This window comes from Gastrolobium bilobum, unplaced genomic scaffold (genome assembly GCF_033153095.1).
Source record: "Gastrolobium bilobum isolate Gb01-03AN ecotype WA unplaced genomic scaffold, APGP_CSIRO_Gbil_v1 utg33308, whole genome shotgun sequence".
In the NCBI taxonomy this organism is placed as follows: domain Eukaryota; kingdom Viridiplantae; phylum Streptophyta; class Magnoliopsida; order Fabales; family Fabaceae; genus Gastrolobium; species Gastrolobium bilobum.
The window spans coordinates 1-51,317 of record NW_026896102.1 but is presented as its reverse complement, the minus strand read 5'-3'; the positions used below and the strand labels follow the sequence as shown (position 1 = coordinate 51,317).

General features: G+C 32.6%; 3 protein-coding genes and 1 long non-coding RNA gene across 4 annotated transcripts; all 4 read left to right on the top strand.

The window, feature by feature from the left end:
* Nucleotides 1-3,343: 3,343 nt before the first annotated feature.
* On the top strand, nucleotides 3,344-4,245 carry LOC133297800 (uncharacterized). Its single transcript, XM_061497005.1, has 2 exons — nucleotides 3,344-3,426; nucleotides 3,619-4,245. Exon 2 carries the CDS (start codon nucleotides 3,682-3,684, stop codon nucleotides 4,168-4,170), a length of 489 nt encoding a protein of 162 aa, XP_061352989.1. The 5' UTR covers nucleotides 3,344-3,426; nucleotides 3,619-3,681; the 3' UTR covers nucleotides 4,171-4,245.
* A 10,325-nt stretch (nucleotides 4,246-14,570) lies between these two features.
* LOC133297789 (uncharacterized) lies at nucleotides 14,571-15,005 on the top strand. The gene has a single exon (XM_061496989.1). The coding sequence runs from the start codon at nucleotides 14,571-14,573 to the stop codon at nucleotides 15,003-15,005; it is 435 nt and encodes a 144-aa protein (XP_061352973.1).
* Nucleotides 15,006-32,305: 17,300 nt separating this feature from the next.
* On the top strand, nucleotides 32,306-33,992 carry LOC133297801 (probable inactive poly [ADP-ribose] polymerase SRO3). Its single transcript, XM_061497006.1, has 4 exons — nucleotides 32,306-33,219; nucleotides 33,326-33,567; nucleotides 33,650-33,771; nucleotides 33,891-33,992. Exons 1-4 carry the CDS (start codon nucleotides 32,333-32,335, stop codon nucleotides 33,990-33,992), a joined length of 1,353 nt encoding a protein of 450 aa, XP_061352990.1. The 5' UTR covers nucleotides 32,306-32,332.
* A 4,453-nt stretch (nucleotides 33,993-38,445) lies between these two features.
* LOC133297802 (uncharacterized) lies at nucleotides 38,446-41,703 on the top strand. The gene is made up of 3 exons (XR_009749681.1): nucleotides 38,446-38,588; nucleotides 39,864-40,640; nucleotides 41,480-41,703. It is a non-coding gene; the product is annotated as an uncharacterized LOC133297802 (long non-coding RNA).
* Nucleotides 41,704-51,317: the final 9,614 nt, after the last annotated feature.

Below are 51,317 nucleotides of genomic sequence, written 5' to 3'. Positions count from 1 at the left end.
TGAGATTCAAAAAATAAATTAGTTTTCAATGATAGCAAATATTATATACTTCTAAGCTTAGCTCTAGACCGTTGAGATGAGATCATGAGACCATCAATGTTTATCACCACTTAACTTCATGAGATCATTATAAGATGCAACTAAATTACATAAACGAACTACACTAATCTAAAATACCTTATTATTTTCACCTTACTTTTAATCATATTCATCATAAAATATAAATATGATTTAATTCAAGAGTTTTTATTAACAACAAAAAAATTTTACCAAAAAAAAAGAAAAGGAAAAACCGATTTAACCCGAGTCAACTGAGTCGCCGGGTTTCGGCCGGGTCAACCGGTCCAATCCGAGCTAACTGCATAACCGGTCTAACTACCAGCTCGGACCGGGAAACCCACCGGGTCACCGAGTCCCGGGTCGACCCGACCGGTCCGAGTCGGGTTTTAAAACACTGCTCAAAACAACAAGGATAAAATTATAACTAATGTATTTAACATGTTAAAATTTAAGAAATATAAAATGCTCTGCTGCTTAAATGTAGTGAGACTGGGAACTTTATGAGTGAAGTAAGAATGGTCAGAGTCCTCTATTCAAGTTGAAACTGCTCTATTTTGCAAAAGAACTTTGAGAATGAAGCAGAGCATCTTGTTTTGTGAGTGAACAAATAAATTGAGGGGTAGGGAGATGACCTAATATATTTTTTTTTTGGAGGTGTATGTGAGAATGTGACATCTTCATTTTTTTCTTTTTTCTTTTTAATAGATCAAAATAAAAACAAACATGGTAATAGAGTGTTTACAAATCTCATCCTAAAAAAGGGGCATCTAATATTATTCAAGCCTCAAAACAACAAGGATAAAATTAAAATTAATGTATTTAACATGTTAAAATTTAAGAAATATAAAATGCTCTGCTGCTTAAATGTTTAGGAATATTATAAAATTTATTTGACAGATATAGAACTATTGAAGAAATAAATGAAATTGAATCTATCAAAAGTAAGGAAAATTTGATATTAATTAATGAGAAAGATAATAGCAAAAATATAACGTTAATTAAATGGATCCAAATGATAGTGAAAAGAATAATGATATTTATTAAACAAAACGGAATTCAAAATTCATATGTCATGACAAATAGCTGAGAAATTTCGGTGTTGGTGTTTTTTAGATTTTATTATGTGATATTTTTTTTTTGGTATAACCTGGAGGGTATCCTCATTCAACCTCTTCTGGTCACTTTATCTTCGGAGTACGGCCCGAAGGCTAGTTCCTCATTGGAACAGCGGGTGTATTGAGCTTCATTACCGGAGGAAGGATGAGACTAATCCCCCTTCGAGGACAGAGACATGTCCTCTGTCCCCCAAAGATTTTTCAAGAATTTACTTGAGACAGAGTTTGAACCCCTGACCCAAGCAAATCCTTGGAAGCTCAGTTGCCAACTGAGCTTCCCTAAGGGTTTATTATGTGATATTTAGTATCATATCATTGTGACTAACATTTTAATTAATGTAATATAATCCACTTCAAAATGTTTGACATTTTTTAAAAGATAAAATTTGAGTGTATTTTAAAATTTATTAATTATCACGTTTTTTATCGTAATCTTTCCTTTATTTATTATATTGTTTTAGTTATAATTATTAATTCGTCATTAAGATTTTACGTGATCAGTTAATCTTTTTTTTTTTTTTATCTTTTGACACTCTCCTTTTTTTTTTGGGTAGGAATTTGACATTCTCCGTAACTTTAGCTTTATCTTAATTTTAAGGTATTTTTTATCATTAACTTTATCTTTAGTCTTATTATTATTGTTTTTTAGAAATGGTTAAACAATGTAGAGTCTGCCACCAAGAGTTGATAAAGAATGTTTTATCATCGTTGTCCTTGGATTTGAATATGTTTTCAATTAAATTAATTGACGAGTTTCTTAACAATAATATTTCCTTTATTTATTATATTGATTTTACTGCAATGGTTTATTCATCTTTAGATGTTTATACTAATTGATTGTATTTAATCTTTTTTCTTTCCTTTAGTCAGTTTATCTTATCTTTTCTTAACTGTAAGTGTTTTATCTTTTGAAATTTTCCTTAATTTTTTTTTCTTTTGGGGGGAACTATCATCATTTATTTATATCTTTAGTTTTAACTAAATTATTGTGTATTTGTATCATTAACTTTATCTTTAATCTTATTAATTTAAATAGAAAACGCCAAACGATGTCTTCATTATATCAAAATAATGTAATGATATTGTAATTGTATATTTAAATAATTTAGAATATCGTAAAAGATCTCCTGAGATTGGTTTATATATTTTCGTATTCTGTTATTTAGCATAAACCACTTCAAAATATTTCACATTTTTTTAAAGATAAGATTTGAATGTGTTTTGAATTTTATTAATTGTTGATAAAGAATGTTTTATCATTGTTGCCCTGGATTTGAATATGTTTTGAATTTAATTAATAGATAAAGCATATCTCCAGTCTGGAGATAAATTATCTCCAGTAAATACAAAACGACGTCATATTGTGACGGAAATCAATGTATTTTGGTAATTCTAATTTATTGCAGAATTATATTAGTCTTTATCATTATAATTTTTTAATCTTACAATCTTAAAATGACGTCATTTTAGGCTGATTGGATATAACTTTATTTCTTAGAGAAATACTTTTCCCTTAATTAATTGAAGAGTTTCTTATAATAATATTTCCTTTATTTATTATATTGATTTTACTGCAACTATTTATTCATCTTAAGAAATGTATACTAATAATTGATTGTAATTATTTTTTTTCTTTCCTTTAATCAGTTAATCTTATCTTTTCTTCACTTTAAGTGTTTTATCTTTTAAATTTTCCTTAATTTTAGGGAAGGAAATATTATCATCATTTATTTATTATATCTTAGTTTTAACTAAATTATTGCATATTTTTATCATTAAGTTTATCTTTAACGTCATTAATTTAAATAGAAAATGTCAAATGATATCTTCGTTATATCAAAATAATGTAACAATGTTTTAATTGTATATCTAAATAATTTAGAATATCTTAATAGATCTTTTGAGATTGGTTTATATATTTTCGTATTCTGTTATTTATTTCCTTTTTTAAAAGATTCCATTATCGACACAAATCTTTTACATTGATTATTATTATATGTTTCATTATAAATAGGATTGGGTTTGTCCATCATATACATAAACCACTCCTCTTATTTCATCTTTTTCCTCCTACTAAAAATATAGAGCACCTAAAAGTTCTAGAGAGCAAAAAGCTATTTAGAAACCAGAGGTCTACTAAAGTGTTTAGATAGGTTAGACGTGGGCCTCGTTTTTTACTTGAGTCTTCCAATGATCCGAGGACCAGGACTCTTAAGTCTCCCAAGGTACCAGGACTCTTAAGTCTCCCAAGGTACGCCATGTATTTGATTATTTTGTGGTCATAGACTTTGAGGCTACTTGAGACAAGGGCAAAAATTCTCACCCTCAAGAGATAATTGAGTTTCCATCAGTCATAGTGAGTGGTGTCACTAACGAAATAGAATCATGTTTTCAGACATATGTGAAGCCTACTTATAATCAAATTTTGACTGATTTCTGCAAGGAGCTGACTGGTATACAACAAGATCAGGTGGACAATGGAGTTACATTGGAAGAGGCTCTACTCATGCATGATGAATGGCTTGAAATCAATGGGATAAAGAACTCCAACTTTGTTGTTGTCACGCGGTCTAACTGCGATTGTGAGGTAATGCTTGAATCTGAGTGCAAATTCAAGAAGATACCAAAGCCTGCTTATTTCAACAGGTGGATCGACTTAAGGGTTCCTTTCAATGAGGTGTTTGGTGATATGAGGCGCAAATTAAAGAAAGCTCTTGAGATAGCTAGATTGAAATGGGAGGGGCGTGCTCATTCTCGACTTGATGATGCCAAAAATACTGCTCGATTGTTGGCATTGATCATGCACAAGGGTTATAAGTTTTCCATTACTAATTCCTTGCCTTGGAAGCAGTCTGAAGAACGAGCAACAGTTTTTCATGATCGCAACTACAATATGATGATTTTTCCCATTGTTCAATATCCTCCCCCTCCCCCTTACTTTCACCTTGGTGTTATGCCACATACCCCTGTAGTTCTGTTGAATAAGATATTTTGAAATATATTGTAAAGACTATCTTGTCTAATATGATTTTCCCTCTGGTCTATTCACCGTGGGGTTTCGCATGAATTTTTCTGGAAAAAAAAAAACTTATTGTTTATCCTATATTCGTTTATCGCTGTTGTAATTATATCGTATCAATCAAATAATGAAGTAATTCGTAATTAACGGAAAGTCTTCTCTAATTACCATTAACATTAAGTGACCTTCAGTTACTCTTTTTTTGTATACATCTCCATCGGTTACTTTAATTACTTCATCAATAACTTTATTTTAAAATCTTGATCATTCATAAATAACCACCCAAACAATAAAGGTGGGTGGGATCTGCCGATCTGGGATGGTTAGAATTTAGAAAAGCATATGAAAGAGGTGATTTTTTTTTATTGGGATGGATAGGGTTGCAACTTGCTATTCATTCACCAAACCGGTCAATTTGAATTGTGAGGAATTAGATTTTCCAATTTTGTCTCAGTGCACAAAAAGGGTTTTCATCATGTCCTTCAATTTCAATGTCGATCAATTCAAACATGGGAGACTAGCTCCTTCTACGGTTATGCATTGATTTTTTAATTTGATCTGTTTCGCTCTTCAAACCATGGGAGACTCCTCACTCGAATCCCACCCCATCAATCAAATCAATAACGGGGATTTCAGAAAACCTAAGGTATGTGATTTCTGTTATGATTGTTGAGAACTTGTGTGCTTTTGATGCTGTTTACATGGAATATCATGGTCATTTTGAAATCGACGGTGTTCTATTTAATAAACAGTATCTTCCGGAATATTCTTGTTGTGATTTGAATTAAAACCATCCCCCATTTGTCACTGGTCTATAGGGAATCCTTATAATTAATAATTATTAGGATTATGCTGATTAAGAAATTTTATGAACATGGTTTATCCCTGTTACCTTTTTTAGCAAAATATGATTTTGAAGGGATAAACTACTCTTAGATATTTAGAATGCCTTGGAGGTTGGGACCTTACCAAAGAATGAGGATTTGTTCTGTATGCACAAGCCTATTATAATATAATCTGAACGGAGCCTTTCAATTATTTGTACTGAAGGCTGGATAATCTTCTGTTGCAAGTTAATATGTCAAGTTTCTTTTGTAATATATATATATATATATATATATATATATATACATATATATATATATATATAGCCGTTCTGTTACTGTTTTGGTCTATAGCTCTGATTTAGAAATGTGGTTTGTTGTTGGCTTGTTGCTGGTCTTCTTGTCATCAAGAAACTAGTTGTAACTGAGTGCATATTTTCTTATTTTTGTCATTTTGATGGAAGTGTAACTTTTGTCATGCTATGTCTTGTGGCCGTATCTCATGCTTATTTTGCTTTTGAGAATGACAACATTGATGTTGTGTTAACTGATATCAAGAAGAATGATGCCATTGGTCAGCCTGCTACTGCAACTACCGGTGGGTGAGTTCAATTTAGTAAATAAACCCTTCATTGCTTTAATTAAATTTTGCAAAATTCTCTACTTGGTCAAGACGAGAGATGTAAAATTTTATGAATTGATTTACTGGACATAATTACCTTATATATCACCAACTTCTGGGGTATTAGATCTTGCGCAATTGAATACCTTCTGTTCTATGGATTTGCCATGCCAAGATTTGAGAAAAGGTTTTCTTAGGAACTACTTATTGCATATTATACCTTGAAATTGTATATGTTAATTGGTTGAGCGTTTAGTTAATTTGATGTATCTCTGATTTAATAGGAGGACCTACGCTTGTGCAAGTGTGTGCAGTGCAGACACAAACTTTTGGTGTGGGGTTCACAGGTTGCTCCATAGTCTGAAAGTGTAAGCAAGTTGCTCCCATATAAGCTGGAACCCTTTGTAATATACTGGGCTTGAAAACTTCATCAACTTCTCTAAAAGGTTCCGGATCATTTCCTAGACTATCAGCCAACCCAACCCAACCCGTCTATCTCCCTTATCCAGTTCTTACCGTTGAATAATTAATTTGTTCCTCCATTCTTTTGATGCGCGAGCAAGTTAGAGGTAGTTACTTCATCTTTCTAGCCAAGACTTCCTCTGCTTTTCATAATTAGAAATAACAAATTGTGATTAGAAGAAAATATATTCGGACTCATGTTAAGTCGTGTAGTTTGTGATGGCATCAAACACAACATACCCAGAGTTATTATTTCACTTCACTTTTGGGACAATATTTATTTCATTTATTCAATTAAACTTCCGTATTATCAGAAGAACGCTCAAAAGAAGGCTTTATCATTCAAAATTTGTTGTCATTTAGTTTGTATTCTTTTCAAAAGATCTTATTCGTTTTTAAAATTATGTGAATATGTATTTAATCTGTTTGCAAGTATTTCTTTGGTGGAAAGCTTAATCCTTTGGTGAGGATTTATGTGATTAAGAAAGCAGTGACTTCTGATATTAAAATTCCTGCAGAACCAAAACAAAAGAAAATTTAGGAAGATACTAAAACAAATACTAGTAATAGACTACAATATTTGTGTCAAAACTATGGAAGTGATGATGATTAGTAGTCATAACTATCTGTTTCCATTGGATTGTAAATTGTATTTGTGTGTAATGTATATTTCCATTGTGACATAGAATAGAAATATTCGGTTTACACGCTCCGGCATAAATGCCTCTTATTATCTTGTTTAAGTAAGAAAAGGATTTTAATTTAAAAATACTAAAAAATAATATAAATCATTAAAAAAATCTCACCTAACACTTAGACATTTGGATTGGGTGTCAGTGACCTTGTAGAGGCCCTTGCCTTTGAAAGCGAGTGACTCGTAGATCAATTCCAAAGTCTAGCCACGCTTTGGAAAACAGGAATTGGGTTTGGAGCTTCTGTTAGGCTCCAAGTTTTACATCAAATAATCTGTTAGACGAAAATAATTCAATCATGTTAAAATTATGTATTTGAGTTTTGTATTTATTATTATTAAATTTTTCTGTATAGTTCAATAACTCATTAATTTATTACTAAAGAGTTTAATGACAAATAAAAAAAAAATATGACAGGGTCATATAAGAAGATCACAATAACACAAAGGTAAATTAATGATTATGATTTTTTAACTACTTATTTCAATATTTTTTTTTCTCTTTTTATTTATTATCATTGATTCACCTTTGTATGGTTACGATTCTCTATATAACCATGTCATATTTTTTTTAACACGAGAGAATTCAAATCTCAAATGCACTTAATAAGGACAAATGGTGGCGCATCCATGCATGATGACTGTTGTGGAGGTGGCCGGAACTAACGAAGCACGAACATGCAATTTTTTGTGAAAAATATGTGTCGGACACTGACACGCTCCGATATGTTCCGACATGCTGTTAATATTTTGGGACATGCGGTCAACTTTTCGACACGCATCCGACACATTTTTCCAACACACAGTCAACTTTTTTCCACATGCGGTCAATGCTCCGACACTTTTTTTTAGGTCTTAATTTTATTTTATTAACTAAACATAAAACAAATATAAATCAATTTTTTTCTGTTATGAAATTTGACATGAAAATTTAACAAGGTACGAAAAATTATTTTTGTTTATATTTACGGTATGAAATTTGAATATTTGATTGGTTATATGACTTATTATGGGCTGTTATATGTATTAAATATAAATTATATTATATATATTAAAAATACTATTTAATATCAAAACGTGTCTCAATGTGTCGAAATGTGATATTTTTTAGAATTAACATGTCGGCATGACGTGTCGTGTCTCGTGTCAATGTCAATGCAAGATAGGGGGAACAACTAAGTCAATGCAGTCACCCATTTGATTGTTAATGAATGGTTAAGAAAATGAGAAGCCAAAGATGTGAATGAGAAAATCATGAATGAAGTGAAACTGAGAACTTTATGAGTGAGGTAAGAATGGTCAGAGTCCTCTATTCAAGTTGAAACTGCTCTATTTTGCAAAAGAACCTTTGAGAATGAAGCAGAGCATTTTGTTTTGTGAGTGAGGGCCTATTTGGTGTGATGTATAATGCCTGATAATATAAGTTTATACTATACATTATGACATTTTTAGTTGTTTGGTGTGACCATCGTATAGTATAAGATTATACAGCAAAATCCTTTTATATATCAAAATGATGTATAACTTTTTTTTTTGTGAGGAAATGATGTATAACTTAATCAAGTAGAGGAAGGTAGGATTAGGCCTGATAAGGGATTGATTTATTAACCAATGCAATTTTCAAGGATTAATATATTAAATAAAAAATATTTTTTCAATATATAATTTTTAAAATATTAGAAAATTTTATTTTTATATAAATTAATATATTTTTTGGACACACTGATCAGCAGATTTCTATAAAAATATATTTTTATAAAAATTAATATCATATGATATATTTGGAAGAATTATATAAATTCATTATTAAAAGGTATTTTTTTTTAAAAAAAATTATCCTATCTAGTATTAAAGAGTACATTACCAAATGCTGGATAATATTAAAATTTAATCAGGTCTTATACAATCAGTCTCGTACTATCAAGCCTTATCTTATACTGTATACCAAACATGACCTGAATAAATAAATTGAGGGGTAGGGAGATGACCTAATCTTTTTTTGAAGGTGTATGTGAGAATGTGACATCTTTCTTTTCTTTTTTCTTTTTTCTTTTTTCTTTTTAATAGATTAAATAAAATCAAACACGGTAATAGAGTGTTTACAAATCTCATCCTAAAAAAGGGCATCCAATATTATTCAAGCCTCAAAACAACAAGGATAAAATTAAAATTAATGTATTTAACATGTTAAAATTCAAGAAATATAAAATGCTCTGCTGGTTAAATGTTTAGGAATATTATAAAACTTACTTGACAGATATAGAACTATTGAAGAAATAATTGAAATTGAATCTATCAAAAGTAAATAAAATTTGATAAAATTAATGAGAAAGATAATAGCAAAAATGTAACGTTAATTAAATGAAACCAAATTATAGTGAAAAGAATAATGATATTTATTAAACAAAACGGAATTCAAAATTCATATGTCATGACAAATAGCTGAGAAATTTCGGTGTTGGTGTATTTTAGAGACTCTTTGACCACTTTAGTACTGTTTCGGATTAAATATACGAAATTGGTATCTCAACAGGAGAAATTACGGTATGGGGTCATTAAGTGCCGCGGGGAGATCCCAGCGTGTCCAAAAGACGCCACCCCCTCCCCACGGAACTCTTGTCAAATTTTTTTTGTTTTTTATTCGGATAGAGTGCCGCTCACTGCCCCTCACGACACTCAATAAAAAAATTTTATTTAAATAAGTACCGCATGGACCCCCCTACGGCATTAATTAAAATAATTTTTTTGAGTGCCGCAGAACGGTACTAATAAGTCCGTACGTTTTTAATTAAGTGTGTAATAACTTTTTTTTTTTTAAACCCCCAATTTCAATTACTTCACCTTTTTTATATATTTTCATGCTTTTTTTCCCTATTCATGATTTCTGGGTGCGTCGTGTGTGGCATTTATATTTACCCAATTTGCAAATAGGGTTTGGTTTTTGCTTAGAGGCTTCACCTTCCCCCTCCTTCGAATGGAAAAAATTAATAGATGAAGCTGCTGAGTTTTTAAAATCGATAAAAATTTCACCTTTTCCTCTCAACTTCTGCTAATGTGATCTACTCGTCGAAGTGAAAGCGAAGCTGAGTTTGAAAGGAAAAGGAGCACAGAGGAGCAGGAGCCAGAATCGAGTGGGTCTCCGATCGGAGGACAAAGGGAGCACTCATTCCTTCGTCCACCTTCACCGTGAACCACCAACAGACCGTCAACCACCTTCGCCGTTCATCGGAGCCACCTGTAGAGCAGTGAGTTTCTTTCGCAGAAGAATCACAGGTACTGCTCACTTTGAGATGTTACTCTTCTTGAGTTTGAAGTTGAAAAGTAATTTGCTTTATATATTTTTCTTCCTAGATCTACAAGTATATGTAACAATCATTTTTGTGTATTTTCAAAATATTTTTTGTGTGTGGACTGGATCTTGTTTGATTTTGAATTAGTAAACATAATTATTTTTCCTTAGGTGCTATATTTGTTTTCCGATTTCGTTTAAAATTTATGTGTATCACATAAAGTACATTCTTGATTAAAATACTTTATTTATGGTTATGGTATCAATTTCATGAATCAAATTTTTGGGCTGTAGCTTTAATGGGAACTGTAAGAATCAAAATAAGGATCAAATTTTTGGGCTAGAGCTTTAATGGGAACTGTAGCTTTAATCTAAACTCAAAATTGGAATATTCAATCTCCATGCGTATACAATTCCATAATGATTTAGGAGATTTTTGTGTATACTGGAATGGCCTAAGAGGAATATGACTTAGTTAGATGCAGCGTTTATCTATTTAAGTTCTGGTGGTGTAGTGAATGGCTTAGTACTGTTCCAAATTGAAGCATAAGGATTATTTTTGTTGCCCTTTATTTTATTGTGGTTTTTGGTGCTGATAGATAATATTCTAGTGTGGTGCCATTTTAAGTTTGAGACTCCTGAACTAGATGGAATTATATAGTTGGGAGTGCGTTTCTGTTTTATTTCTGTATGTGACTTTTATTTAGACAACTTCATATTTCCTTGCATTTCGTTTATGTTATGTGCCCTTTGGTAATCAACCATGTATCTTCCCCCAACATATATGATTATATAAATTAAATTATTTTAGTTTTGGTAATCATTCTTTTAATATAGGATGACAAATTATGAAGCCCATCACTTCATTTTAAGCTATCTTTTATGAAATGTAGTATGTAAGAGCCTTTCTTTATGTATTGTAGATAAATCAAAACATCCTCCAGAAGTAGCAATATACCTTTATTCCTCAAAAGAAAGTATCAACTAGCATTCTGAGTTCTCAACCGTTATTTATGTATTGCATTATTTATATGCATATTAATCAATTTCTCGAGACAAAGAAGTTTTATACTAAAATTTTGCAGACCCTTTCTCATTATGATTTCATGATGGAAAAAAACGAAAACAAAAATCAACATCGTGTGCCATATAGTTTTAGATGTGCAGCGGTCAAAGCCATATTCTCTTCTTCATAAGCTTTAGGGATAAAAGGTATAGACCCAATCTTAAAAGAATCACGGGACTGATCTTAAATCAAACGTAGTTAACTGAGGCTATCTTTTGTGACTTTGTCTGAATCATTACCTTGTTGCCCATGTGACTACCGTCTTTCCCATTAAACTTTAATAATGTCATCTGTTTACTGTGATTGCAGGATTATACCTCTACACAGTTACAGAGCGTAAGCTTTTGGTGGACACTTCAAGAGGAGAAACATTACACATCAATGTAAATTTTTATTGTTCAAAATGCATGTAATGTGGAATTGTAATCTGCATAGGAATTTTGTATTGATAACAAATTAAGTTTGTTATAAGTTAGAACCAATTATCTCATCCTGGTGGTGACATTTTGTACCAAACAGTCCTATGTGTATCTCAAACAGAATATTACTTATACTATCCATGAATTAAATAGGTATATACTCTTTCTATAGGTGGTGACATTTTATAGGTGTATTCTATTTTATTTTATCTTTTCATCTTTCTCACTCTATAATTAAAACTCTATAATTAAAATAAAATTTTATACTCTTTCTTGAATTTGAAATTAATTCACAGTTTTGTCTCTCTCTATGTTTCTTTGATTTTTAGTTTATTTATTTATTTATTTTTGCGAATTGTTGGTTTTGTTTTTGAAAATATTTTTGTTGGTTAGAGAATATAATCTCCTTTTGGTTTGTGAACTTGTACAGATGATGGTTCTCACCGTGTCCCCGACATTGTTCTCCAAGGATGGCCCCTGGGTAGGCTATTTTTTTTTTAATTTTCTTTTATGAATGTTTATTATGATATGCATGAATGTTTATTTTCCCAGTAAGTGCCTACTAAAATTCTGCAGTTTTTCTTCACTTTAGAGTTTTGATAAGGTACAAATTATTCATTTATTTAGCTATTTATTTATTTGCTGGTTTCCAGATTAGCATCTATGTCTCTTGTTAGGAAACCATATGATCTATGTTAGCTGGTTTGTATTCATTGCCATAGGTTTGTGCTCTCTAATATTACTAGTTTTTGTTATTGTCTTTATTCTTAACCTTATAGCCATATCATTTATTTGTTCTTTTTATATCTTTTGGAGGAAGGTGAGGAAAGAAAGAATCATGGTACCTTGAGATCAAACCTTGAACTTCCCGTACAGGTTGTTAGACAATTCTGGTTAAGATAATTTTTAGTGAGGTAAATTTAATATCATTATTTTCTTACACTGATTTTTGTTTGTTTTTATACATGTGAATAATTATGGAGTCTGCAAATAAGACTGTCAATGTGGATGATGATGTTGTTTTTGAAACTCTTCCTTTTAGTGTCTGGGTTTCGGTGTTGTGACTATAGTTGTTATTTTAAATTAGTGAATAGTAATATTTTTTTAAATTATTCTATTTGTCTTATCCTAACATTGACATGTGTTGCGTGATTAATTATCTGTACTTTAATCAGTATTTTATAATAATTAGTGATGGAAGCTGACGATTCATCTGCGAGACGTCTTCACCCTGGTCCTCGCATCAATACGGTATTGCACATGCAATCTACACACCGATCAGAGGTTGTCTGGATGGACGAACAGGATTATAAATCTCTGAATGTCAGAAGTGGACGACTGGCGGGGTTGGATGTTATTCCAGAGCCCATTGTACCTTATTTACGTCATGCCGGTTTTCTTGGCGCTGCTCGGATGGGCCGTATGGAGGTATTTGTGTGCTAAATATATTAAATTATACATAAGTCTTGAAACATACATAATTTTGTACATTTTGTTTATTACTATAAATAAGCGATCACAGAGATGAAAAAAGTAAGATAAGGTTGGGGGATCAACGGTAGGGGATATGCCACTTGGGGCCTGCTGTCAGAGTTCCAAGGGGGGGCCGCGCGGCACTCTAAAATGGATATAAAAAAATACAATATTAGTTTAAGCGGGGATGGCCGGCACTTTATAAAAAATAACAATAACAAAATAGTATCAATTCCGTTGGGGGGTGTGGGCGGCACTCATAAAATATTATTATTGAGTGCCGATGGGGGCTGCGGGCGGCACTATGTCCGAAAAAAAATAAAAAAATTCACACAAAAGTGCCGCTGGGAGGGGGGGCGTCATTTAGAGTCTCTGGGTACCCCCCACGGCACTCAAAGACCCCAAACCGTAATTTATCTCTACCGAATACCAATGTCGTAATTTTAAATAATAAAAACACCGTACCCGTCAAACACCCGTATTTTAGATTTTATTTTGTGATATTTAGTATCATATCATTGTGACTAACATTTTACTTAATGTAATATAATCCACTTCAAAATATTTGACATTTTGTAGAGGGGAAGGATCCGTTTACAAATTTTTTTTATAAATTTTTGCAAATTACATCATGTACTTCCGGGAGACCATAATGTAACCTAGTGTTCTCCTCGGAGAACATAGTGTAGTTTGTAAACAAAAAATTTGTAAATATAACCCTCTCATTTTTTAAAAGATAAAATTTGAGTGTATTTTAAATTTTATTAATTATCACATTTTTATCATAAACTTTCCTTTATTTCTTATATTGTTTTAGTTATAATAATTTATTCATCATTAAGATATTACGTAATCAGTTAATGTTATTATTATTTTTTATCTTTTTACACTCTCCTTTTTTTTATTATAGAAATTTGACACTCTCCGTGACTTTAGCTTTAACTTAATTTTAAGGTACTTTTATCGCTAACTTTATCTTTAGACTTATTATTATTTAATTAATTGATGAGTTTCCTAATAATATTATTTCTTTTATTTATTATATTGATTTTACTGCAATCATTTATTCATCTTTAGAATTGTATACTTATAATTGATTGTAATTATTATTATTTTCTTTCCCTTAATGAGTTAAGCTTATCTTTTCTTAACCGTAAATGTTTTATCTTTTGAAATTTTCCGTAATTTTAGGGGGAAAGCTATCATCATATATTTATATCTTTAGTTTTAACTAAATTATTGCATATTTTTATCATTAACTTTATCTTTAACCTTGTTAATTTAAATAGAAAATGTCAAACGATGTCTTCATTATATCAAAATAATGTAACGATGTTTTAATTGTATATTTAAATAATTTAGAATATCGTAAAAGATCTTTTGAGATTGGTTTATATATTTTCGTATTCTGTTATTTATTTTCTTTTTTAAAAGATTCTATTATCTACAAAAATCTTCTTTTGAGATTGGGTTTGTCCATCATATGCATAAACAACCCCTGTTATTCATCTTTTTTCTTCTACTAAAAATATGGAGCACCGAAAATGTCTAGAGAGCAAAAAGCAATTTAGAAACCAGAGTTCTACGGAAGTGTTTAGAGAGATTACACGTGGGCCTCGTTTTTTTCTTGAGTCTTCCAATGATCGCAACACCGGGACTATTGAATCTCCCAAGGTACGTCATGTATTTGATTATTTTGTGGTCATAGACTTTGAGGTTACCTGCGACAAGGGCAAAATTCCTCACCCTCAAGAGATAATTGAGTTTCCATCAGTCATAATGAGTGGTGTCACTGGTGAAATAGAATCATGTTTTCGGACATATGTGAGGCCTACCCACAATCAAATTCTGACTGATTTCTGCAAGGATCTGGCTGGTATACAACAAGATCAGGTGGACAATGGAGTTACATTGGAAGAGGCTCTACTCATGCATGATGAATGGCTTGAAATCAATGGGATATAAAGAACTCCAACTTTGCTGTTGTCACGTGGTCTAACTACGATTGTGAGGTAATGCTTGAATCTGAGTGCAAATTCAAGAAGATACCAAAGCCTGCTTATTTCAATAGGTGGATTGACTTAAGGGTTCCTTTCCATGAGGTGTTTGGTGATATGAGGTGCAAATTAAAGAAAGCTGTTGAGATAGCTGGATTGGAATGGGAGGGTCGTGCTCATTCTGGACTTGATGATGCCAAAAACACTGCTCGATTGTTGGCATTGGTTATGCACAAGGGTTATAAGTTTTCTATTGCCAATTCTTTGCCGTGGAAGCAGTCTAAAGAACAAATAAGAGTTTTTCCTTAAAGCAAGTACAATGTGATGATTATTTCCATTATTCAATATCCTCCCCCTCCCTCTTACTTTCACCGTGGGGTTATGACACATACCCTTGTAGTTCTGTTTAATAGAATATTTTGAAATATATTGTAAAGACTATGTTGTCTACTACGATTTTCCCTCTAGTGTATTCTGACATTGAAATTGCAGTTGACTCTCAGGTTTTAAGAACTTAGATATATGTTTCGCATGAATTTTGACACATTTTTACCCATTCTTCGTGAAAAAAAAAACTTATTGTTTATCTTATATTCGTTTATCACCGTTGTAATTATATCATATCGATCAAATAATGAAAGCAATTCGTAATTAACGAAAAGTCTTCTCTAATTACCTTTAACATTAAATGATCTTTCAGTTACTTTATATATATATATATATAGATATATTTCCATCGGTTACTTTAATTACTTCATCAATAACTTTATTTTAAAATCTTGATCATTCATAAATAACCACCCAAACAATAAAGGTGAGTGGGATCTGCGGATCTGGGATGGTTAGAATTTACAAAAGCATATGGAAGAGGTAATTTTTTTTATTGGGATGGATAGGGTTTCAACTTGCTATTCATTCACCAAACCGGTCAATTTGAATTTTGAGGAATTAGATTTCCCAATTTTGTCTCAGCGCACAAAAAGGGTTTCCATCATCTCCTTCAAGTTAAATGTCGACCAATTCGAACATGGGAGACTCCTTCTATGGTTATGCGTTAATTTGATTAATTTTTTAAATGATTAATACAATAAAGAATGAATAATCTTATGTCAAGACATGATCTTGTCACGCGAAAAATCTCAAGTATTTATTCATAATTCAATCATCACAAATTTAACTATAGAGTCATCGTTCAATGAATAAAAGTTACTCTCAGTTGCAATAATTATGAGAGTTTGGGTATAAGAATTTAATGAAACATTTAATAAATGATTTGAAAATTTTGATCTAAACCAATGAATTAATTCTGAATTTATGATCCGTTTAGGATAATCTATTTTAAAATATATTTGACTTTTTTTAAAAGATAAAATTTGAATGTTATTTGAATTTTATTAATTATCAAATTTCCTGTATTGAATTTTCCTTTATTTATTATATTAATTTACTTATAATCATTTATTCATCTTTAGGATTTTACATTAATTTATTGAAAGCAGTCAATCTAATATTTCTTTAATTTTAATTTATTCATCTTCTGAAACACTTCTTAATTTTTGGGGATAACTTTTATTTCTTTCTATATCTTTAGCTTTATCTTACTCTTAGGATATGTTTATCTTTAGCCTTATAATTTTATTTTATTTTTTTGAAAAAAATTCTATCAATGTGGAGTCTATCACCAATAATTGATAAAGACATTGTTGCTCCTCGGTTTTGTGGTGATAATTTATGTATCGGTAATACTTTTCTTTTCTTATGTTACATAAGAAAAGTATTATCTCCTATTCTCACATTTTTCAAATGGGTCTGTTTGGTCCTGGATAGACCGTATTACTATACCGAAAGGTATGCGCTCAGAGATACTGTATATTCAGATATATACTAGGCTTATAGCTGATGTCCCAATCACTGTGCACAAGCAATAGACTTAGAGCCAAGGGGTGGGTGTGTGCACAATGTGGGCAATATTCGTAAATAGGTTCAAAGTGTGTACCTGAGGTCCTTAGACTCTTATTTATAAGGATTACCTTTCTAAGCTTGGGCCTTTTGAGCTTCCCAAATTGCATTAGGGTTCAGCCCCCTTTCTGTTGGGGTGTGACCCTTATCTTGTGTATTTTGACTGTTTAATGTTGTTGAGATACTTATGAATCTATCTCTTAATAGATTCTTAGGTGAGTGGTTGGGATATGATATTCATATCCATAACAGGGTCCTACAAGAATTTTTTTCTCTCACCTCCAATTTCTTTCTCTCTCCTATTTATTGTTTGAGTAGGAGATAATATTTCTCTTATGCAACATAAGAAAAGTATTACCCTTTATGTATATCCCTTTTCTTTTTTTACTCGGAAAATATACTTCATCAATTTTCCTTTTCCAATAAACACTCAATTTTCTTTTTAAATTTTTGATAACGTTGTATTAATTTTGTAAAAGGTTTTATTTGATCTTTTTTAAAGATTTTTTTTTTTGTAAACTTAAAGAAAAATAAAAAGTGTCACCGTTTTAAAAAAAATTCACCAAATTCTTTCATATTTATAAATTTGGTAATAGCTTTATATTTTAATGGATTGATTTAGTTAAATTTTTTGAAGTGACTAGAATAATGGGAAATGGATAATCTCATGTATTTTTTAATATAATTGTGTAATGTGAAAATTTCAATCATTCATTAATTATTCAATAATCACAATTTTAATGATGGGTTCATAAGAGAAAATAAAAGAATTGGGATGAAAATTACTCTAAGATAACAAGTTGAGACTTCAATTATTCTTTTTTGTTTGACTTCAATCGCTTTGTTTTATTTATAAGAGAATGTAGAGATATTCTTTGAATAATTCACCGTATAGCATTTAATTGATGATTCCAAAATTTTGATCTAAATCAAATTGATGACGCATTTAGCATAAACCACTTCAATATATTTGACATTTTTCAAAAGATAAGATTTGAATGTGTTTTGAATTTAATTAATTGTTGAGTTGCCTATGATAATCTTTACTTTATTTATTATATTAATTTAATTATAATTATTTATTCACGTTTAATATTTTATGCTAATTGATTATAATTAATCTTGTCTTTCTTTCCTTTAATCAGTACATATTAAAATTCAAGAAATATAAAATGCTCTGTTGCTTAAATGTTTAGGAATAGTATAAAACTTATTTGACAGATATAGAACTATTGAAGAAATAATTGAAATTGAATCTATCTATAAAATTTGACATTAACGAGAAAGATAATAGAAAAAATATAACGTTAATTAAATAGATCCAAATAATAGTGAAAAGAATAATTGTATTTATCAAATGAAACGGAATTCAAAATTCATATGTCACGACAAATAGTCAAATAGCTGATAAATTTCTGTGTTGGTGTTTTTTAGATTTTATTTTGTGATATTTAGTATCATATCATTTTGACTAATTTTTTACTTATTTTTAAAAGAGAGAGTTTTCTTTAAAAAATAAAAAATATATGAAAAATTATAAAAATATTATATCCTTTTAAAATATTAATATATTAGTTTTCTTAATTACTTAATGAATAAAAATTTTTAAAAGGCATATGCATTTAATATCTTTCAGATTTTGAAAGTTACCTTTTAATATTTTATTTAAATTTATAATATTATTTTATATTTTAATAATTCAGTATATTTAAAAATTTAACTAAATATATTAAATTTATAATTAATTTTTTTTCTTGTTAAAATTGAAAATGATATATTCATAAATAATTCTCACTGTTATATTTTTTTATTTAATTCATGGATTCCATTTATCTCTTTACTACAATTTAATTTAGATACACCTTGTTGTATAGGAGGGCTTTTTGACCATGGTAGCTTTTAACTAATAAAAAATTACCATCTTACCCTCGTTTATAAACTATTTTAAAAATTTAACTTTCTCAACAAAACATAACACTAATTTGATCATTGACCACCCAGTTACCCGAGTAGAAAATTATTTATCCGGATACAGACCCGATTACCCTGGTACATGTCCTTATTTACCCTGGTACATATATGAATGTACAATCCAATGGCTATTTCACATAACCAAATTACAGAAAAATCCGTGTTAACCCCATCATTTTGAAAATTTTAAAAATTATATTTTATATCTTAACCGGTTAATATTAAAGCTTTTAATTTTTATAAAAATTTCGTCTTACTTCACATTAATTTTAAAATATATATATAATTTCACTCTTATTCACAAAAAATTATGGATATGCAATGATATCTTTATGCCTTATAGACGAGGGACTTAATGTGCATACCTCACTAACACTCGCTCTAGGTAAAGGGGATGTTTTCTTGACAAATTTTCCATACAAATTACAAACACGTTTAACCACGTTTTCTTCGTTAATGGATTTGAGTTGGATTCATGGTTGTGCTTTGAAAATAAGGATATGTATGATATGAGAGTAACTGGGTGTGTACCAGGGTAAATAAAGACATGTACCGGGGTAACCAGGTGTGTACCAGGGTAAATAAGGACATGTACCTGGGTAACTGGGTGTGTACCGGGATAAATAAAGATATGTACCAGGGTAACCGGGTCTGTACCCGAGTAAATAAAGATATGTACCAGGGTAACCGAGTCTGTACCCGAGTAAATAATTTTCTACCTGGGGAACCAGGCAGTCTACCCAGGTAACTGGATGGTCAACGGTCAAACATGGATAGATTGATGTTATGTTTGTTGAGAATGTTAAATTTTTGAAATAGTTTATAAACAAGGGCAAAATGATAATTTTTTAGTTAAAGACTACAATGGTCAAAAAGTCATGGAACAAGTCTCACATAACAAACGTCGGAAACACTTCTAGTGCCCGTTTGGACGAGCTTTTATCCCTATAAAGATTGCTTTTTTTAAAAAAAATTGAATTTTCAAATGTTCGGATAATAACTTTTAAAAATGTAAAATTTAAAATAAAATTTAAAATGTTGTAGTTGGTTCCTTTTAAAAAAAAGTAAAAACTAAAAGATAATATTAATTTTTAAAATACAATTTTAACTTCATCCTATCATACCTATTTTATCTTTTCTTATCTCACTATCATGTTCTTTTTTAATTAGTTCTTTCAACAACCTATCATTTTACAATCAAACATCTCCTTATAATATTGGAGCAGTTTGTGAAACGTCTTTTATGATATTGCAATCACATTCTCCAAATTTCATTTGCGTAATTTCCAAAATTTGTTAATTTTTTTTTATAGATCCTTTTTGTAATTTTATACGTAAAAAGTGTTTTTATTTTATTTTAACATCCAAATAATTTTTTTTAAATAAAAATTATTTTTAGATCATACATCCAAACTTAAAATAACTTTACCTTTTTACAAAAATATTTTTAAAAAAAGATAATACATAAAAAATACTTTTTTCAAAAGCTCATTTAAATATACCTTAGTCCCTCATTAATCATGTACTACTCTCGTTGCATTTATGTGATTGCTCTTAATCCTGAGTTTATTATAAATAGGTAATCAACTAGTTTTCATTCTTTGATTTACTAACGGATGAGGTTCGATCTATTGACGACCAATAACTCGGTATTTTGGGAATGAGATTATTTGATTATCGGTATTTATGAGATAAACAACATGGAATTTGTAGGATATGTCCCCTTGATATATTTTGGTATTTGGATATTAAAGACACTGGCCAGTGCATGTAATCCATTAGAGAAACTATCATAGTCAAGGGAATAAATAATTGATTGAGTTACATAAAACTTGTCATCAATTATAGACATTCTACAAAGGGGCGATGCATATTCATGTTATAAGTGTTGTTAATCTTGGAGTTCAAGTTCGGGCTTTTAGTGGAGTAGCACCGAATTAGATAATCATTCGTTGATTATCAGGAGCCTTGATTAATAGCAGATGGTAGATCCCCAGGCTAGCTTGAGACAAGGGACAGATTGTATAATCAGATGATGATGGCTTATGGGCTACATAGTCTTGAGTTTATGAACTCAAGTTTGTGTCCAAAATAGCAAGTGGGAGATTGTTGGGTTTAATATGCTCTTTTCACTTAAGCTCAATAGCTTTAGTGAGAGTGAGCCCAAAAGACTAATTTCAACCCATGAAGCTTTGGGTTAGTCTGAGATTGGGCAGAGTATATAAACTCTCTTTTCTCTCTATTGCCTCCCAGGGTTACAGACATCAGAAATAGACCAAAGAGGCTTTCTCTTCCATATTCATCCATACCTTTACCTCAGCCCCATTACAACCCTACATAAAGCCCTCTTGATTTGTGCATGCATGTGTTATTAGCAATGGAGAAGTAGAACTTGAGCAAGCCTATGGTAGGATGATTATCTTGAGTTGATTTGAGTGATATATTGAATTAACTGATACACTTGAGAGAAAATTGAGAGCATCCTGTGAGGAACCGTTTTTGTGTAGTTAGCAGTTGCAGTTGAAATTGACAGGTCTTGTAATTTGAGTTTAGAGAATTTTTGTCCTGGTTGGTTTATCTGTTCAAGACCTGTGATTTTTGTTATCTTTTGTATACTTGCTAATTATTAGGAAGGATAGGTTGATCTTCACTCTTCTCTTATTTCTTTGTTTTCTTTTGCTATTCTAGTTTTTGCCCAGGAGTACAAAAAGATAAGTGTGGGGGAATTTGATAACTCATATTTTATTACACTTATTTGTTACTCTTGATTAGTATTTTTAGGATTTATTTGAATAAAATAATGATGTTTTGAGTTAATTTACATTTTTAGTGTTTGATTGGGTTTAATTTATTTTCGTCAGAAATTTTCAGCTTTACGTTACTTCTGTATTTTGGCCATATCTCGGTCCACAGTTGTCGGATTGACTCCGTTCTTGTTGGGTTTTTCAGATAACACAGAGAGCTACAATTCTTATGAAGAGCTCGAAGCCCAACTCGGACTGGAAGCTGGTCGATTTCTGATGTCAAGAAGAACGTGTTTTGCTGAAGTTTTAGACTTGTAATTTAAAACTCAATTATATAAGTGGCCCAAAAACAAGTTTTATTTTATTTTATTTTATTTTATTTCGCATTTTAGATAGATGGGCCGATCAGAACTGAACCCTAACCCGCTTTGGGTAGGGGTATATGACGGCAGAGTAGGAAACATTTGATTCATTCTATAATTTTCAAAATTGAGGATCAAAGTATTTTCTCTGAAGCGTTCTTCGCGTTCTTTATATTTTTCTTCTTCTTCTTTTTATTTTAATCATGTTTACCTTAGCCATGCGAGGCTAAGAACCTTTTAATCAACCTAAGGGTAACGGATTCCATGGATTGGTCTTGAGGGTCTGCGCTTTATTTTAAATCAGTCTCGTTTCCCTTCCCAACTCAGATTGATATCGTGCAATCGTGGATATTCAATCTGAGGTTCGCGATTGCGATTATGGAAAGGGATTAATCATCAGATTTGATGATTAAGTTGATTGTGTTGGGTTTGCTCTTTTACTAAAACCCAATTGGGTTATTAGTATGAGAAGAGCCCAAGGAACCTAGAGCCCAATGAGCTAGAGTTTCTTGGAACCCATATAAATAGTACCTCTTAAGTCATCAGCCTCCTAGGTCTTTTTTGTGAGAAAGAGGCAAGCTCAGAATCTAATCAGTGCCCACACACTTCCCCTTCCTCCTCGAGAGATAGTTTGGAAGATCTGCCACAGTCCAGCTTCAAGGAGGTTGTTCGTGCTGCGGTGCTGAGGTGAGCTGTTCGTGAAGAGGAATCCTACAAGGGAAGATTCTATACGAGACCTGCGCACCGAGAGGTAATTGTGAAACAAGGATGATTCAGTAAGCATACAAATGTACTAGGTCCTAAATCGCTTCCGCATAAATCTAAGATTTCCTACAATTGGTATCAGAGCCTTGGGTGTACATTGGTATGTGAATCTAGTTTCACTATTCATGTAATTAGTTTTGCTTCTTGAAATGTGGCACCTAGGGTTCTAGGAGTATGGTATGAATCTAGCATGTGTATTTTATAATTCATTTTCATAAAAGTTTAAATTTTAATCGGTAAAAATGTTTTAATCCATGGTTAGGGTCTCTCTTGTATTTCTCGATTTGTAACAAGGAGGCTAATCCCGTATGATTAAGTTTCCTCCTTGCTGTTTTTGTTTATTTTTGGAATTTCTGTGTATTTTTTCAATATTTTGTAAAAGTTCAAGATCGAGAAACCGCGAGTAAGATGCATAGTCAGTACTGTCGAAGACTTTTCGAGGACTTACCGATCTCGGAATGGGGCGATCTATATATGGTTGGAAAGAGGACGGAAAGACGAACGCAACGGTGGGTGGATCACCGCCATCGGAGACTACACGCTCCACAACGCGCCTCCACAAGAGTCTGAGAGTGGCCGCCACTCTCCGGCAAAGAATGGGAGAGTGAGGGAGCGTCCTACCACCTTTTTGGGTGGTTCCGGCGGCGGTGCACTCGTATCTACATGGTGGTCCTTCCCCTGGAGTTTCAGTCTGATTTGACTTCGGGTGACGGCGCGGCAGACCTGACGGCTAGGGTTCCTCTTTCGCGTCCTAGGGTTTCTCGCCAAAGGATTGGGTCTTTGGGCTTTTGGGCCTATGAAACCCTAAAGGGGCTTGAGACAGATACTATGTGCTAGGCTAAAGTCGAATTCCAAAGTTGTATTATTTTATTTTATTTTATTTTATTTTCTTTAAAATAGGAAGGTCATGGATTAAAGTAATTATGATTTATTATTTAATGCTTTTATTGATTGGTATAAATTATATGATTGATAACATGCTTTATTGCGATAACATGCCATATAGAATATGTGGTGCCATATTGTTGCATAACTTGTATGATTGCATGAGCATAATAGCTATTATGTCTTCAGCGACTAGTATGATAGTTATTATGGGATTATTTTGATTTTAAATCATCCTAAGAAATTAATTAATAATTATTATAATTTTTATTAAAAATCTAGATTAATAATTGAATTAATTAATTTTGGATAATTAACATCAAGACAAATAATCGTTATGGAAATTATTTTGATTTCAAATTATCCTCATAAATGATAATTATTATGATTGTTGCAATCTAGATTAATAATTAAGTCAGCTATTTGGATGATTTAAATCTAGAAAAATAATTAGAGAAAATTTCTTAAGAGAATTCTTTTATTTTGCGAGTAATTTGTGGGTTTTCTGAAATGGTCATGGAATAACACACGCTGCATACAACATTCATGTATCATGATTGTTTGGAGCACACGCTGACGTAAAGTGACCGGATTTCAGGACCTTAATGCTTTCAAAATTATATTAAGCTTAGTGCACGTTTATCGGCGCTCTTACTTATATAGTTTTTGAAATTAAACAAAGGATACTCTCAATTAAATAATTCTTGGAAATTAGAAAATGTTGCTTATGTTGAATGGAAGGAGATTTAAATTAAGAGATTAATTTAACCTTCAAGTGCATTATAGGACCATTAATAAAATAATCATGTGAAGTCCCATCGAATAAGCATGATTGGATTTTATTAGATTGGACTTAAATATCTATGGGAGGAGATTTAAATTAAGAAATTAATTTAACCTCCAGGCGCATTGTGGGCCTATCAATAAAATAATCATGTGAGGCCCCAACGGATAAGCATGATTGGATTTTATTGGGCTTTAATAATTTCAAAATCTTAATAAAGTATTGTACGACCCATCGTCGATAATACTAAGTTATTAAAGATAATTTTGAAATTAAACAATGAATTCGACTGGGCTTATGAAAATTCTCAAACAAAAATGTTGAATGAGTGAAGGTTTTAAAAATTAATTAATTTTAAAACCTGCGGGCTCCATTTGTGGGTTTATTAGTGAAATGGTTATCGCTGAAGCCCCATCGGATAAGGATAATCAGATTTCACTAGATTAAATCTTAATAATTTCAAAATTTTAGTAAAGTATTGTACGACCCATCGTCGGCAATGCTTAGACACTAAGGATAATTTTGAAATTAAACAATGGTTAATTACATTCAACTTTGGTAAAATTGTTAACCCTCTCATCGAGGCTCTGGCAATGGCATTGAAGGTCCAAATAACAATTTTGGTTTTTACAAGTGACTTGCCAATCGTAAGCCTTGTAAAGATAAACTGAAGGATTGTTAACAATAAACAAGAGTAGTTATGAGAATCTACTGGCACTTCGTTTGTTTATTGCATTATTTGTTTGTAATTGTGTGCTTTATATGTTTTTCAGAAAATATCTTAGAAATGATTTTGAGTCGAAAACCTCTAGATGGTACCAACTATGAATAAGTGAAAAGCAAATCTTTGATATTGTTATAAAACATGGAAGCTAAAATTTGTCCTGATAATGCGAGGGCCATAGCAACCTGCAGAGAATGCGTCTAAGGAAACTAAGATGCATTTCTCAGATTGGGAAAGGGCAGATATAATAGTTCGCTGCTATATTATTGTCAGTCTTTCCAAATACTTGCAGAAGCAAGTGTACATGATTAAGAGTGGAGTAGAAATGCTTCAGACTCTTAAAGACATGTTTGCTGCGTCTAGCAGCTCTGCTAGACAGAATGCAGTCGGTGCAGGTTTTACTAAGAGTCTTGTTAAATCCAAAGGGAAATCCAAGGGTGGTAACAAGAACAAAATGACTTGGTTATCAGTTGTCAAACCAGTTGCTATGAAGAAGCCGCAAGGCAAGTTCTTCAAGTGCAGACTGAAGGGATACTGAAAGAAAAATTGTCCAGAGGTGATGAAAAGAACCTGACATTGGCATATCAAGGCCTGATCAGTGAATGAATTATTGATTCAGGAATCACTGATTATGTTTGTTACTCTTTGTAGTAGTTCAAACATGGCATACCTGTCAGCAATGGACATAGATATTTTAAGCTTGAAAATGGAAACTTGTGTCTGCATTTGCAGTAGGACAAGTTATTTATACGACTATGGTTTTGAGTGACTGTTTATTTGTTCCGGATTTCAAGAGGAATTCAATTTTTGTTAGTTGTTTTGGTTAAAACATGGTTTGACAATGCAATTGATTCCTCAGTTACATTTCGAAGTTCATCTTCGTCTTGTTTTGTTCTGGTACATTGTTTAAATAGTCTTTATTACCTATGTCCTATACCCTTTTTAAATTTGTTATGTTGAATGGAAAGGATGATGAACAAGAACTTTCACAAAAAAAAAAAGATTTGTGCAACTATTCAAATGGAACTGGTACATACTAAAGTATGTGGACCACTTAGCGTTCAGACCAGAAGAGGTGATGAGTACTTCATTATATGAATGTTTACTCTGGATTTGGACAGATGAACCAAGTGCGCTATAAGTCTAAAGCTTTTGGAAATTTCCAAGAGGTTCAAGTCTGAGGCAGAAAAGCATGTAGGTGTTCAAATCAAAACACTTTGGTCTAATAAAGTGTTTGGCTACCTGTCTGGTAATTTCAGGTCTTACCTGATTTAAGAGGGGATAGTTTTTGTAACTGTCAACTCTAAGAAAGCGTTAGTTGAATGAAGTTGCAGTATGCGAAAATCAAATATTTCTAGACTTGGTGAAGATCATGTTCAGTTATTCATCTTTGTCAATGTTGTTCAAGGGAGATGCCTAAGAGAAGGAAATGCACCTTCTTAACTTGATTCCGTAAAAATTTGTTGTAAAGACACCTAAAGAATTATGGAAAGGGTGCCAGCCCAGATCAAACCATATTCAGATTTAGGGTGCTACGGCACACGTCCTACAACAGCAGTCAAATGAGATGGAATCTTGTATGGAAGAGTGCATATCTTTTGGCTACCCTAAGAGAACTAGGGATGATTTCTTATTTAGTCTTAAGGACAAGATAATCTAAGTGAGCACTCACATGATTTTCTTAAAGGAGGACTAGATAAGAAATTATAAGCTCTTAAGTTAGGTTATTCTTGATGAGATTTATCTCAGATCAAGAATTTTCAGAATCTGTAGAAGCTTCATCCACTGTTTCCTTGATTGTTCAAGAGGGGATAGATATATCTCTAAGTGAACAAACAAGAGAACCATGATTGGAAATTCAACATGATAATATATAAGTGAAACTAGTAGAAATATTAGTATCACATGTAAAGGAACAATATCAAGGATAAGCGGATCCTCAAAAATTGAAGATCCATCATTTGACCCACTCTTTGTTTTACCTATAAATACACAAGGTCTAGTGCAGTACATTCGTAGTGGGAGAGAACCTTGTTAACTCTCAAGTTGTCTCTTGTTGAGTGATATTGATCCTACTAGTTACGTTAATGCACTAGAAGATGTTGATCAAGAGTTGCTCAGGCTATGAACAATGAGATGAAATACTTGTATTTCAACTCCGTTCGGTCCTAGTAAAGACGCCAAGAGGGGTAAAACCCACAAGGTGCATGTGGACATAAAAGACAAAGAGAGGATGGACAGAAAGGTGAAAACCTTCAAAGCTAGCTTGGAGGCAATTTTTGCCAGACGCCATGCTTGAGTCTATCCAGATTCTCTTAGTTGCTATAAGTCTCAATTATGAGATTTCATTTTGGGAGCTGGATGTCAGGATATCTACATACAACAACCAAAAGGGTTTATAGCAAATGAGTAGGAACACACGGTATGCAAGTTGTGAAAGTCTATTTCATAGACTTAAGCAAGCACCCAGGTCTTGAAACATCAGTTTTGATCAGGTTATCAAAATTTTGATTTTGAGAGAACCTTGATCAATGATGTGTATTTGTATGTAAAGGATACAACGGAAGACAATAGCTTTTCTGGTACTTTATGTAGATGATATGCTCCTTATTAGAAACAATGTGGAGGTAATATCAAGCATAAAGAGTTGGCTAAGTTAGTGTTTTGGTATGGAAGTACTGGGGAAGCCAATTATATTCTTGGTATAAAACTCTTATGAGGCCGGAAGAATAAGTTGTTGGCATTACCTCAGCCTACTTACATTGACAAAACCCAAAATTCAACATGAGAATTCTAAGAGAAGAATTATAATTCTCAGATGTGGAATTCATCTTCCTAAGGAGTGACCAAAGACTTCTAAGAAGGAAGAATGCATGAGCAAGATATCTCATGCTTTGGCAAAGGTAGACTCACGCATATCATGTTGGGTGTTAAACCAGACATCTGTCAAGTAGTGGGAGTAGTGAGATAGTAACATTTTGAACCTAGAGGAATACTAGATTATTGTTAAGCATGTACTCAAGTATCTTTGGAGAACGAGAGATTATATGCTGGTATATTCTAGTGGGAGTCTTGAAAAGTTGAGTTTTCAAAAATTCAGTTATTTCAAGTGGATATTGACTCAAGAAAATCAACCTCGAGCTTTGAATTTTTCACTAAACTCAGATAGCATTAGAGGTGGATCTTGCAGACCCAGTTACTAAGAGTTTGCCTGAATTTGTGTTCGAGAGACATGTTACTTCTTTGGGTCTTAGGAGGATCCCAAACTTGCATTAAGCAAGTGAGAGTTATTGGTTTTATTGTGCTCTTGGAATAAGACGATGAAACAATCGAATCATTTTCTGAATTTCATAAATAAGGTTTTATTTATTTATTTTGCGCACTATTTACAAACATAAAGGTCCGGATCAAATTGTGGAGTATATGATCATATGGATACGTTCATGGAGGACATGATCATAGGATCTCACAATTGATGAATGGAGTCACAGCTGTTAAATAAAGTTGGGCACTTTATTCAGGCTGCAATATTTTATGAAATGATTTTGTCCGAATCATTGTAAAATATTGGCGTGAATTAACATTCACATTGAAAGGATCAAGGAGAGATTTGATTAAGGTTGTTTTTCTGTCATAAGGTATCAAATCTCCAGTTAACTATAGTTATGTGATTGCTCTTAATCCTGAGTTTATTATAAATAGGTAATCAAATAGTTTTCATTCTTTGATTTACCAACGGGTGAGGTTCGATCTATTGACGACCAATAACTCGGTATTTTGGGAGTGGATTATTTGATTATCGATATTTATGAGATAAACAACATGGAATTTGTAGGATATGTCCCCTTGATATGTTTCGGTACTTGGATATTAAAGACACTGGCCAGTGCATGTAATCCATTAGAGAAACTATCATAGTCAAGGGAATAAATAATTGATTGAGTTACAGAAAACTTGTCAATCAATTATAGACATTCTACAAAGGGGCGATGCATATTCATGTTATAAGTGTTGTTAATCTTGGAGTTCAAGTTCGGGCTTTTAGTGGAGTAGCACCGAATTAGATAATCATTCGTTGATTATCAGGAGCCTTGATTAATAACAGATGGTAGATCCCCAAGCTAGCTTGAGACAAGGGATGGGGTATTTTTCGGATAGATGATGACTTATGGGTTACATGATCTTGGGTTTTACGACTCAAGTTTGTATCCAAAAGAGCAAGTGGGAGATTGTTGGGTTTTCTCTTTTACTAAAACCCAATTGGGTTATTAGTATGAGAAGAGCCCAAGGAACCTAGAGCCCAATGAGCTAGAGTTTCTTGGAACCCATATAAATAGTACCTCTTAAGTCATCAGCCTCCTAGGTCTTTTTTGTGAGAAAGAGGCAAGCTCAGAATCTAATCAGTGCCCACACACTTCCCCTTCCTCCTCGAGAGATAGTTTGGAAGATCTGCCACAGTCCAGCTTCAAGGAGGTTGTTCGTGCTGCGGTGCTGAGGTGAACTGTTCGTGAAGAGGAATCCTACAAGGGAAGATTCTATACGAGACCTGCGCACCGAGAGGTAATTGTGAAACAAGGATGATTCAGTAAGCATACAAATGTACTAGGTCCTAAATCGCTTCCGCATAAATCTAAGATTTCCTACAGATTGACCCTATGACCTTAAATCAAGCGGGCTGATACTCTGCGATTGTATGAGTAGAAGCACCGTATTTGATCAAATGTTAAGCGATCGCTTAGAGAGGGTTGTCAATTGGAAATAAGGATTCTGATTCGATTGACAAATCAATCACGATTCTGATATTTTCTTATCCGAAGAAAGACATCCATGGAACCCAAACCTTAGGTTGGTTATTTTTAATTACGAATTTTAAATCCAATTTCATATTCTGCCTTTTAAATTATTCAACCAAAATTCCAAAAACCCCCTTTTTAATTTCTGTTTTGACGTTCATCATCTGAACGGTTGCCCACACGACCACATGATCCCCTTGAGTCATAGCCTGGAAGATCAACCGCAGAGCGGAATTGCGACCCTTTGTGGTGCGTTGCTCCAGATCGTGAGGCTTGAGGAGGAGAACAGAAAGTGAGAAATTGTCACGCTTGCTGCTTCATCTCAGGTAATCAAAGCGGTGTTCTTCATTCCTCATCACATCGGTACGATGCGCTTCCGCATTTCTGATGATATAACTTCAATTTCGAAAATTACACAAATCCCCTAATTTTCTCCTTTCATTCGTCTTTATAAGTTTTGAACTGCAGAAGTACGATATTAGTACTGTACGTTTGTAACATGGGACTTAAAGAGTCTCGTACACTGGTATAAAACTTTCACATTGGACTAAATACTGCAGAGTTGACGTGCAGGATTGACTGCATTAGTCTAGATAAAATTTTCAAAATTAAATTAAATAAAAGTACTTTGTGCTGAAAGATCGTAATACCATTAAAAAAAACCCAACAATTTTGTGATGACAAATTGTGGATTTTATTTTATGTTATTTAGTATGATCATCATTATAATGAAAATTTGACTTAAATGAAAAGATATAATTTTCAATTATAAAATAATAAATATATTAATAATTATATCAATTACTATATTCTTTTAAAATATTAGTATATTAGTCTTATTAATTACTCAATGAATTACAAGAAAATAAAAAAGAAATATGTATTGCATACATTTAATATTTTATTTCCTTTTTATGAGATTTAACATTGCAAGTAAGTTTCAATATTTTTGTATATTAACAATTTATGTAGATCTAATTATTATATAGAATATAAAAATGTAATTTTAATTTTTACATATTGAAATTAATTATTCTCAATCTAAAACAGCATATTTATATATAGATTTAAATCGTTTGACTTTTTAAAAATAATGTAAATTGCATAATTTATGAAATATACCGGTGTGTTTAGTGATTCAATTTTTGAATGTATAAAATTTCCAAGTCATGTTTTTTTATTTTAATTTATAGATTTAATTTATCTTGTTACTAAATTTTTATTTTTATTTTCTTCTAAAAAAGTTATATTTGAATGCTACGTGTCTTCAATAATTTTGAATATTAAAATAAATAAATAACAAAAATTAATTCAAGCGTTATGTCCTGATTCTTTTATTTTTACAGTAAGGATTGTTATATGAAATAGAATTATAATTAATAGTAATAAAATATTCAATTTAATATCACCAACTTTATTATTTAATATTAAAATAAATAAATAATAAAAATTAATTCAAGCGTTATGTCGTGATTCTTTTATTATATTTAATAAAAATATAAAATCACCAACTTAGAGTATTTAGAAGGAAATTAATATTCTCTACATAATAATGGAGTTTTCTTTTGACACGAATTTTCTCATTTACCCAGAATTAACAAATTCCTATTTGTACAAAATAAACTCATAAGCTGTCATTTTGCATTACACACATGGAAAAAGCAAAATTGTCAACATATTTTTCAAGAAAAGAAAAAAATCTCACCCGTCAACAGGATGGGAATTTACCTTTTTTATGTACATTTTTATAAAAATATTTTTTGAATGGAAAGTCTTGAGGAGGAAGTTTATTATTATTTTACATATGGTATTATTAAAATTTTGGGGAAGAAGTAGTTGGCATTAAATATATATAATTTTTTAAGAGAATAAACAATATATTATTTCTTACATTTTAAATGGCAATAAAGGATGCAGGCGACATCAAGTTGAAATTTTCGTGATACTACAAAAGCACCTAAGGTTACTTAATGCTAGTGAGGTTAAAGTTACTGTTACATCACAGAAAAAAATAAAAAATAAAAAATAAAAAATAAATAAATAAGAGCGCGCCTTGTGTATTTTTCTTCCTTCCCCTGGTTTTCTTCGGGCCAAAGACAAAGAGCTGTTAATAACACAAGCTAGATTTACTAAAATACCCCTCCATTCCAGCGCAGGAAGACACGTAGATGAACCGGTCCACTTAGGTTAATTGGTAATCTGAACTCCTCATCTATATAACAAGCTTCTGATGAAACAGTGTTACTGTGCGTGAGTTCTTCAAACTAGTCGTTAAGATTCTTTCTGTGTAGGTTTTGTTTTGCTAATCATGGAGCAACCGAGTTCACCGCCGAGGGAGAGTCCACCATCTCCGCCGGCGGCTCCAACTCCGGCTGCTCCAACGCCGTCGCCGCCTCCGTTAGTTGTTAACCGTGATTGCGTTTGTTGTTGCGATGGATTAATTGTCCAGAACGGGCGCAACTTCGAGCGCAGTGGTCCTCCGTACAGGATCATGTTCTTCCGCCGGAATTTCTGGGAGGATTTTAACGGCGAAGCCGTGGAGTCCATGCGGTCTGGTTTCTTGGAGGGCAAGGCGGTTGTGCCGTTAGAAATCGAAGGAGTGAAGTATGCAATTGACTTTGCTCGCATGGTTCAGGTTCATCTTGGTTGTGGAGAACAAAGGTCCATTGCTTGGATAGACAACAAAAATACGCCGTTTTTCCCGAAGCAGTTCCTTCATCATGATTTCTCTGAGAATGCGCAACCTGTGATAACTGATCGAAAGGGAAAGGGGAAGATGGTGAGTGAGGAGGGTCATTTTTCGGGTCCTTTAAAACGGCTGCGTTTGACACCGACCTCGAAATTTCCCAATGCGAAGCTGTTGAGCAAGAATGACAAGACGTACGCCTACTTCAGCAGTTTGTTTCTGAACAACATGGCCAAGTTTGACAATGGAGCCGTTATAACCGACATTCATGAATTTCAAATCTCGGAACCACTTGCCAGAGCTCGCTGGTTAGTTCTTGAGAAGGAGATTGAGACAACAAGACGCGTGCGTGGTGATGCCAATGTTGTTTTTGGTTGGTATGCTGCTACAAAAGAGACAGTTGCGTCTATTTTCTCTCATGGGTTTAGTTTGCCTCGGATCAGTTTTGGGTTGCCGCTATCAATTCGAGCTGGTATGTGTTTGGCTGATTTAGAGTCACCCAATTACAGGTACTTATATGATTGACTTAAAAGTTTTCTTCTTTTTTTTGTTTAATTGTGATTATTACAGTGCTACGCAGTGTAAAAGTCACCCAATTGATGAATTGTGTTGCAGTGCTACGCAGTGTCAGGTGGATAAAGACGGTGAGAAGCATCTTATTCTTTGCCGTGTTGTGCTTGGAAGCGTGGAGAAAATGGAGTTAGAGTTTAATCTGACTGGTCCTTGCCGTGAGGAATATGATACCGGCTCGAACGATCCTTGTGATCCTAAGTGGTATATGGTGTGGAACAATGATATCAATAGACGTATACTCCCAATGTGCGTCGTCAGCTGCAAAACCTCTGCTGTTGAGCCAGGTGAATGTGACAGACACTTTATTCTTTCTCCTTTTATGAATTTTTGTGTATTGTATGTCAATTCTTCTATTTTGTTTCTCAGTGCGATGGAACGAATACTCTTATGAATTTCCTGCTGGGTTTCCAAAGCTGATATTAGAGTTGAAGAAATGTATACCATTGTCCAGGGTCGGTGCACTTGGGAATTTATATAATTCTTTCAAGGCAAGTGTTGCTTGTTGCTTTTATTTTATTTTTTCATATTGATCATATGTTACAATACTTAATGTTACTGCTTGAAAGAAATAACGTGGTTCTTTGCAACTCTCTGTGGCATGGTTTAGACTCGAAGGGAGATGGTCAGAAGTACTTTCATGAAACATTTGCAGGACATTACTGGTGAAGAGTTGCTTTTCAAAGTAGCTAAGGAGGTTTTCGGGAGATGAGGTTAAATAATCAAATAGAGAATCTGTGATGTTAGTGTAGTTCAAGTTTTAGCAAAGAGAGACTTAACCATGATGTAATCTCACTAGTAAGAATAGAGAAGAAAGATCAAATTGTTAAGAGAACAAGTGCACAGTTGTTTTTTCCCAACATTTTCTCAAAATCAATGTTTCTTTTAGTTCTATATCTAGCAACTATGCTGTAAGTTCATTGGCAATGGAAAAGTGCTCATTATTTTCTTGCTTATCTTGATTAAGTTTTCCCTTCAAGTATTTTTCCCCCCACTTTTTCATTTTCTTTCTTTTTTCTTCCCACATACATCAAGGAGTCCTTTCCATGACTGGACCTATTGCCTTTTACACAAATCCCCACCCATTGAAACCTAAAAAGAAACTTAATACCTTTGATAATGCAGTTGGGTATAGTTACTTGGGTAATGTCTCCCACAAACAGTTGCATGGAAGCTAAAAATAAATTGTGAAATAAGTGGTGATGATAGTCTAAAAGAGTGAAATATAAAATATAAAATTGTAAGATATACAAAATATGTGTGCACTCTTCACACTCGATTACATATTTATGAGTATGTAATGATATTGAAGTGACGTGCAGAGATGCGAAGGAATTATTAACAGGATTCCCCCCCTCCCCCCTTCCCCATTTCCCTGTATTTTGTATTGCAACGTGTAATGTCTTATTTGTTGGACATTACTGCATGCGTGTTCATTAACATTGCTACTTTTGTTTTATCATTACGTACATATAGAAATTACATTTTGAGAATAAATCCAAGATTTATAGTCTGCTTGTTCCAGCAGTTGTGTATAATACTTGTTTGAAATTTTTGAACCATAATGACTTAAATTCTACCTGCATGAACTTCTAAGAAAAATAAAATAAGTGGAATGGAATGATTACACTTTTTTTAAGCAAAAACCAATGGAGATTAAAAGGGGTGTTTTAACTACCAAAAAAGGGGTGCTTTATTTCTTTATTTAAACATGTTAATTCTTTGATTAATTGGTATCTTTTAAGGCATATTATAAAGGGTGGAGTTCATTTCTAGGAGTCCTGGACTATTTGATGTGAAACTAAGGTTTCAAAGTATAATTAAAAACAGTCATCGAGCATAGTGAGAAATCTAAGTGCCTTTTGCTGAAACCAAACTTGAGACATCATCACAACCCTAAATATCTTATGCTTTCGTGTAGTGACTAGCAAGGCGATGCCCACAGAACCCTTAGTTCTGCAACACTAAATGACCGTAAGGTAGTGACTGTCTTCCATTTTGACCCATGCTTCAAGGTCCAGGGAATGGCCTATAGTTGACAGCCTTATTTTGCATTTGCAAGAGACCGATTACATGAATTAAACCTATGACCTCAGGGTCACATGCCGACAACACCAACCGTTGTGTCAAGGTTAGAAGAAGATTTTTAATTTTGATTAAATGTTATGGATAGTTTAGCGACTGAACTAGGTATGTGTTAGTCCTAAACCTGCATAAATATATGGTTATCCTTTATGTAATCACTTTTGCATGTTAATGCCTATTAAAATTATAAAAGGGAAATCTATAACTTCTTTTGTGGGAATGTAGTGATGAATATATGTGGGAGGTCATTCTATCATTCTAGGATTTGAGTAGATTTGGCAACTCAAAGCAGCCTTTTGGTATGGAGCTGTGATGAAATAACTAGATGCATTTGTTGGTCAGCCTTTTCCTAGATATGTTGATTATGGCTTGCATGAGTACTTTATGAAAGTTCACTTGAAATTTTCTATGTACAATGGAAACTTTTATGCTGCTCAAGGTTTGCTGTAAAATTGAACTCATCCCTCTAGGATTTAAGTAGATTTGAAAATTCAAGTGGCCACTTTATAGTGAGCTGTGATGAAATAGGTAGATGCATTTTATAGTCTTTCTTTGTCATGACATGATGGCAATGGCTCTGCATGAGTATTTTATGAAATTTCTCTTGAAATTTTCCAAGTAAAATGCAATTTTGGTCACTTTCAAGTTGTGCTGTCTTTGCTTGCCACACATGATGTTGGTACTTAAGTTTCTTCTAAGAATATTACTGGTTCTAGAGCCTATGGCAGTGTTTCTTTACTGTGTAACTTTTTTTATGAGGTAATTAGATGCTTTAATTGTAATTTGAATCATTGAACGCCCGTCCCTCTTTGATCCAAATGCTGTCTGAATATGTCAAAATCGTGCACTTTATTGGAGGATGATACTAATTGGTTTTTTATTTTCTTAAGCTTTTCAGTAAATTCTATTGTTTTTGGGATTATCTTGAGATGATCTCTCTAACACACTTATAAAGATTTGATCATTTTCTCTTTTCTTTATGAAACAAGTTAAAGTTTCACTGACCAAAATCTGTCATGGAATGTTGAGACAATTGTAGTTTTCCATCTTGAGAAAACTCTTGTCATTATAATTTGTATTTAATTGAGCATCCTTTGCTATTTTTGGGTATAACTTCATCTCTTTTCCTTTCCCCCCCTTCTTTTTGTAGTTGAGATGGGAGAACATAAGCTAGTTACTCTTCATCTTCTAAGAAGTTTTATAGACGTAAAGAATATATAGGAAGGTTTTGATTATTCTTTTTTGTGTCCAGTTTTTGTAATAATAATTTTCTGATCCCAACTTATCATGTGACAGTAATAATTAAAGATTTTGAAAGTCTCACTGTGATTTGAAATTACTTGTGCATTCTTTAGTACCATTCTGGGTATAATTTTAATGCTTTTTGTATTTCCTAAGGTTAGATGGGGGCACTGTAAACTTAACTTTAGTGATTGATTGGATCTCTTTCTGCTGATTAGTTGTATTGATGTAAAGGTGTAAAGCATTTTCTAGAAAGGTTTGATTAAAACTCCTCATGTTCCATATATGTTAACAGAAAAGGAAATACAATTGGAACATGGATAATTTCCCATCATGTTGATCTAATGACTAAAATTATTCATATCATTTTTCCCAAATGGCTGAAAGATAGCTTAACAAATAAGGCATGGACCATGTGGGACTTGGAAAACCCTAAACTATCAGCAGAGAGCAAAAGAGAGCGCTCAGACAGAGGGAGAGCTCCAAACTGTTTGCTTCCTTCTCTATAGCAACTCCCATAGACCTATGCACGTGAGTAGCACCAGCAGAATCATTTAAATTTTTGTTGAGTGTATCAACTAGGACTCTAGAATGACAGTCTACTAGTATTCTTTGGAAGCAAAGAATTACAGGCCTTTTTAAGAACACTTCATAGTTCTATTTCTGCCTCATAATAACAATAGAATCCAATTTTACCAACAAAAGCCGTGGAGCCGGTAACCGGAATAATTTCTGAGCAAACCAACACAACTTGCCGTACTTGGGTTAATTTTGGAGGCCCTATCATTGTTCAACTTCTTGATGATGATGATGAAAACATATTAACGTACATCATATATGTATATATATATATATATGTATATATATATATTTATATATATTGGTAAAATCATATCTAAAGTTGTTGTACGTGCAGCAATGACAGGTTATGATTATGATTTCCCTCATTTAATGCTTTCACCTTTTGTATGGTTATGATTCCCCACATTAAATGCTTTAACCTATATATATGGAAAAATTGTCACTACTGTACGTAAAGCGGCTGTAGAAAAATCGAACCTATATATATATTGTCAATTCCTTTTATTTTGTGTTGTGCATATTTTGTGCGACACGACCTCTATCTCACCTAATGAACAGCTCAACAGTATGAGTGTGTGTTTGGTGTTTGCAAGGCTAAAACCACATTTGAAAATATGTCAACTGCAGGAGAATCTCGGAAGCTGATTCTGTCCAACACGATTCAATGCTTGGAATCACTTTTATGAACTGATGAAGTTGTTAAGAGGAGCTTTGAGCATTATCTTAAGGAAAGTGTGGATTTACAACACTAACAGGGCTCTTTATAGTGATCTTGATCTCGAATTTCGATTGCAAAAATGTATGTAACTTTGGAGATGGCAGGCAAGTGAAATTTCGTTGATAGTCTGTAGCTAAATTTATGGATGGGATCAAGGCATTGCCAATGGATCCATGAGTCATTTTTGTTGTGTTGAAAGCTATTTCACTGTCAATTTTGCTTCCATTTATTCTCATGATGCAAGTTGGAGTTTGAGATTTGAGTATGGAGTTAGTGATTTGCCTTATGTTCAGTGTTTATGTATTTTCACTTTCATGGCCTATTAAATTAATATTTTTCCTTGGTTGTCTTGTGTTCTACTCTTACTTAAATGGAAAGACATTCAATGTTCAATCTTTAGCATGATTGATACATTGACTTCAGGCTTTTCTTCAGTATGTGCTTTTAGGATAATTGCATGTGATGTAATGTTGGTGCTGTAGTTATTTTTCTACATGTTCTTTCTATGTTGAGCAAGTTCTGTGAAATGTATATATAGTTATGGGGTACAGATTTAATTATTGGTCTTTCTTTTTCATAAATATTGCTAGGAACTGTCCCGAATTTGACAAATTGAAATTGAAGGTTCAGGAAATTTGCAGGCGATTCACTTCACAATGGGCAAATCCATAAATCTGAAAGGTATGCATTTAATTTATACTAAGCTGGTGAAGGAAACATCCCAACTTTTGTCTTTTGTACCAGTCGATGGTTGGGAACATATGGCATTAACAACTATAATCTTTAGCATGATTTGATTGGGGTTTCTTACTTAAACCATTGACAGAATCAGAATTATAGTTCCAAATTGATTCTCAATCAAATGCTCTAGGCTCTTGTTGAATTAGCTATTTTGAATCTTTTTGCACTGTAGATAGTATGTTCTACTATTTTAGCAGAAAGGTTACACCTTGTCCTCGTCATTAATGTTTTGGATTGATATTTATTGATGACAAGTGCCGTAGGAGAGAAAAGGACACATTGTGTTTTACAAATGGCGGGACCCTCTCTATCTATCTCTTCTTTTGTTTTCATCTCCAATACCTCGTGGCAGAGGTTTTGGTTCAATCTACAAACTGGTGGCTGCAAATCCAAGGACCCCAAACTATGAGTATAAAGAATTTGAAAAAGGGTTTTATTTCGTGTATGTAATATATGTAATAATTAATAATTTTCTGATCCTGACTTGTCATGTGACAGCTATTAATTAAAGATCTCAAGAATCTCACTATAATTTGCAGTTATTTGTGTATTCTTTTGTACTGTTTTTAAAGCATTTTCTAAAAGGATTTTGATAAAACTTCCTCATATTGCATAGCCGTGAACAGAAAAGGACATATTATTGAAACGGATAGTTTCTCTCCATGGTTATCTAATTACTAAAACAGTATCTGACCATTTTTGTTGACATTGAATGCTAAACTATCTTGAATGAAACATTTATATCCTTGCTCATTGGTTATGCTACCCTTAGTTCTAGCCTATAGGTAAGAAGGATTCTTACCCACTTCTTTAGTTGGTTGTATCCAGAACATATTTGTCATATGTAGTCATTTAATTGGACAAGGTAACTTTCTAACATGATGAAAAGCTCCTGACTATACAAGTGTGTTCGTAGTCTTCAAGGCCAAAACCACCCATTTGTTGAAGTCTAGCACAGATGTAATTCCTAAGCAGCTTCAGACCAACATGATTAAAGGGTTCGAAACACTTTTCTAAATGCATTAAGTTCTTCTCTTCTTCATTTTAATTATTAAAATTGGTAATTGGCATTAGATAAAGGTTGTTAGAATATCAAGAAATGATCGTATAACGTCGTGATTATATCTTAAAATAGTTTAGTGTATCTTAAATGATCTTCTAGGTTTGGTTTTCATATTTTCTTATATTTCATGATTTGTTTTCTTGTTTAATTAGGATTGGGAGTATACTATTGTTTTTGGTGTTATTTGCCGCGTGATCCAGAGGTCAAAAGTTTGAATCATATAATCAGCCTCTTGTAAATGCAAGATGAGGCTACCTGAACCCTGTGCATGGAGCTTTATAGCACCTGGATTGAGCTTTGGGAAATAACTTGAGGAACCATGTGGATTTACAGCACTAATGCTTGGTGCTCTTTGCAGTGCTCTATGGTTTTGTGTTTTGACTGCCAAAATGTAGGTAGCTTTGGAGATGGCAGGCAAGTGAAATTCAATTGGTGGTCTTTAACTAAATGTACGGGATTGGATCCTGATTATTTTTGTTGTGTTGAAAGCTATCTCACTGTTCATTTTGCTTCAATCTTTTTCATCATGTAAGTTGAGCTTTGAGATTTGAGTACTGAATTAGTGATTTGCTTTATGCTCAGTGTTTAAGTATTGTCACTTTCATGCCCTATTAAATTAATAATTTTCTTTAGTTGTTTTGTGTTCTACTTTTACTACTTTAATGGGAAGACCATCAATATTTCAATCTTCAGGATGATTGAGAAACTGACTTCAGGCTTTTCTACAGAATGTGTAAAGGACCAACTCTCAGTAAAAAATTGAACTTTCAGGTGAAGGTTCAAAATTGGTTTCATATATATTTTAACACGCCATCTCAAACTCAGGTGAAGGAAGGCTCAAAGTTTAGACTTACTTTACGTTGTGCTGGAATTTAACCTTCATAGAAGAGCGGAGATGACAAAAATGGAATTTTTGACCACTTGATTGTGTAAGCTCTAATACCAGTTTTCATATATCTAACAATGTGCTTTTAGGATAAGTGCATGTGAGGTAAGGTTGCTGCTGTTAGTACTTTCCTACATGTTCTTTCTACGTTGATTGTTGAGCAAGTTCTGTGAATTGTATTATAGTTTTGGGGTACAAATGTAATAATCAGTCTTTTTCTTTCACAAGCTTTGTAGATTTGCACGCCAGTGAAAACATTTTTCAATCTGATCTTTCTGAGAGACCTTTCAGATATTATTTTCTTTCTACTGAAAATATTTCTTTTTTGCATAGAGATCTTAAGTAATAAGTATAGCTACCTATTTAATATGGGTTTGGTATTGGATACAATTTTTAATATATGACATTTATATTTATCTTTTTGTGAAAGGAGAAATACACTTTTCTCATTTAATATATGATACTTATATTTTACATACAGATCAAAAAGTTTACATTATAATTTAGGGAATATCATTTCTGCATCTATGGCAGAAAAAAAAAATTCTGCCACATAAAGTAAATCAAAGAGAAAGAAACCTATAAGAAGAGAGAAACTGATTAAATGATGGACTCACTTCATTTTTACTTTGCGGCAGACTTTTTGATATTCCCTGTAATTTATTATTGGATACAATTGTTAATAGTAAAACAAATCGATACATAGCTAGACTTTTAAAAACTTGCATAGAAGTTAATCTAGGTTTTAATTGTTCAGGCATTTTTTCTCGTATAAATTGTAATGTATCGCACAACCAGTTTAATATTCTTTCCTATTAAAAAATGAGCAAAATGTTAGTAAAAAATATTACTATGCCTCTTATCGTTTATTTTGTTTTACAGGGAGTAAAGCGCAACTACACAGCATAGCAATGGGCAGACTTATCTTTTGCTTACAAATAATAAGATGGGAGCAATGGAGGCCCATGGAACTATCAACTCGCTAATACCCAACTTAATCCAATTAAAACTCTTATATGAACTAGTCGTGCAAGGTCTTCAGCAACTCCAACTTTTCAATTCACGATGGAATGTCATGATTCATTCAAATCTATAAATTTTTTCATGATCGTATTTAAAACAGAATTGTATATAAATTCATTTCAATTTGTTTCCCCGGCGGGAAAATAATCCAATGTAAGATGCTAGCTAATTCCAAAAGTACATGAAGTAACAAGCGTTATCTTTTCGTATAAAATAATAGTTTTGTTTTTCATCATTTTAGTGGAATTGCATTTTTTTTTATATATACAAACTTTAATTACCTATTTGAGGTGAGTCGACATATCTTTACAAGTTTGTCTCTTTGAGCTGGTTATGTGATTGATTCCGAGTAGGGGTGCTAAACGAGCCAGGGGCCTTACAGGAGCCTTTGGCTCGGCTCGTGAAGGCCTGAGTTTACATGTCTAAAATTAATTGTTGGACCCAGCCTGGACTTGTATAAAAGCTCGTTTAATAAAAAGGTCTCAAGCTCCAATTCAAAAGCTCGGCCTTAGAGCCTCTCAGGCTTGCCTAATATATTATTTTTTTATTTTTTATACTATTTATGATAGCCCTCTCTCTCTTCTCAATTTCTTGTCCCACGGCTCAATAGGCAGCTACAAAATGCAGGCTAAATAAATTCTAAATTTGTAAATTAAATTCAAAAGCTGAAGTTGTAAGTGTAGGTTAATTTAATGATTTTTATATATTATATTTTTAACACATTCCTTTGGGTCTAGAGCCTTGTAGGATTGAAGCATAGATAATACATACATATCCATATCATCAAAAGCCTTTTTAGAGAATGAAACACGGATAATTTAAAGACCCATTAAGCCAAGAATATTTTTTAAGGATTAAAGTGAGAATCAAACTCACAATCAATTGGTCAAGATTATGATAATTAAAATCTCAATTTATCACTACGTTTTTATATTTTTATGATTTTTTTTATGTCACAATTTGATGTTTTATGATTTTTTATTTTCCTCTCATTTTTAAGTAAAATCTCATTTTTAACTATCTTGGTCAAGACTCTCATATTAAGTAAGGGAAATATAAGTATTATGTTATAAGAATGAGTTTTTTTGTCCTCCAACCGTTTTTTAACTATATACTAAGAGTAGTAGTACATAGTTAAAATATTAAAATTGCTAACGTGAAGATAAAAGAAAAAATAATTTTAATATTATAACTATGTATTACCCTTAGTACATAATTAAAAACGGTTGCAAAATTTCTGCAACAGGACATGACATGACAGACCCATTAAGTAAAGAACCAAATATTATTATGGAGTCAAACATGCAAATAATTGAAATTAACAATTGTACAGAACTTGTTGGCCATGAATAGCAGAGAACCCATCTATTATGGAATTTATTTATAAGGGTCCCGAAGGGGAACATCATTGAAACTTAAAAGGTAATTATGGTGGAGTGTTTTGTTTCTTGCTACTTTTGTTTTATTGTAATTAGCATCTCACTTGTTCAACAATCATTTTGCTTGATGCTTCAAACATATCAAACAGTCCTATACTTTAAAGATGGTTTAGTGCACCCACTGTTACAATGAGGGGCTAGCCCAAACGGGCCGTATCCCGAGGGCATGGTGCCCGGAGAAGGTTGAATGGGGATACCTCCTGACAATGTACCAAAAAAAAAAAAAATGGTTAAAATAGTCAATTCACAGCTGTTAGATAAAAAATCACCAATCAACAGCTGGTATATTCTATTGAGAAATGTTATATTTACAAACTTTTTGTTTATAAACTTTTATAAATTATACTATGTCTGACCGGTCATACTTCAATCAAGAATATATGACCGGTCATACTTAGTGTAATTTGTAAAAAAATAATTAAAAACAGATTATTTTCGTATTACATTTCAATCTCATTTTCCTATTACATTTCAATCTCAAATAAGAGTCAAGAGAGAAGTTCAAATGGATGTACACTGGGCTGGAAGAATGACTGGTTCAAGCAGCTTTGGACTAATAAAACATTATGCAGCTTTGGACTAACAAAACTAATGTTTTATTTCATACTAGGCAAACAATGTAGCAATGACAAACTTTTTTTTTTTTTTTAAATATTCTCTCGATTCATTGCTGCGCGATAAGTTCGATTCGGGACTATTCAGGATTAAGGTTTTAAACTCCCCCAAAAGTGATACTGAGGAGAATCGAATATCCTCTCACCTCCGTCTGCTCAGCTCTCATACGTCAACTGAGCTACTACCATTTGATTGACAAACTTTCTCTTGTTACAAACTTATGTGTGCTACCCAATATTCCTCAAAACTGTAGGTTCAATTCTCTTGGACAAGTTGTTAATTTTATAACTCGGTAACTGTTCATGAGATAATGCCAAGTCTATGCACTTTCATGTGTATCTGTACACAACTGAGACAACATCTATAAATGGCGATACCAAATGGTAGGATTTTAAGATGCTGCAGCCACTTAAACTTGGTGGCTGTCAGTGAATTGCATCAAATTTTAGTGAAAGCCAAGCATAAAAATGCAATTATGTAGAGGATTTGCAGTTGACTTCGTTTAAGGATATTTTTTGGTATGAATATTCTTTACCCTCATCCTTTCTTATCTACTGTGAGGAGTGTCGAATCAGAATCATAGAACAAAAACCAGATGACCCAGGAGCAGTCATGTCCACTAGTTTACATAATCAATTTCACATCGATATCATTACACGTTTATCATTCATTGCCATTGTACGCCTAAAAGTTGGAACTTTGTCACGCAATATCTGTCAGTGTAGCCCACCATTTTGGCAAAAACCTATTCGTCAGAAAATATGTGATTGTTATTCTTATAAAACTGATAATTTGGCAATTGACATAGTAATGTGAATATTAACATAAGATCAACTATTCAACTATGCAAGTCTTCAAATGAGATATTTATTTTATGTAATTAGGTATGGCTAACATCTAAAGCCTTGGTTTAACCAAACACTAGTGGACATATCATGAATTTTTAAAAAAGAAATTATGTCAAGCAACTATAGAGGCCAAATACGTTGAGAATTAATTAATGACATGTCACGTCCAGTTCGTAAGCGATAATTATCGCGATTATAAATATGTTCGAAATTGATGATTTTCCTTATCTATTTCTCTCTTTAAAATTTCCTTTCATTAAATAAATAAATAAATAGAACTTATGATTGAGAAATACGGTACAAGAAAAATATAGTTAAATTAAAACGAGCTTAGGGTGATTGTGACATCAAAATATTAAATACCCAATATTGTTTCACATAAAAAGGAACTAATATGAAATGAAGCGATGCCTTCTTTTTCTTCTTTTCTTCCAAAACCCGAACTTTGATGATCCTGGATAGAAAGACATATGCCACAAAATGCAAAACGCGATCTCTTTTTTCTTTTCTTCGAAATGGAAATCTTCTAGAATGTCGTCATCAAAGAGTCCCAGCTTCTAGGATTTTGATGTGTGAACCCAAAAATATTGAGTTTTTGACCAACCTAACCTACTTTCAAATAATAATAATAAAAAAATCATTATTTTACTAAAAAATGAAGAAAATACTGTAAGATGGATTCTATCGCACATATTCCTCATCCACACGCAGTCAACGCTTGTGAACATATAAAAAGCACTTAAAAACTAGCTTTTAGCATTGATAGTATACTTGATTTTTCTTATTTATCTCCTACACAAATAATAAATAAGAGAGAAAAAAAAATTAAAAGTGAGAGAAAAAATTCTTATGAAATTCATTTGAAAAATATGAGTGTAGGAGATAATATTTCTCTTATGTAATATAAGAAAAATATTACCCATGACTGATATGTTTGTCCTCGTCTTGAAGATTAAAAAATTGGTTAGACTAAAAAATAAAATTGCGGTAACTTTAATTTATTTTAAATTTTTATTAACGTAATTTACTATATAATCTGTCTAGATGACTAATTCTATTGAAATTAGTTATTTATAACTTCAATGACTAATATCAATTAGAAAGTTGATGGACTACACCCTATAAAAATGCCTGAGGGTGCTCCCATAAGGTGAAAGATTCGGATTCAAATTCCCTCTACCCACTTGCCAACTAGAAGTAGCTTTGACTATCTATGCCATAACCAAAAAAACGAAAGTCAATTGAAGTGGATTATTACTTATCAAAACTTTAAGGAGTAAATTACAACAATGAAAACTTTTATAAGGATAAATTACGCTCCTAATGAGATTTTGCTTTGATAAAACTGGCCGTATGCACCATTTTGGTGCAATAGAAGCATACGATTCTCCTAGCCCTAGTTGAGGGAAATGGTTGTGTATTCCTTTAATGGGCAGAGTTTGGAAGAAAAATAATAAAAACGTCCGTTCATTCTCATTCACTTTCTCACTATTGAAAAAAATATAATACAGATATTAAGAATGCATCCTTTAATGTTTTACGTGAACATGTTATATCAAAATTTTCAATCATTTATTGATAAACTATTGACCAACAATTAAAATGATTATTTCATCTTCTCTATCTTAAGAACTATATATCATTAAAATTGTGACCGTTGATTTTGTAATGTGTCGTGCGTACCCAATTATTACTCGGCTATGGTTTAAAGGGTGGCCAGCAATCCTTAAAATTTTAAAAATGTTATTTAACCAATAAGACATTTTGTTGCAAATCCAATAAAAGACATAAAAATCGAGTAGCATTCAAAACTTAAAACAATTTGGCCACTCTGGTCGCATGTTACTAGAGTAAACATCATGATTTACTTGAGTAAATGTCAAATACGCAGGAAAAATTATACTTCTACATAACATATAGTCCATAAGTTTACAATCTATTATCTCATACTCATTGATCATCAAACACTCCATACTACTATTTACAGACATTCTGCCAAATGCATTGCATATATATATATATATATATATATATATATATATATATATATATATATATATATATATATATGGATTAGGATCATTTTACACCAGTGTAAGTTACACTCTTAATCTTATCCATTGATCCCATTTATATCTAAGGGCTCAAATTTTTTAGTAATGTGAGCCATTGGATACAAGTGGATCAATGGTCAAGATTGAGTGTAAGACTTCTAACTCTTACACCAGTGTAAGAATATCCTGCCCCTATATATATATATATATTTGAGTAATCTCAATGGTATTCTTTGACCATAGTCGAAGACTGATCCTCACTCGAGCACTATCGGACTCTGTTGGAGGCGGCTCTCTCACATCTTTTTTTTTTCATTCTCAGAGTTCGAACTCGAGACCTCTGGCTAAAGAGCCCAAACTCTTTACCACATGTGCCAAAGGAGTTTGATAATGCATTGCATATTAACATATTCATTACCACAACTACAAAAATATAAATACAAGTGAGCAACCTTAATATTACATGTATTTAAATTATCTCTAAGTTCAAAAAAGAAAAAGAAAAAAAACTCAGCCTATCACTACATCAACATATACAAACCCTCGTTTAATTAATAAATAATTAATTATTGTGGAATTTGTTAGCACAAGTAGTTTGACCTGTACATTGTCTATCCTTTAAGCCCAATGAGCTCTTTGTGTGAGAGGCTGTGTTAGAGAAATATAAAAATCATTAATATAACATCATCCAATTGTAAAACTATTTGTGTCTCATGTGTAACGTGTGTCAATCGGTTTAATTAAATAATAAAAGAGGCTTTATGGTAATTGACGTTTCGCATTAATGGTAATTGGCGTTTTGACGTTTTGCATTATGGTAACGTTTTACATTAATGGTAATTGACGTTTTGACGTTTCGCATTAATGGGAAGTTACAGGGAGTTATTTGAAACTCCGTAACTGGTGACATGGTTCAGTTATATAAAGAGAAAAATGGTGAGTCTCTGATTATGATTATCTCTCAGAATTCTTTCCTTCATGGTCTGCCCATAAAAGTTGTATCAGATCCCTGTCATAGACGATACAAGGAAAGCAGAGGGTAAAGACTCTGAGAAACAATCTTCCATCATCAAAGTTCTTCCGCACTAATAGAGAAAGGTACGCTCTTATGTGAAACTCATGAATTCTAAAGATCCTCTTTCATGTTCTTGAATGATTACTGATGAACATGTATTACTGATTTACTGATAAAATTACTTACAGTTGGTATCAGAGCATGTGTTTAAGAATTTGTGTTTTTCCATAAATAATTATGAATGAATTCCTGATTCATGAAGAGTTAGGGTTTTGGATAAAGCATCATGAAAAGAGAAACTGATCGATAAAGCATTTTTTGAAATCAATATCAAATGCTTTTTGTTAACCGTGCATCATGAAAAAAAATTTATACTGGCTAAAGAAATATTCAAAGTTGTTGTCGTAGGTCTCCTTGAATGTTCTCGGTTTTCGTGTTTCTTAATGGATGAAAATTTGCATTCGATTTTGATTTGAATTGAGTTTGAAAAGCATTTTCAATTGTTCTGAATGGATTATGTTAATCGTGTATAATGGAGAACAAAGGTACTGTGTGAATTTTATTTTTATTTTTTAACGTAAATTTTTCTCGGTTTTCGTGACAAAGCCATTTATTTGTATTGATGGCTTTTCAATGTAAACAATTACGCCATTCAATTTTGGGATGCCATACGTCGGTTTTCCAATTCACTGTTTAGAAACTTATATTGATTTGAATGGCTTTTCGGTAAATGTGCATCACTGTTTCATGAATTTGCTTCTCGGTTTCATAAATTATTGGAGAAATTGATATTGATTTGGACTGAAGGTTCCAGTAGCCATTTAATGCCATTTTTTTTTTCATGCCATTCGATTTAATGGATAAAGCTACTGTATGATTATGTAATATTTACGATTTTAAATTGAATGATTATGTGATGTGGCTGGATTAAATTGAATGTGAAAATTTAATCCTATTATTGTTTATGAAATTTTTAGTTTTGGAATTAATTATGATAGATTTGTTAGTCACCAAAGTGGCCAAATCTTGAAGAGTTATTTTAATTCCAAATATTATGAATTTTATTTCAATTACCATGACTGTGATGCTATGAATAGTATGATAATTATTCATGTTGTGGTATATTGAAGTTCATTATTATAGGACAGTTAGGGATCAACCCAAAGGTTGATTATTTGTTTTATAAAATGAACATGGATGTTGGTATTGTTGGCATATTTCCTCACATTTGGACATCCAAAGATGACAAATATTTATGATAGGGGTATGCATCATTGCCAAATTATGTGAAATTTATATAGCATCATTATAGTTAATGTTGTATGTTAATGGATCCCCAAAGGCGAACATTGATATGCATTGAAGTTAGTATAGTTGAATCTGTGAAGTATGTTAATATGTGACATGTATGATTCAAAGCATTAATATTTAAATATTATTCCTTGTAGTACCTGTTGCCACACATTCCATGTTCTTAACTGTTGCAGTTTTTAATGGGCTGAACTTCTCTGAATGGAAAGAGCAAATCAATTTTTTCCTTGGGGTAATGGATATGGATTTGGCTCTAAGAGAAGAGGAACCTAGTGCTATTACTCCTGAAAGCACTGAGGATGAAAGGAATCATTTTAAGAACCGGGAAAGATCCAACAGATTAAGTTTGATGTACATGAAAATGAGCATAGCAAGCAACATTTAGTCAGCTCTTCCACAAACTGAAAGTGTCATCGAAATGATGAAACTTGTGGAAGAGCGCTCCCAAACCGCTGATAAGTCTCTTGCTGGGACACTTATGAGTACACTGACCACCATGAAATTTGATGGTTCGTGTACTATGCATGAGCATGTTATTGAAATGACAAGCATTGCGGCAAAATTGAAAGCATTGGGAATGGCTGTGGATGAGAACTTCCTGGTGCAGTTCGTATTGAACTTATTACCGTCTGAGTATGGTCCTTTCCAAATGAACTATAATACCATGAAAGACAAATGGAATGTGCATGAATTGCACACTATGTTAGTTCAGGAAGAAACCAGAATTAAGAATCAGGGAGCTCATTCTGTCAATTATGTAAAGCATCAAGGAGCTGAAAAGAATAAAGGTAAGAAGCATGAGAAGAAAGGAGGAAGAGGAGGACCCCTTAAAGTGAATGAGGCCTCTTCTTCTAAAATCCACAAGGCCAAATGAAAAGTTTGTCTTTATGGGCAATAGAGTGAAAGTTCCGGTGGAAGCTGTTGGGACTTATCGTTTAATTCTCGACAGTGGATATCATTTGGACTTATGTGAAACTTTGCATGTCCCTAGTATATCTAGGAATTTAGTTTCAATTCCCAAACTTGATGTTGTTGGGTACTCTTTTAAATTTGTTAGTGGTAGTTTCAGTTTGTACAAACACAATCATTTGATTGGTAATGGTACTTTATGTGATGGATTATATAAATTATGTCTTGATAATCTTTATGTTGAAACACTTATGACTCTGCATCATAATGTTGGTACTAAATGTATCTTAATTAACGAATGTTCCGCTTACTTGTGGCACAAACGTTTGGGACATATTTCCAAAGAAAGGATGCAAAGATTGGTGAAGAATGAAATCCTTCCGGATTTAGATTTTACTGATTTGAATGTTTGTGTGGATTGTATTAAAGGAAAACAAACAAAACACACAAAGAAAGGAGCCACAAGAAGCACTCAGCTTCTTGAAATTATACACACTGATGTATGTGGTCCGTTTGATGTTAATGCCTTCAATAAAGAAAAATATTTTATCACTTTCATTGATGATTATTCACGTTATGGTTATGTCTATTTGCTGTATGATAAGTCTCAAGCTGCAAATGCTTTGGAGATTTATATTAATGAAGTTGAAAGGCAATTAGACAGAAAGGTGAAGATTGTCAGGTCTGATAGGGGTGGTGAATATTATGGAAAGTATGATGAAAGTGGACAACATCCGGGTCCATTTGCTAAATTTCTGGAAAAGAGTGGTATTTGTGCTCAATACACAATGCCCGGTACACCGCAACAGAATGGTGTATCAGAAAGACGTAATAGGACCTTACTGGATATGGTTAGGAGTATGTTAAGTAATTCTTCTTTACCTGTTTCATTGTGGACTTATGCTCTAAAAACTGCCATGTACGTATTGAATAGGGTTCCTAGTAAGTCAGTTCCAAAGACTCCTTTTGAACTTTGGACTGGAAGGAAACCTAGTATAAGACACCTGCATGTTTGGGGTTGTCAGGCAGAGATTAGATATTACAATCCGCAAGAAAAGAAACTAGATGCAAGGACAATCAGTGGTTATTTCATTGGTTATCCAGAAAAATCGAAAGGGTATAGATTTTACTGTCCTTATCATACTACAAGGATTATTGAATCTGGAAATGCAAGGTTCATTGAGAATGGTGAAGTTAGTGGGAGTGAAACACCACGTAAAGTGGATATTCATGAAGTGAGAGTACAAGTTACATTACCTTGTAGCTCTAGTAAAGTTATTGTTCCTTATGCTATTGAACCAATCAATAATAATGAAGGACAAGTTAATGATCCCACTACTTATGAAGAGATCATTGTTGATGAACCGAATGAACCCATAGTAGAAGAACCACAACAAATAGCATTAAGAAGATCTCAAAGAGAAAGGAGACCTGCTATTTCTAATGATTATGTGGTATATCTACAAGAATCTGAATTTGACATGGGTATTCAGGATGATCCAGTAA

Excerpts from the sequence above, each read along its gene's own strand:
- LOC133297800 (XM_061497005.1), top strand. The coding sequence starts at position 3,682 with ATGCATGATGAATGGCTTGAAATCAATGGGATAAAGAACTCCAACTTT.
- LOC133297789 (XM_061496989.1), top strand. The coding sequence starts at position 14,571 with ATGGAGCACCGAAAATGTCTAGAGAGCAAAAAGCAATTTAGAAACCAG.
- LOC133297801 (XM_061497006.1), top strand. The coding sequence starts at position 32,333 with ATGGAGCAACCGAGTTCACCGCCGAGGGAGAGTCCACCATCTCCGCCG. Across the intron at positions 33,220-33,325 it reads TTAGAGTCACCCAATTACAG|TGCTACGCAGTGTCAGGTGG; the intron begins GTACTTATATGA and ends ATTGTGTTGCAG. Across the intron at positions 33,568-33,649 it reads AACCTCTGCTGTTGAGCCAG|TGCGATGGAACGAATACTCT; the intron begins GTGAATGTGACA and ends TTTGTTTCTCAG.